The following is a 68,695-nucleotide window of genomic DNA, read 5'->3' as shown; positions in this document are numbered from 1 at the left end:
CAACAGGGTTTTGGTTTTTTTTTTTAAAAAAAAACCTCTCACTTTTACCAAGGACCTACCAAGGTGGGCCGAGATCTCACCAAAACCATGAAGAAGGTGGCCCCTGGTCATCACCAAGAAGTCTACACCAGCCTGGGCAGCAACTTCCACACCAACAAGCGTGTAGGCAAGGAGATAGCCCTGATTCTGGCAGGAAGCTCAGCAACAAGACCAAAGGTTGTGTTGCACATCTGATGAAGTGGATTCAGAGAGGCCCGGTGAGGGGTGTCTCCATCCAGCCGCAGGAGAAGGCAGGAGAGGGGAGAGAGAGTTAAGTGCCTGAGGTCTCGACGGCCCTGGACTAGGAAATCACTGAAGTAGATCCTGACGCTAAGAAAACCCTGAAGCTCTTGGAGTTTGGCAGTCTGTCCAAACTGCAGGTCACTCAGCAGCCTACAGTTGGGATGAATTTAGAGCTGTTTGAAGTTTTCTGCTGTGCTGAAATATTTTCATTAAACCTCGGATCAAAAAAAAAAAATTCCCAAGGCGATTTTTTTTTAAATTGAAGTGTAGTTGATGTACAATAACTATTTACTTTTTGAGGAATTGCTAAACTGTTTTTCAAAGTGGCTTCATTCATCCTTTTTCCTACTCAGTATAAAGAAAGTTTTGTTTTTTTTTTTTAATGGAAGTATGGTTGTTTACAATATGTTAGTTTCAGGTATGCAGCAAAGGGATTCAGTTGTGTACTCATCTTTAAAAAATATTTATGTATTTCTTTATTAGGCTGCACCAGGTCTTAGTTGCGGCATGTGGAATCTAGTTCCCTGACCGGAGATTGAACCTGGGTCTTCTATATTGGGAGTGCAGAGTCCCAGCCACTAGGCCACTAGGGAAGTCCCCCTGTGTGTCTTCTGAGCCTTTAACGTGAGAGATTTCTGGGGATTTAGGAGAGTGCTTGCGAAATCATTTGATTGATTCCAAAATGCTAAATAACTAAACCAAGTTAAAAGTAATTTTTTTATGAAGTCGCTACAGGATATACCCATATACCAACTAGGGAAGACCAGTGCAACTCATCATAGGAATTCAATCTAATAAAGGATATGGGGGACTTCTTTGTTGGTACAGTAGTTAAGAATCTGCCTGCCAATGAAGGGGACACGGGTTTGATCCCTGGTCTGGGAAGATTCCACCTGTCTCGGAGCAGCTAAGCCCATGCGCTACAACTACTGAAGCCCATGCACCCAGAATCCATGCTCCGCAACGGGAAGCCATCACAATGAGAAGCCCATACACCGCAAGAAAGAGTAGCCCCTGCTCACTTCAACTAGAGAAAGCCCACTCGCAGCAATGAAGACCCAGCACAACCAAAAATAAATACATTAAAACAAAAACTAAGGACATGTGCACATTTTAACATGCTGGATGTGATGCCAGTGAGGCTGGGGTCGGGTGTGTGTGCTTAATTGCAACTTATATGATAGGCAAGGTGACTTGGGGGAGGAAGTCAGAGTAGAACATAGCCCCTAGAAGCCCCACCTGGGTTCAAATCCCATCTCTATGCACTTTGGGCTTTGTGATGTCTAGCAAGTGACTTAAGCCTTCTGGGCCTCAGTTTCTTTCTCTTGTATAGTAGGAGCAGTAACAGCATCTGCCTCAGGGGGGTTTTATAAAAATGATATATTACTTTAGTTTTTTTTTTTTTCTGATTTACCGTATTTGTTTCACCAAATATTAAATCTTTGTACCACACCTAGTCCTGTGCCAGGCTATGCCTGGGTCCACAGTGGTGATGAAGCCCTGTCCCTGCCCCCAAGTCTTAGAGTTCAGTGGGGTGTGGGACAGACCCATCCCCAGACAGTGATGACCCAGGGCTGGGATGGAGGTGCTTGACCCAACCTGGGAAGGCTTCCTGGAGGGCTTCAAGGAGGGCTTCCTGGAGGAAGGGACATCAAAGTTGAGACGTGGAGACTGGGGATTGTGTCAGTCTTTTCCTGTTTCTAGCCTATGCCCTCTTTCAAATCCCTCTTCGTTATCTGTTCAAAATGTAATAAGATCTACCACCTGCATGGTGATGAGTCAACCCATGAAAAATGAAGCTCATGATTACACAGGGCCTAGTGAGTCTTTGCCAGCCTGTGGACATATGTCCGCCTGCCCCTTGGGCTTGGGTTTTTTCACCATCCTCCAGGACCATCTCTACTGTATGGCTGGATAGGCATCAGGGAACCAGTCTCCCAAGTCTGAGCACCTTGAGATCTGAGAACCAACTGTGTGACCACAGGGACTTTGCCACCTCCCAGTCTCTGAATCTGTACACCCCAGTCCTCCCTTGCCCTGGGAAGGATCCTTACGTGGCCTTCAGAGGAACTTCTCTGTGTTCGATGGTGCCAACGACTCGCTGTGTTGTCTTCATGACTTGACCAAACCACGGTACTCCTCTGATGATGGGAAGGAATTTGATAGGACTTGGGGCCACCGGGGCTGGGGCTGGCAGTGCCCAGAAGAGGAGCAAGGGTACAAACATTTCCATAACGGGAGCCCTTTAGGATGAGATTCCAGGGATGGGAAAGGAGATCCTTGAATGTGGTTCTGGGTGTCATGGCATTAGAATGCAGCGGAGGGTACCAGAGCGACCAGATCAGGTTCGCGATGCTGGTAATTGCCCTACTCTCAGCACTAGACTGGTTCCCCGCCCTTTCTAGGCGTGGTAAAAGCAAATTACCCAATCCCGAAGGAGCGAGAGTGATTGCGTCATCGGTTGCTAGTGCTCCCCTGGGCAGATTGCCATCCACTGAACCAGCCTTTACAGAGCCCTGAGACCCGCCCTGGGCGGGTGGAGATGAGGGGACACTTGGTGGAGGATATAAGATCCAGGGCACAGAATGGGCCCCAGGGCTCTCAAGGGTCCTCTAAGCCTGTGCCCCAGGCCCGAGCTAGCTTCAGTCTTCCAAATCTCAAGTTCTCAGTGTCCCATTCCACTTTTACTGCCCCAAACCATGAAGAGAGCCACCAATAGGACCAAGGGCGACAGAACGAGTTTTGTGGTGGGGTGGGTCCGGAGGGGCACACTGGAGGTTCCTTCTGGGCACTGAGGACAGCACGGGGCCTTATTGATGCCGGGGGTGTGGAGGGGGAGGGGGTGGGGGTCAGGTTAGTCTCCTTTCCCTTAAGCCCTCACCTGACCATCTGCCTCCCTGTGCCCACCCACCTCCTCCACTTCCACCCCTCCTTGGTGGTGGTGGGATCAAGTAGGGCACAAGCCTGAAGCCTCAGGCCCAAAGCATTTTGTTGTTGAGCACCTGCGCCTCTAAATTTCCCTGATTGGTGGGGACCTCAAGCTGCTATCGTCCCTTCCCAACCCAGAGGACAGTCTTCCCCCTCTCTCTCTGGTCATCTTCCCTCAGGGGTCTCTCCTCCCAGCCTTGGGTGGGCGGGGGCGGGGAGTGGGTTCTCTCAGTAACACTCAATAACTCACTAACTTAGGACTTTCCTGGTGGTCCACTGGCTAAGACTCCACGCCCCTAGTGCAGGGGGCCTGGGTTCAATGTCTGGTCAGGGAACTAGATCCCACATGCTGCAACCAAAAGACCTGGCACAACCAAATAAACAAGCAATTGTTTAAAAAACAGACAAACCCAACTCACTAAGTCAATTCACACTGTGTCCCCAGGCCATCTCTACCATCCCCTCTCCCTTCTTAGCCAGCCTCTTCAGCTAAAATGACTCTTCCTCCCAGAGTCTGGGGTCCTACAGTCCGCCGCCACACACCTGCCCCTTTATCACATCCAATGTCACTGTCAGACTAGCCTTCTTATTCCCCCATCTTTCTGCAACTGGGAGACTCCCCCAAACTTCCCTGGATGCTCCTCTGGGATTTTAATTTCATGGTTCCCAATGTTTTTTGGAAAGAAATCTTTATTTTTTTGCCACGCATTGCAGGATCTTAGTTCCCAACCAGGGATTGCACCCAGGGCCATGGCAGTGAAAGCGCTGAGTCCTAACCGCTGGCCCGCCAGGGAATTCTCTAGAGAGAGGTCTTTTCAACCTGTCAAAGGTACAAAACCTCAGCTGCAAGACTCCTGACGTGTGCCCCTCCAAGAGATCCACCAGGAACTCCCTTCTGTCTGTTCCCCCACTGTCCCAGCCTCCAGGGCCCCTGTAAACACTCCATCTGCCCTTATGCACCCTCTTGGCTACTCAGAAGACAAGCACCACCCCCTTCCCTTCCACTACATCAATCCCCCCTGGGCTCCCAGCCAAGGCGTCTCCCCTCTTCCTCCCAGCTGTCTTTGACTGCTAGTGAACCCTGGCAGCTGGAAGAGGGTGGCCCTGGCCCCAGACTCCAGGTTGGCTGGCCTCGTGCCCCGACACCCACGTGTCAGCCTTGAGGCGAAGTGGGGTAGTTGTGAAAGCGAGGCACAGACACTGCTGGGCAGGATTGCAACAGCCCTCCGGCCAGCTCTGTGCTGCCAGTCCCTGTCGGGGGAGTCCATCTGCTTCCTCTCTGAGCCCCCAGTGCTCCCCACACGTCCACCCAAATGCCCCTGCTCCCCACCCCATCCCGTGAACACCAAAGGACCACTGCAGTCTGCCTGCCTCGTCCTCACCTCGGCTATCCGAGTTTCCGTTTACACATGGCGCAACTGAGGCGCAGTGGCTCAGTGAGAGGCTAAGGGTCCTCCCCTTCTTTGTCTCTCATCCTTTTCCCCCCCTTCCCGGACTTCAGGCTGTCCCTCTGGATTCCTGCTGGGGTCAGCCTCCACCCCCACAGCACCCCCGTCAGCCTCCTTGAGGGGAACGCTGTGGTGAGGCAGGACACCCTCTGTGCTTAGCTGGCTTCATTAGGGAGAATTCAAGATTCAGGTCTTCAAGTGGACAATATGGCTGATGCCCCTGCCCTCGTTGACATCTGGGGAAACAGGCTCAGGGGGCTTGGCCCCAGGCCCTGGACACACAGTGAGTCAGCAGAGTTAACAGGAAACGCGGGTGGGACTAGGCCCCCTGCCTGAGTGCCCAGAAAACTCCCCCCACCCCCCACCCCCCCCCCACTCAGTCCCAAGGGTGAAGCATCTGGTGGCGGGGAGGGGCTTGATTCCATCAGGACAAACAAGGCAACTCCAGGGAAAACTCGGAGTGGAGTGCAGTGTGTTGGAGCCAAAGCACGCAGAGGTCAGCCTGGGAGATACAAGTCCTGGCCTGTCCCCTGTGGTGGGGAACCCTACTCCCCTCCTTGGAGAACTAAGGGCGTGGGAGAGGACAGCGTTGGCACCTCCAGGCTCCAGCCAAGCTTCTCTGAGTGTAATTTCCAACCGGCTCCTCCAGCCCTAAACAGCAGGGGCCTGTTGCACACCCTCAATGTGCCTCTCTCTGCAGTCTGCACCCAGCACCCAGTAGGCTTGTCAGGGTAGACAAGAAGCCAACCACCCACTTGGAGGAGAGAAGGAACAAGAGGAAGGGGTGAAAGGTCTATGTGCAACAAAATGGTGGCGAGGGCAAACCCAGGTGAAGGGAAGAAAGAAATAAGCCACTCCAAGAGCAAAAGAAGGCTTCCCAGGTGGTGCAGTGGTACAGAATCTGCCTGTCCATGAGGGAAAAACAAGAGTCACAGGTTTGATTCCTAAGTAGGGAAGATCCGCTGGAAGAGGAAATGACAATCCACTTCAATATTCTTGCCTAGAAAATTCCATGGACAGAGGAGTCTGGTGGGCTACAGTCCGTAGAGTCACAGAGTTGGACATGACTGAGCACAAGTGTGCACGCGTGCGTGCGCGCGCGCACACACACACACACACACACACACACACACACGGGCAAGAGAAACCAGAGTGAAAAGATGGAGGTAAAGTGGAAGACACAAAAACAGAGACAGAGGCAGGAAGGAGGCAGAATCAGATCAGGCAGGAGGGAGAATAAGAGTAGGGAAAGAAAAAAAGAAATGAAGATGGCTAGATTAAAAAAAATTTTTCTTTTTTAGCTACGCTGAGTCTTTGTTCTGGCAGAAGGGCTCTGGAGTATGCAGGCTCAGTAGCCCATGTGGGATCTTAGCTGCCTAACCAGGGATGGAACCTGTGTCCCCTACATTGGGAGGTGGATTCTTTACTACAGGACCACCAGGCAAGTCCAGAAAATGGCTCAATATTCACAGCAGTGGTCTGAAGTCTTTTGAGTCATGAGGCAGATATCGTGAAGCCAGGCCAAACGAGGCTCAGCGAGGTTGCTTTTTGCCCAGAGTAGTCAGGGGCAACAGAAGAGTTTAACCCACTGGTGGATTTGTTCCAGAACTTTGTCTCTGCAACAAATCGGTGAGAATTAAGGAAGAGAGTGAGCAGTTGTGAATAGAGATGGAGGAAAAAGGGAAAGACTTAAAAGGGGACTTGCATGAGTGCTGTCACTTCCTATGGACCATAGCCTGCACCAGGCTCCTCTGTCTATGGGGTTCTCCAGGTAAGAATCCTGGAGTGGGTTCCCATTGCCTTCTCCAGGGGATCTTCCCCACCCAGGGATCAAACCCATGTCTCTTGAGTCTCCTGCACTGAGTCACGGGGCAACTCTGAAAGGGGGCAGAAGGAAAGAGACAGAAAGAACACAGGCATACACAGGCTCAGGGGGCAGGACAGCGCGCTGTGTAGTCAGCAAGGGGAAAAAATGGGAAACCGAGGCTTGAGCTGTGACAAATCACACACGGACGCCCAGCAGCTGCCATGAAGCGTGATGAATCTTTATTAAGCTAGGGCCCACCAGGAGGGCAGCTGGGGCAGTGGCAGGGCCTCCCGCAGGCTGGGGGCACCGGAGGCTCGGGGTGGGAGTGGGGGGGCACCCCAGGGCGATGCCCGGGCGCTCAATGATTCTCGCTGGGCGGAGAGGTGGGGCTGAGGTGCAGAGCCAACTGCACCTTCTCGACCAAGCCGGCCCACTGGCGCTGCATGTCTCCCACCAGGGGCTCGAACCAGCTCCTGAGGCGGGCCTGGAAGGCCTCGGCCTGCAGGCGTATCTGGCTGCCCTGCTCCTCGACCTTGGCGCGCACCTCCTCGAGCTGCTGGCGCATCTTGTCCAGGCGGTCCTGGGCCCGGACGCCCACCTCCTCCAGGCGCCCGTGCAGCTTCTGGCGCCAGGCCTCGGCGCGGTCCAGCAGCGGCTGGGCGGCCTGGGTACTCAGGGTGGCGGCCCGCGATTGGCCCTGCTCCACCAGGGGCCTGAGGCGCTCGCGGATGGCGCTCACACTGCGCTCAGCGCCCTCGCTGGCCCCAGCTTGGTAGACGGCCAGGCGCTTCTTCAGGTCATCGGCGTCGCGGAGCAGGCGCTTGCGCAGCTTGCGCAGGTGGGAGGCCATGCGGGCCCGCAGCTCCTCGGTGGACTGGCCGAGCATGGCCTGCACCTCGCTTCGGTACTGTGCCAGGCGGTTCCGCAAGTCCTCCATGTCGGAGCCCAGCCGGGCCTGGGCTGCCTGCAGCTCCTTGGACACGCGGGCCTGTGTCTCCTGGGCCATGGGGGCTAGCTGTCCCTCCAGCTCCTCCCTGTAGGCCTTCACCTCCTTCATGGTCTCCTCCATCAGCACCCTGGGGGCCGAGATGGAAGGAATGGAGAGAAGAGGTAGGGATCCTGAGCTAGGGTGATAGAGGGAGAGACGAAGAGGAAGGTGCCAGACAGAAAACGCCGAAGAACAGGATCAGAGAGAGGGAAAGCCAGGAGCCCAAGGAGAAAAGAAAGCAAGAAATGAGCAGAGACCAGACCCCCGCCAAGTGTTGGTGATGGGGACAGAAAGAATCCCAGATCAGAGGAAACTGGGGTCCCGAACACACTGCCCACTGGAGGGATGAGGGGCTACGGCGGAGGCACTCACGTCAGTTCCTGAATGACCTGGGTGTTGAGCAGCTCCTCCTGCACCTGGTCAGAGAGCGTCTGCACCCAGCGCAGGTAATCCCAGAGGCGGCCCAGCACCTGCTCCCAAGGTTGGCTGTCCTGCCCCCGGGGCTGCTCCGGAGGCAGGGGCTCCTCGGACCCCAGCTCTCCCTCCATATCCGCCTGGCATCCTGCACACAGACAGTTCACCGCGGTCAGGGTCCTCTGCCCGCTCCAGGCACACAGTACCCGGTACAGAGGAGGTGCTCCACAGAGGCTGGTGGGCTTCTTTAGAGCACTGGGGGGTGGAGATGGGGTGGAGAGACGCCCAGCCGGTTTAAGCACTTGATAAGCATGGATTATGTGTGTTCCACGTACTGCCACGCTGGGGCGATAGAGAATAAAACAGCCCCAGATAGAGAATAATCACCGCTGACACTTAGCTGCTCCTCACTACCTGCCTGACAGTAGTGCGCTAGAAACTCTCATTTTAAGGATGGGGAAACTGAGGCTCTGAGAAAGTAAAACTGCAGCTCAGAACCAAGGAATGTCAGAGAGACCTCAGACCTGGGGAGATAGACCAGCAGATGAGAGGACCCACGGACCACGGACGGGAGGACGACAAGATGAGGATGGGAGGGGGTGGGGCAAAGAACCTGGGCAAGCCCCGCCCCCATACCTGCCAGAAGCGCGACCACCAGGGCAACCCACAGAACCTTCATCTTCTGGCTTGCGATTGGCCAACCTGAAGGAGGGAGAAATTGTCACTCAACCCCGGGGGGTGGGGGGACTCCCTCCCCCTCAGAGCCCCGCCCCACCCGGTCTTAGCCTTCATAGCCTCGCTCCCAGCAACATCCTAATCCAATTCCAAATATTTACCCAGCGGCCCCTACATTGTCTGTTTCATTCCCTCATTGTCTTCTCTTATCTCCCCATCCCCAGGTCTGCCGCCGCCTTAATTCCAACCCTCTCCCAGGGTTCAGATTCCACTCAACCCGCCTTCCCCTCCATCCCGGAGTTTCCGAGAGCCCCGGCTGGACTTTCTAAAGTTCCGACCTCGCATTCCTCTCTGTATCTTCCCATTCTCAGCTCCAACTTCACATCTAAACGCTGTCTTCCGCATATTCGCTAATTTAATCCTCATTTAGAAGTCATTCAACCCACGCTTTGGCTACCGTGCCGCCGCCCCTGAGCCTCCCTTACTGGAAATCTTAGGACGATTGTGGGCATCCAGTAGGTGCTCAGTAAACAGCAGTAACAGTGGGTTTTTGCTATCTCTCGTCTGGTTTTTCCTGCAGGTCCAGCTGCTCCCGTGAACCCACCTTCCAGTCCAAACGGGATACGCCTGCTCCCCACCCCTCTAGGTCCAGTCCCCTGCCTCTGGTCTCCTCCTCTGCTCAAGCTTTTGTCCTGGTCCGGGCGACGTCGGACCGTCACCTCTTCCACCTCTCCCGCAGCCCGTCCCCACAGAAGCCCTGAGCTGGTCTCCGTGCCCCCCAGCTCTGCTTCTCACCGCGCTCTTCGCCTCCGGAAACCGCGTCCTTCGCCTCCGGGATTGAGCAGGGACTCACGGATCCCAGATTCGTCCAATTATAGGGCTCCCCCCTGGCCCGCCCACTCCTCCTGAGCTGGGGCAAGCTGGGCCAGCCCCCTCAGGTCACGAGGTGGGCTGTCCTCCCCCGTCACACACAGCAAGAAGGGGAGGGGGTGGGGCCTGGAGGCCTGGCAGCCCCCACTCTCAGCCCCCTTGAAAAGATGACTTCTCACCCAGTAACTCAGGCGGCTTCCTCCATCCTGGTGGGTGGGTGAGCTGGTGAGGGCTGGGACAGTGGGCATGGAAGGGGCTGGAACAGGCCACTGCCCACAGCACCCATCCCCTGCCCCTCTCTTTTCCAGCGGATGGATGAATAGAATTTGGGGAAAGGACTGGGGGCCTGAAATCCCTGGTTAGAGGAAGGAGGGGGTTGGGACTCTGGGTAGGGAGGGGGAAGGGAGCTGGCTGGCCCAGATAGAAATGGGATAGGAGTTCTGGGGACAGTGTAAGGTATCTGCTACAAGCCCAGGCTTTGAGAGTGCAATCTGGACTTTACCATGAGCTCCCTCTTGCGCTCTTCCCTTGGGCACAGGAGAGTGCCTCTCTTGAGCCCCCTTCCCCGGTTTGAGACCTGAAAATCCAGCATTTCTCCCAACTGTGTATTGTTCCTTCAGTGGGGCCTGAAGCATGCTTCAGGACTGTGCCTGCTTAAGACTGTGGATTCCGGAACCAAACTGCTCAGGCCTGAATCCAGGCTCTGCCAGTTGTCAGCTGTGTGATCCTGAGCCAACGACCCAGCCTCTCTGAACATCCAGTTTCTTGGTCCACAAAACCAGGAGAAGAGTTGCACTTAACACCGTCATTCGGTGAAGCAACAGGCTACTGTGTGTACTGAGAACAAGTAGGGTTAGCTGGCAAACAGTGGCCCCATGTTGGACTTCACTTCTGTGCTGGGCCACAGTGAACACTCCTGTCCCTCCCTCCCTTGCAGCCCTGTTCACGAACCCCAGCTGTTTCACAGATGGGCATCCTAAATTGAGAGTGTTGTAGCCACACTCTCTGCTCTCCGGGAAAACTCACTCAGAAGGACAACGCAAATAGTGGAGTGCAGTTTATTACACCGGTGGGCCCAAGGCAGAGTCTTCTCTTAGCCAAGGACCCGGCCTGTTTTTGTGACAACCTTATATACCCTAAGTGTACCTGCTCAAACCCTTCTCCCCGAATTCCTCGAAACTAGCCTGGATAATGTGAAGGGGCTAAATCATGATTCATATATTAGTCCAGACACCTAATTAGGCTAACATATATCAATAGGTTTTGTGCAGATAACAATTTGTTTTCCTCTGGGGTAGCTTAGTATATTCTTTTCGGCGACAGAAAGTCCAGGAACAAGTTCTGGAGTCCCTTTATCCAGGGGGTCTGTTTTTCAGTTGGAATGTTTCTTCTATAGATTCCGGGCACATAGCTCAAAGTCCACTGGGAGAACACCCCGGCATGTAGTCCAAAGTTTACAAGAAGTCTAAAATGGGGTCCCGCAGCCAAGGTGGAGTCCGCCTTGCCCACTTTCCTTTTTCATTCCTCTCTCTTGATGCTCCTAACTCTCAGTGGGAGCATCACTCATAGGAATATACTGTACCCTAGGCCTCCTAACACCGATCTGGGAAAGTGAGGTTAGTCTCTAGGTTACAAAGTTAACAACATGTTGTAAAATGCAAGGGCCGGATAACAGAACTATTAAAATGACAGTGAGCGCAGTTTCACACCAGTCACCCTTTACCCAAGATAGGACCGAGGTCCAGAAGGGAATATTTTCATCTGACATTGCTTTCGCTTGGTCCCTCATGTCACCCAAAGCAGTCGTTACATTGCCAGATAAATCAGGAATGTATATACAACGGTCAGCCTTAAGTATGGCACAGGTTCCATACACAACATTCAACCTTAAGTATGGCACCTGTGAGGCGGTGAGGATGTCTAATGCCATTCTATCCTTGACTTTTGTTGTCTTGCTTGATGCAAAAAAATCTCATAGTCATATCACCCCTCTGTAGAGGCGATACGCGCCGTGGGAGCCCATCCATCCCAGATAGAGGCATGGCGCTGGACTGGCCCAACAGCCTTGTGCCCCTCTTTAGAACAAATCCCAGATACCTCACCTCCTCCTGGCAGATCCGAGCCTTCTTTTTCGAGACCGGGTAACCAGCCTCCATCAGCAGTCCCAGCGAGGCCTTGGTTCCTTCCCAGCAATCATCCTTGTTCTCAGCGGCCAGGAGCAGATTGTCCACATATTGCAGCAGCCAACAACCAAACTTTTCTGGCTGAAATGCGCCTAAGTCCGAAGCCAGGGCTTCTTCAAAAATGGTTGGAGAATTTTTAAACCCTCAGGGGAGGTGGGTCCAGGTTAGTTGTTGTTTGGCGCCCCCTGTTGGGTCTTCCCACTCGAAAGCAAAAATTGGTGATACCTGGGCTAGGTGTGTACAGAAAAAGGCATCTTTTAAGTCCAGACAAGTATAGAACTTTTGCACTTGGAGGGAGGAAGCTGAGTAAGGTATATAGGTTTGGGACTGTGGGTTGCAGGGTCATGGCAGCTTGGCTGACCAGCCTTAAATCTTGTATTGGCCTATAGTCCTGTCCCCCTTCCTTTTTAACTGGCAGGATTGGTGTATTTCATTCTGATTGGCATTCAATCAGGATGCCAGCCAGTTTCAGTCTATTTATATGTGGCAGTATGCCAAGACGAGCCTCCAGGGGCAATGGATACTGGCGTTTTCTAACCGGGGTGGCACTGGGCTTAAGTTCTATTATTATTGGAGCGTGGTGTTTGGCGAGCCCAGGGGCGTTTCCTTCTGCTCAGACCTCGGGCAGTTGTTGAGCCAGTGTTTCCTCCCGGCCGTTCATCCCCTCTAGTCTTTTCTCAGTATATTCATGTAACCTCCATTCATCTTGTGGGGTAACTGAGAGGGAGAGTAAGTAAGTAAGTAGCTGGGCCCATGTGCAAAGTGGGGCGTTCGTGGGGGGAAAAGGTCACTTGTGACCCCAGTTGAGAGAGTAGATCTCTTCCCAGTAGAGGTACTGGGCATTCAGGGATATATAAGAACTCATGAGTCACTTGGTGGCCCCCGCCATCTGGCACTTTTAGGGCTTACAGAATTGTTCAATCATTTCCTTTCCAGATATCCCAGTTATGGCAGTGGCCTTTTTCGAGAGAGGTGCCGTGGGTTCAGTTACTACTGACAATCCTGCTCCGGTATCCACCATGAAGTCAGTAAGTTGGTCCCCTACTTTTAATGTTATCATGGGCTCTTGTGGACCTGTGTCTCTGAGCCCCAGCATCCCTATTCAGTCTCTCATCCGTCAAGGCTTGCCACTGTACTGGTCGATTCCCGGCTTTTAGTGGTTTTAGGACATTCGTTTTTCCAGTGGCCAAACCCTCGGCACCAGGCACACTGATTGGGCTGTAACGTGGACCTAGGCTTTCGTGGAGGTTTCCTGAGGGACTGGTCTCGTCTCCAGAAGGGAGGGGGCTTTCGTGGGCAGCCCGGCAGGCCTTCCCAAGGCCACGGCTAGCATTGCAAATGTCTGGTCTGCTCTCTTAGTGTCCTCCCTCCGTCTTTTTTCAGTTTCTTTCTTGGCTTCCACATCTCTGTTTCTGAATACTTTGTTTGCAATTTCAATTAGCTGGGAGCTGGACATTGATAATACTCCATCCAGCTTCTGGAGCTTTCTTTTAATATCAGGGTAAGCCTGTGACACAAATGTTGAGTTTATAATGATGTGAGAGCCCCTGGCTTCGGGGCCGATCAGCGTATAGAGTCTATAAGCCTCACACAGTCTTTCATAAAATTCAGAAGGGGGCTCGGCGCCTCGTCGCACTACTCCGGCAGGTTTTGCCATATCCGTAGGCCTGCGGGCTCCTCTTTTTAGTCCCTGTAGAATGGCTGTACGCTATCTGTCTAATTGGTTTCTCCCCCTGTCTGTATTATAGTCCCAATTAGGTCTGTCATCGGGAAGGGTTTGTTTCACCCACATCTATGGGTTTACAGTTCCTTCTGGAACCATTTCTAGCAGCCATTTCTTTGCTTCAGTAAGAATTCTATACTGCTGTTTGGGACTGAAGAGGGAAGTTAATAATTGGATAATATCGTCCCATGTTGGTCGGCGGGTACAAAAAATAGTTTCCATCAATCTAATCATATCCTGTGGCTCCTCTGAATATGGTGGCGTATATTTTTGCCAGTTCAAGATATCAGTAGACAAAAATAGTTGATAGTAGTAGGCCACGGGAGCTTGGTGATCATTACCGTCTTTCCCCTGTATGCGGGCCTGCTGGACTTCCCTAAGGGGCATCTGAAATGGTGTCTTTTCCTCTAACTCCTTGGCAGAGCACAGTCTCTGTTTAATTCCAGTGTTCCCCTCCCTTTCTCATCGGTACTCTTGTGGAGGGGGGGGGGTGTTGGCGGCGGGTAGAGCTTAGGTTGTGCCTCTGGGGTAGGAGCTGAATCCGGAGGGTGGTATCCAGTGGTCCCTCTCGCTGGGGTCAGATCCTGCTGGGGTGGTGGCTCTGCGACCCCTGGGGGGGCTGAAGGAAGGGCTGGGGACAGCGGTGATGCTGGGATGTCCTGTGGCCTCCGTCTGGTGGCTGTTAAGGCCCCGGCCTGGCCGACACATCTGAGGGCCGGTTCATCATTCAGTACAGTGGGGGAGGAAGTTCCTCATTTGGATCCTGTAGAATCTCTTTTTTATCATCAGTTTCTGTGCCTTTTTCCTTCTCCATTTTGAATATAAAATCGTGCCCATGGTAGAGGAATCTTGGGCCAGCTCTAGCCAGGAATACGTAGGGGAACCGGTCGGGTGTCCAGGCTTCCCCGTGACTATCACCTAGACTGCTTTTATTATTTTCAAGTCCACTGTGCCCTCTGGTGGCCAGCCAACTCCCATAGCAGACTATCTGACCTTGAAGAGGGTACACAGCCGGCCAGGTTTCGTTTTTACCCCATAGTCTCCTCTGAACCCCTTTTTGAAACTTTTGATCACAGTGGTCAGTATGGTTGCCTTAGATCTGTTTCCTCCCATTTTGCCTACCTTTCCGGGAGTGTCCCTTCTCCTGTTGGCAGAGTTTCTGGTACCCCAGATACTTCTGATATTTCCACTCGATGAAGCATTTAAATTGCCACTCGGCTTCTTCCCTGATAGTATTGAAAAGGGCTTTGCCGGCCAAGTCCCAGAGGGAGAGGGGAGTCCAGCGTGCTTTCTCCCGTTGTTGTATGTGCTTGAACCAGAATATCACTTAGTCTAGGACCACTTCTCCTGAAACTTTAAATGCCTTCTCCGCCTTGGTGAGCTTGATTGGGTATCGACAAAAGCCCAGGTGAGTTAAATAACCCGCGTCCCAGGCGATCTCCGGAAAAGCCAATTCGTACGCGCTTATATATTTCCCTTTCTCTGCCTTAAGAAGCTTGAGGGGATTGAGGCTTTCACAGCAGATGGGACACTTCCTGGGAGAGGGCAGAATACATGCACACAGAGACCGAGTTTCTTCCCCCAGTAACCCTCTTGCGATTGCCTGGTAATAATTTTCCCCAAGACGCCACCTCCTACATGACAGTCACAATAGAGTCTTCCTTAAAACCCCGTCACGTCCGTCAACCTGTACCCAACAATCGCAGTCTCTCATACATCAGCCACCGTAGGTCCGTGCGCTTCTCTAATCTCAGGGGGCTGAGCAGGCCCCCTCTTCCACCCTACTGGGTGGGACCCTCCTTACCTGAGCACTCAGTTTCCTTGCTACCATCCACTGCTTGCTAACAGGAGAGGTCCGGGTGTTGAAAGGCAGAATTCTTCCAGAGGGACGAGGCACCTTCACCCCTCTAGGTGATTCAAGCCTCAAGGCCCCGGAGGAGCCCCAAATGGGACTTGTCTCCTCAAAGTGCGGAGCTTCCTGGCCAATGCACCAAAAATGTTGTAGCCATGCTCTCCGGGAAGCAAACTCACTCAGAAGGACAATGCAAATGGTGGAGTGCAGTTTATTACACCAGGGGCCCAAGGCAGAGTCTCCTCTTAGCCGAGGACCCGGCCAGTTTTTGGGACAGTCTTATATACCATAAGTGTACGTGCTCAAACCCACCTCCCCGAATTCCTGGAAACTAGCCTGGATAATGTAAAGGGGCTAAACCATGATTCATGTATTAGTCCAGACAGCTAATGAGGCTAACATATATCAATAGGTTTTGTGGAGATAATGTTTTGCTCTGGGGTAGACTAGTACATTCTTTTTGGTGATGGGAAGTCTAGGTACCAGTCCTGGAGTCCTTTTATCCGGGGGGTCTTTTTTTCAGCTGGTATGTTGTTTCTATAGATTCCGGGCACATAGCTCAAAGTCCACTGGGAGAACACCCCGGCATGTAGTCCAAAGTTTACAGTAAGTCTAAAATGGAGTCCCACAGCCAAGGTGGAGTTCCCTTTGCCCACTTTCTCCTTTTAAGAGGAGATTTAGGGTTGAGGTGGATGGTAAAGTCACCCTGAAGAGTTGGGACTCACTCCTGGTCCTTTAAGGAGGTGAGGGCTACTGGATTCTGTGGGGCTGGGGAGGCTGGATGCCTGGTCCCAGGAAGGGACCCCCAGTGCCAGCCTCTGTGCTCTGGCCTCAGAAGGCGCTGGCAGGGAGTGGGTGAAGTGGCTTCTCTGGGCTATATGGGGTCATCATGGGTCAGCAGCCTCCCTGCCCAGACACTGTGTGAGTGAGAACTTTCAGTTCCCCTGTCTGGAGAGGGGTTAGCGATGTCAGCTTGCCTCAGCCCTAGGTGTGCAGAACTGACCCCGCCCACGAGTCAGACTCCAGCCCATCCCTCCCCCACCCCACAAGAACTAAATGATTCCAAACTCTTTGCAGGTGCTCAAATGCTTCCTGAAGTTTCTTGAAAGCTTCGACCTTCTATTATAATCAAGTCTTAACACCACTTCATCCCCTGCCCCTTCTGGAACCTGGAAAGACCCCAGAGTCCCAGTTGGCTGCCTCCCTGCACCCACTTCAGTTCACCGGGACAAAGTCTTCTGCAGCCTCGCTGGCCACACCAGGCTGAGTGACCACAGGCTACACCCTCCGAGGGAGGGAAAGCCTGTGATGTCCTCGTTGGGAAGGTCACAGGACAGCTGTGGATCCTGGGCCAGGCCCTTGCCCTTTCTGGTCTGGGCTCTGGCCAGTGACCAGGCTGGATTCCCTTGCCCACCACGGGCCACTGTGGGAGGTCAGGGCTGGACCAAATGGGCCACAGACACAGAAGAAAACAGAGGCCTCCCATTTCTTTTTCTTTTTCCATGTATATTTTTTGTTATTTTTTATTTTTTTTGTAAAATGTCCCGGTTCTTCCATAACTTATAAACATGATTTATACCGAGGGGTGGATGGGAAAGCGGGCAGGGGCGGGGTGACTGGGGACACACCTCTCCTTGCTGCCCCCTTGGGGCTGGGCCCATTTGGCCATTTCGGGGGAACGGGGACACCCCAACACCTCCCTGAGGTTGTCTGGCCGCCTCTGCCCCTGGTGCTCAGAATCCTGTAGGCCCCTTGACTCCAGAATTGCTTCCTGGACCCCAAGACTACTGGGCACGCGGCCCCTTGTCCTCCACATCCTGCCGCGCCTGTCCTTCGGAGAATCCCCCCTTCAGCTGCTGGGGTGATGGGTCCCCTCCTTTCCGCTGCCCCCTGACCCCCGAGGAGGGAGGGAAGGGAGGGGGAGGGGGCTCAGGTCTCCCCTCCGTGGCAGGGGGAGGGGGAGGTGGGATCAGAAGGAGGAAGGGCAAGGAAGGCGGGCCTTCGGAGGCTCAGCCAATGGTGAGGCCGAAGCCGCACTGGAACTTGTTCTTTCGGTGATTCAGGAAGGCCCCGAGGGCCAGCGTCAGGGGCAGCGGAGGGAGCTTCTTCTCCATTGTGGCGCCCACGATCCAGTTGCTGTCCACAGAGCCTGTGGATGGATAGCTGTGTGAAGAGCCTCACCGGACACATCAGACACCACCGGCCAGGCCGCTGACTGTGCTGCCCTGCCGCCCGTAACCCTCTTCACGCCCCCAGGTGCTTCGGCCCTGAGTTCCGCGACCCCTCCCCTCCGGAAGCCCTTGGCCACCCCGTGGACTACCCTCCCAGTCCCAGTCTTGTCCACATCGGGTCGCTGCTGTGTGTGGATGGGCCTGTCCCCGCCACTGTGAGCCCTGGGTTGGGGGGGCCAGGTCACTGCTGTGTCCCCGGCTGGGCACAGAGCAGGTGCTGAATATCTGCTGAAACAGAGGCTAAACTCTCTAGGGCTTGTGCCCAGGACCTGATGGGTGTGCAAGTGCTGCTGTCTGTACCCAGTGGAGCTCAGGGACTCACTGAAAGGGAGCAGAGACGTTGCAGTCCAAACACAGCCTCAGACCCAGGGCTCACTGCAGAGTGAGGGCTTAAGGCAGGTTTCAGAGGCAAAACAAACCCCTCTCCCTGGGCCCCCTGGCTACTTTTGTTAAAAAAAAATTTTTTTTTGGCCACACTGCATGGCTTTTGGGATTTTAGTTTCCTGAGCAGGGATTGAACCCGGGCCCTCAGCAGTTGAGAGTGAGACCACTGGACCACCAGGGACTTCCCCTGGTTGCCTTTAGAAGCCTTGAACCAGGGCCACTGAAGCGGCCTTTCCAGGGTGGTCTCCACACACCCCAAACCCAAGAGCTACTGAGACACAAAGAGAAACTTAAGATGAGACTCAGTCAGCCTGGGGGAAGGTTGTGGGTCTGGCTGTGACTGGGGAGCCTCTCTAAGGGGAGACAGTGGGGCAAGGCCGGCTGCGCTCCAACTTGCCTTCCATGCGTGAGAAAAAGAGAAGCAAGGGCCGTGCATGCAGACTGCTGAGGGCTGCTGGCTGGGGTGGGGGTGCTCCCTGCAAAGCTCGGGCCCAGGTGCCCCCGCACCATCTTCAGAGCACTCCTGGGTAATGTGGGCCGGCATGCTGCCCTCTCCCAGGCGCCCCGCACCATCTTAACGAGCGCTCCTGGGTAATGTGGGGCCGGCATGCTGCCCTCTCCCACTTCCTTGGCCCGCACCATCTTGAGTGCTCCAGGGTAATGTGGGCTGGCATGCTGCCCTCTCCAAGGCGCCCCTGCACCGTCTTAACGAGCACTCCTGGGTAATGTGGGCCGGCGTGCTGCCCTCTCCCACTTCCTCGGCCCGCACCATCTTAACCAGCGCTCCTAGGTAATGTGGGCCGGCGTGCTGCCCTCTCCCACTTCCTCGGCCTGTACCCCACTCAGGGCCGGGTCACCTCTTGCTTCTTTCTCTCAAGGAAAGCGAGATCTGTACCTTTGAAGAGGAGGTTGGCCTTGGGCAGGTCCAGCTGGTACCCAAAGGAGACACTTGTGTCCTGCATCCTTGTGCTGGCCTCAAACTCCACACCCACCTGCAGCTGGAGGGGCCAGGGCAACACACACGAGTCAGCCTCCTAGGCTGGACTCTCAGGCACGCCAGTCCTGGGCACCCCATACCCAGCCAGCCAGTCCCCAGATGGGCTCACCTGGTCACTGGCTTTGTGGTAATACGTTGCATGCATGCCCGCCTGACCCAATGTTACTGTCGCCAACCAGTTGTTCACTGGAAGAGAGCAGGTGGGTTACTAAGGGGGCTTAGGCAGCCAGGGGCCCAGGTTTTGCCCCTCTTCCCTCAGACCCAGGAGTCCAGCCCCCAGCCCCTCCTCCCTTAGTCCCAGGGCTCCGGGCTCCCAGACTCACATGTGTATTTCCCAGCTAGCGACATAACAGCGCCCTCCTCCCCGGGCCGCCGGTGGTAGACCAGCTCTCCGCCCAGGGCCAGGCACGGCGTGATGCTCTGGAGGTAGTGGGCCACGAGGATCCCTGCAGGCGAGAGGTAGAGTCATGACTTCTGAGCTTGGTGGTTAGTTTCCACCCGGTTAAGGCACCAGACTGGACTCCCACTTTCTTGGGCCTCCCACTTGGGCTCCTTGCTGGAGTCGTTCACAGGACTGAGGTCAGCCTCCCACGGCCCCCAGGACCTCATCTACTCTGCATTCACCTCCCTTTACACAGGAGGCTGCAGAGGCTGAGGAGTCAAGTCGCTCCCACATGGTCACAGGACACGTCAGGGGCAGAATCCAGGGCTCCCCATCTCCTGAGCCCAGGCTTTGAGCCACCCTGCCGCCACGAGTGGTAGGTGAGAGCACACTTTGGGGCACCAGACGGCCTGGGTTCAAATCCCAGCACTTGCTGCAGGGGTAACTGAGGGCCACTGGCACCACTTCCCTGTGAGCGGGACACCTCGCAAGACTCTGAGGAAGAGCAGAGAGCTGGATGCAGGCATGGTGTGCACAAGGCGTGCTCAGCACACAGCCAGGGCCCGGCTGCCACGGAGACCCGCCCTGCGGAAGTCCACTTCCCGGGTCCCTGGGCAGCAAGGATGGCTCTGAGGGGCCCTCAGTGTTTGCTAACCACCCACTCCACTGCCGGGCTGAATTCCTCGAGCCCAAGGACTGATACTGTCTGTCTTTGAGAGCCCAGGAGAGTGGACACCACAGAGGTGATCACTGCAGAGGGCAAGGGCCAGGGAGGAAGAGAGGCAGTGGGGGACACAGAAGGAGTGATGATGGAGAACCGGAAAGCAAGAGTCATCTCTGTAAAGACGGGGAAGCAATCAGAGATGGAGGTGGATGGCGGGCCCTGACGATGCCCAACCTGAAGGACAGAGCAGATGAGGACCGGTGAGGTAAGCTTAGAGATGGACACCCAGCCAGAATGGGGAAGACCGGGGCAGGGGGGGGAAGGAGGTGGGGACAGGCGAGGACAAGGAAAGCGCAGACGTGCAGATGCTTCCCTGGACAGAGATCAGAGGCACCGAGTGGGGACTGGCCTGAGGGGGCGGGACAGGCCGGGAGGACAGGATGGGACCTGCTCGCATCTTCAGGCACACCCAGGCAGGGGCTGCCACTGGGGGCGGCTGCGATCAGGGCAGGCTGGAGCTGGCTTCTCCCCGGGAGTGGGTGACACTGACCCACCTCCTGGCCCCTCCTCTGCCAGCTGGTTGTTAAGCCATCACCTGCACACCTCTGGACAAGAGCAGCCTCTGTCCCAAGAGAAGGGGAACCTCGGGCCCACAGAGAGAAAAGTGACCAACCAGGGGTCACACAGGGACTTCAACTCAAGAGCCTCTGGTCATGGTTTAGACTGAGAGCTTCGAGACGCCAAACTCCTCTCCCACCCCCCATCTCCTCGGCTTGCCACACCCCCTGCTTCCCAAGCCCTACCCTCCTCCTTGGCCTCCTGCCCCAGTCTCATCCTCTCCAAGCAGCTTCACACGTAGAGGGATCTTGTTAAAGCGCACACCCGACCCTGCTCCCCCTGCTCAGAACCTGCCATGACGCCCCAGCATCAAGGACACCCTGGCTTCTTAGGACACGGGCGCAAAGCCCCCCGTGGTTCATCCCCAGCTTTCAACAGACTTCCTCCGAGAGCTTCACAAGTCCTTGCACAGTGCTCATCCTCACAGGCCTTTTCCTTGAACATCCTGCCCTTTCCTAGCACCTCCATCTCCTTCAGATCAGTTTAGTTCAGTTGCTGAGTCGTGTCCGACTCTTCACGACCCCACGGACTGCACCACACCAGGCCTCCCTGTCCATCACCAACTCCCAGAGTTCACTCAAACTCATGTCCATTGAGGTGGTGATGCCATCCAGCCATCTCATCCTCTGTCCTCTCCTCCTCCCCCTGCCCCCAATCCCTCCCAGCATCGGGGTCTTTTCCAATGAGTTAGCTCTTCGCATCAGGTGGCCAAAGTATTGGAGTTTCAGCTTCAACATCAGTCCTTCCAGTGAACACCCAGGACTGATCTCCTTTAGGATGGAGTGCCTGGAGTGGCCGTGAAGAACCCACTGAGTTCAAAACTCCACGAGAACGAAAACAACACCTATTATAGGTCTGAGAGCAAAGAGGTGGCCTCGGACAAGAGGCAGAGTGTGGCTTTCCTGGAACCTATGGGGCTGGGGCCATACCTGGCTCCCTGGGGAGGGGGTACACAGTCGGCTCTTGGCTGGGGCCTGACAGAACAGCTTCCTGCCCTCCCCACGCTGCGCTCCCTGGGGCTTTGGCCACGTAGCCTTCCTCTGGGAGCGCTGCCCTTCTCTTCACCCTCCTCAGTCTAGACACTGGCATCGAGAGGCACCGTCCTCATCACTCCAGGCGAGCCGGGCCCTCCTGTTGTAAGCTCTCACAGCAACCTGGACCTCTCCCGAGTAGGCGTTCTCCCAACAGTAACACAGTAATCACAGTAACACTGTGATTATTTGTCTTAAGGCAAGTGTCTTGGCTACTGGCCCGGGAGGGGCTGTGTGTCCCAGGGTGGGCACACACTCGGGGTGCTCAGAACGAAGCTGAGGCCCCAGAGGAGGAGCTGAGGCCAGGGGAGGGGACCAGGTAGTCCGCGGGCTCCTCGTTAGGCCTTAACTGTGATTCTAACGCCAGGCCCTCTGCTTTCTCGCTGTGCGATCCTGGGGTGGGGCCGATTTCACCCCAGACCTTGCCTTCCTCACCTGTGAGAACCCCGATCCCCCTGCCTGCTGTGGGGCGGCCCAGAGACCCATCCCACAGTGAACCCTAACTAGCTGTGTCTGGCCTCATAAGGGGGCCATTGATTCCTTCACCACGGCGCACTTGCTGTGTGATTGTGTCTTTGAGATGGATGAGGAAACCAAGGCTCAGAATGGGTGGAGCACCAGCTGTCATTGGTCATGAATAATTACATGAGTAACTACTCATATCCTCAGTACTGCCCTGGGCCCAGAAGTTCTGACTGGTGCTTGAGGGGAGGGAGGGATGTCCATAGGGACTAAGAGACAAGAGTGTCCCTGGTGGCCTTGGGCTCCAGGGAGGAGAGACCTAGAGGTCAGTGCTGAGGAGCAAGAGAGGCCAATGCTGGTGAGTGTTTGCAGGGGCGGAGGCCCTGGTGCCGTGGACTCTGGAGGTGGCCTTGCTGTGTGTCCTTGGGGAAGTACTTGCCCTCTCTGGGCCTCAATCAGACAGGGATAATGGCAACGCCACCCCACAGGGCTGTGAAGGATTGCACGAGGCAATCCTCATTGGCTCGAGTGACTGGATGAAGGCCCGGGTGAGCACAGTATGCCGAGGGCCTGGCAAAGGGTGCCAGGTGGGAAATAGGACCTGCGGTGACCGCTGCTCACTCCTTTGCGCACTATTTTCTGAGCACCTACTCTGTTCCCAGCACAGTTCCAGGTGCTAGGAACTTCATGCACTCACTCCCCAAGAGCCTGCTCTTCCTGATAGAGCGAACAGCAGGCACAAGAATCTGAAATCACCAACTCTACCCTTCTGGTGGGTCAAGTCCCCCCCGCCCCTCAAAAAGGCTGACTTCTCAACTCTGACCTCCCTCCTATCCCCCACACGGAATCCAGCAGCGAATACTATTGCTCCGCCTTCAAGGTACATCCAGACCCCCAGACCTCCGCTTACCCCCTCCGCTGCCCCCTTGTGGCCTGGTCTCCAAAGATGGGCACAAGAGGTCCTGTAAGAAGCTATGTCGGACGATCCTGTCCCTTTCAAAATCCTCTTGTGGCCTCAGACTCAGAAGCTCCAGAGCTTTGTTTCAGCCTTGCCATCCTGACTTCTACCGCTTGCCCTCCTTCCTCATTCGTTACAGCTCCAGTCCTCCTCGATGCTCCAGGGAAGGGCCGTACCTCGGGGCTTTCGCACTCGCTGTTCCTTCTGGCCAAAAAGCTCTTTTCCCACATATCTGCTGGGCACCTTCCCTCACATCCTTCTGTCTTCATTCAGATACCACCTATGTAATGAGCTTCTCTCAAGACTCCACCCGCCCCTCTCGACGCCACCATCTTTCCATAGGGCTCCATCACCCACCTGCTTTACTCGTGTCTCTAGAATGGAAGGTTCCAGAGACTTCCCAGGTGGTGCGAGTGCAGGAGATATAAGACACCTGCGTTCAGGCGTCTTACATAAGACCCTGGGTCGGGAAGATCCCCTGGAGAAGGCCATGGCAACCCACTCCAGTATTCCTGCACGGACTCCACCCTGGACAGAGGAGCCTGGTGGGCTACAGTCCATGGGGTCACAGAGAGTTCAAGAAGCCTGAAGTGACTTAGCACGTGTGCACGCCTCCCTTAGTATACATAATATAAAAATCACCACTAGAATGTCCAGAAGACAGCCTTAATTTTCCTTAGTTCACCACCATACCCTCTGGACATGCAACGTATGACTCATAGTCAAGAAGCATCAGATCAATGTAGAGAAATCAAAGGCAGATGCCCAGAGACAAAAATAAAAAGGGGGGAAGCACAGAGGAGAGACCAGAAGTACAGACATTAGTCAGCAGGTCCTTGCCCCCGAGCCAACCCAAACAGGAATCTTCCTTGTCGCCCTCCACTGCAGACTGACTTGCCTCCCCTCAGCTGCATGTGGGCTCTGCCTGCCTTGGGGTCAGCTCTGTGCCCCTGAGCAACCCCAGAGCCCCAGGAGCAATGCAGCAGCTCATTTCCTTGGGACCTGTCACATGCCTGACCCCATTTGAGACTTGCCACACATGACCTGCTCAACAACCCTGTAAGGCAACCCGATTTTAACAAATGAGGAAGCCAAGGCCCATGAGGGTGACAGAAGCTCCCCCCGCCCTCAAATGCAGTGAACCCAGTGGCAGAGCTGGGACTTGAACCTGTTTTTCCCCCCATGAGGCTACAGGACCTAATTGATGCTCTGTGTTCTGAAGTCACGCCTGCCCCTGAAACCATTTCTTGGATGGCAGAAAAGGAGGGTCAGAGGGAGAAATGGACTTGCTGGGCATGGAGTCTGACCACCTTCCAAGCCCTGTGCCTCTTACCTGAACCCACCAGGACGTCTGGGTTCCCCAAAGTGACGGCTGCTGTGAAGTCAGAACCCCGGTACTCCCCATCCACCTGCCAGTTCACAAACTTCGACTGCTGGGTCTGTGGGGGGAGGGCCAAGTATGAGGGTGAAACTGAGCAGGACTCCATGGGGCCGCCGGGGCACAAAAGGCCTTTCAGAGGCCTCCTCTTGTTGTCTGTAGGAAAAAGGCTTCAACCTCCTAGACCTTCCCCGAGGGCAGATCCATTTACTCATCAGAGAAGAGAGAGAAAGCAGAAAGAAAGGAAAAGCAACCCGCTAAGAGTCACACAGTAGTGCCGGGAGGGCTTCTCTTAGAGCTCAGCAAGTGAAGAACCCGCCTGCAATGCAGGAGCCACAGGAGACACGGGTTTGATCCCCGGGTCAGGAAGATTCCCCTGGAGGAGGAAGTGGCAACCCACTCCAGTATTCCGAAGAGTTGTCTGAAAAATCCCATGGACAGAGTAGCCTTGTTGGCTACAATCCAAAGGGTCAGAAAAAGTCGGACCCAACTGAGTGACTAAGCACAGCACAACAGTGCCCTGATAAGGTGGAATCCTAGCTCCTGTCAAGGACCGCCAGGGCCTCCACCCAGGAGGAGGATGGCAACTTCCAGCTGAGCACAAGACTCCCACCCTATGGCCTCACAACTGACCAACCAGAAGAAAGTCACACATCCTGCAGCACCCTGCCCTCAATGTGCCTGTAAAAGCCCTCCCCTGAAAACTGGGCTTCCCTGGTGGCTTAGACAGTGAAGAGTCTGCCCCCAATGCGGGAGACCTGAGTTCAATCCCTGGGTCGGGAAGATCCTCTGGAGGAGGAAATAGCACCCTACTCCAGCATTCTTGCCTAGAAAATCCAATGGACAGAGGAGCCTGGCAGGCTACAGCCCACAGCGTCGCAAAGAGTCGGACACGACTGAGCGACTTCACTCACTCACGCCCTGAAAACTATGGGGGAGTTTGGTCTGTAGAGAACCAGCCACTCATATTTCTCGCTTGATCTTTGCAATAAGCTTTTCTCTGCTCCAGACTCTGATGTTTCAGTTTGTTTGGCTGCACAGTGCCTTGAGTTCTTGGTTTCAACACCCAAGGGCAGCTTGGGGCTCAGGGAGGCTGGGGGCCGTCGCCGACTCCATCTTCCCACTCACCTGGATGGCCATCTTGGACCTGAGGCCAGGGCCCAGCTGATGAATGACCTGAGCATTGAGGCTGCCACTATTATCCATGTCACCCACCAGCACGGGGAATGCCTGCGGGGTAGAGGGCAGGGTTAGAGGTGAGAGGCCTAGTGTCCTGGATGGACATGCATGACGGGCTCTGGTGAGAAGCCTAGGACTGGGAAGCCTAGAATGAGGTCCTCTCCTCCAGGAAGCCCTCTAAGACCACCTAGGCTGAGTTAGGCTCTCCTCTGGGCTCAGCCTTTAGGTTCCCCCATTTCAGTCCTACTCTCCCCGGACTGTTCCTCTCTGGGGACAAGCTTATCCTCCTTCTCCACTAGGCTGTGAGCCCCTATGGCTGTCTCAGTTACTGCTGTGTCCCCAGGACCACCCAGCACAGAGATGGGCAGGACACAGGGGTTGCCCTGAAGGTTTGCTGAAAAAATAAGTTTATTGCATGGAAATAGTTAACACAAGCAAAAACCTAATTTAGTCCCCCAATTCCACCTGTGTCCTGCCCCAGCCTCCTTCTGGGCTTCCAGTTTTGCCTTCTGTCTTCTAACCCAGCTTCCGCAGACAGCCTGAGAAATGCTATTTCCAAAGCACTCATATCACCGCATCTTCCCCTCCTTTAAATCTTTCCGTGGCTCTCCAGTGCCCCCAAGTGGAAGTTCAAATGCCTGGCGTGGCCTTCAAAGCCCTGCATGATCTGCAGCCCAGCCCTGCCCACTCTGGGTCATCACTGCTTGGTGACCCTGGTGTCCTCAGACTCACCCCGAGAAGTGGGGGTCAGGATGAAGGAATGACCCAGGTCTCGATGCACCCTGGAGAGACCTTGTTCCCACCTCCCCACACCACCAGCAGCCCAGTCTCCTACTGACAAAGCTTTCTTCCACTGACTGGCTACATTATTTGTTAGAAGAAAGATACAATGAATGAATGAATGGCAAAAGGTATCTCACCTCCGTGGGACTCAGCTGCTTCGTCCCCACGTACGTCACCCCGAAGTGGTAGTTGGACTCCCCGATTGTGCTGAGGGCTACTGTGTGGTTCACCTGGGAGAAGAGGGAGGGCTGTGGTGATGAGCCCGTGCGCCACCCCCCAAGGAACCCAGCCGAGCCCATTTCCAGGTCAGCTCCCCTCCAGCCTGGGATGGGGGATGCTTGCCAATCTGACTTCCCAGTCAGGGCGTCTCTGGGCATGGCAGGGGATGAAGACTGGGAGGTGTGGCCTGACTAGATTAGACACTAAAGAGAAGGGATGTGTGGGGCACACCTGGTACTTCATCCCTGCCTGGATGTTGGTTGCAGGGGTGGGTCCCTAAACCCTACCACTGCCCCCAGATTGAGTGGTCAGCCTGGCACTGTCTCTGGTGTCTTTAAGTATCAAGGAGCCCAGATCTTTAAGGAGAAGTTAAAGGACTGGAGAAGGGAATGGCAACCCACTCCAGCACTCTCGCCTGGAAAATCCCATGGACTGAGAAGCCTGGTAGGCTACAGTCCAGGGGTGGCAAAGAGTCGGACATGACTGAGCGACTTCACTTTCACTAAAGGACTGGATGTGCAGATGCAGAGGGATGGTTGGGATGACCTCTGGAGGATAATGGCACAAGAAAGGCTCACCTGGAAGTGATTACTCAACCCTTTGTTGACTGTGAGCTTCACACCCTCCATCTGAACAGGAAACAGCTCTGAAGGAGAGAAAAATGCTGTCACACTTCAACACACACACACCCCATCTCTCATCCCTTTCTTCCTATGGTCCCCACTCTCCCTTCTCCAGGAACCCACAACCAGCACACTGCACAAAGCACCTCATCCAGTAAAGAGGCAGAACAGCCCAGAGGATGGGCTCAGGACCAAAGCCTTTGCCTGTATCCAAATTCCAGTGCCACCATCTACTACTTGTGTGACCTTAGGCAAGTTATTTTATCCATGTCAAACCTATCTGTTAGTTGAAGATGCTCACCACATAGAAATACTGCAAGGATTTAATGAGTTAACACACACTGAATGCCAGCACAGTGCTCAATAACCCACCACCACTTTCACTACCACAATTACTCCAAGCCAGGATCCAGAAGCCTTGGGTTCCACCCCCACTGATCCATTGCTGACACTGTGACCTTGGGCCTCCGTTTCCCTCCCGATCACGTGAGGCTGCTTGGCCGATTCCTGGGGCACATGAGGTCCTTAAGGTTTTTCTGTACCGCTCTGGCGTTCCATCCTGAGGTTCCATCATTTGATCCCATCATTCTAAGCCCCAGGTTCAACGTTCCACTATTCGATCCCAACGTCAACTCCTAACGCTCTGTTAAATGATTCCAATGGTCCGTGCCAATTCCCAAGGTCCTCAGTGCGCTCCTCCTTCCCCCGAGATCCGGGCCATCACACCCCTGCCAGGCCCCTAGCCCCTCACCCTTGCACTTCCGGTGGCACTCCTCGAACGTGCCCGGGTTGGGCAGGCAGCCACAGGCCCCATCGTCCCCAGTCCCTCCAGCGCTGGCAGCCGCAGTCCCGGGGGTGCGTTCGGAACCTCGACCTGTGCCAGCCCCAGCGCCCAGGCCACCCCCGAGTGGCGGCAAAGTGAAGCCGGGAGGAGAGGGCGGAGGTGGCGGCAGTCCCACGAGGGGAGGCGCAGGCGGCGGCGGCGGCCCTGCGGGCGGCGAGCTAGCTGCCAATACGTTCCCCATGGTCGCCTGCAAGGGAAAAGGTCAGAGGGCAGAGGTCAAGGCCCGCAGGCTCCAGGCTGAGTCTCCAGCCAACACCCCCCAGCACCCCCCCCCCCCCCGCTCAGAACCCCAATTCTTACGCGCGGTAGCGCCTCCTCCCGGTCCGGGCTCCGCTCCCACACCGTGGGCCACGCGCAACCGAACCCGCTGCCGCCGCCGCCGCCACGGTCGCCCCGCCCCACAGAGCCCATTGGTTCAGCGGGCCCTGAGGTCCTCCCGCCAGCTTCAGGGTCTGGCCTTACTATTGGAGTCATGGATGAGAATCCCACCCACCTCTTTGGAACGTCCTTTTCTGTTGGTTCCCACTCGCAGACAGGTCACAGCACACCTCCGTGCCCTTCCCATTGGCTTGGGGAGCCCACGCCGATTGGCTCGCCATGCCGCGGGTTCCGGGGCTCACCCACCATTGGTCTGTGCTGCTCAGTTTGCACCGCCCATTGACATAACACCTCCGCCCCATTCCCGAAGGCGTCCCTCTTTCGACTCCGCCCCGCGGCGAAGTTGTTAATGATAATTGGTCGGCCTTGGCCCTTGCAGCTTCCTGATTGGCTCCTGGAGGTACAGGAGGTCGGACCCTGGTGTCGTAAGCCATCTTGTATGTTCATTGGCTAACGTGCGAGGGTCAAGGGACACCGATAAAGATGGGTTGCGCAGCAGAGGCTGCTAGGCAGCAAGGTCAGCCCTCGCGTCCCACCAGGCACCGCGGCAAAGGGGCGGACCCCTAGTCCGAAGTCGGGGACCGAAAGCCGGAAGTGCTAGCCCTTCGCACAGTGCCACGGGAAGAATTCGAACCCGTCTTGTGAACTCTGTTCTGCTTCTGGTTACCCACAATGCCTCTTACCTATTTAACGGGACAGTTGCCGTAGGCCCACCCCTTTCGTTACCCATCATGCTTTCTGTGTCTTTCCCCCAGCCCTTGCCTCAGGCACTGAAGCTTCTATCTTTGGCCCATTCATTCTTATCCCATTACCCAGCATGCCTTCTGCTCCATTCATTTCAACTTAGTTGCCCGTACGACTTTTAGCCCTTTTACGCCTGTTCATTTCCCACTTTCTTCTTCTTCTTTTTAAATGTGTATTTATTAATATTTGGCTGCACGGCTGGACATTTAGTTGTGACCTGTGAATTCTTAGTTGCAGCACGTGGAATCTAGTTCCCTGCCCAGGGATGGAACCCTGTCCGCCTGCATTGGGAGCTGCAGAGTCTTAGCTGCTGGACCACCAGGGAATTCCTCCCGCATTCTTCTAGCTGTACCTTAGTTGAGGATCAGGCTTTGTGTCTATTGCTCAACTTGTGTGGCCCCTATTTCTCCCTTATTCATTCCTCTACCCCTGGCTCTTTCAGAATTTTCCACAGTTGATTGTGATCCACACAGTCAAAGGCTTTGGCATAGTCAATAAAGCATAAATAGATGTTTTTCTGGAACTCTCTTGCTTTTTCCACGATCCAGCGGTTGTTGGCAATTTGACCTCTGGTTCCTCTGCCTTTTCTAAAACCAGCTTGAACATCTGGAAGTTCACCATTCACGTATTTCTGAAACCTGGCTTGGAGAATTTTGAGCATTACTTTACTAGCGTGTGAGATGAGTGCAATTGTGCGGAAGCTTGAGCATTCTTTTGTATTGCCTTTCTTTGGGATTGGAATGAAAAATGACCTTTTCCAGTCCTGTGTCCACTGCTGAGTTTTCCCAATTTGCTGACATATTGAGTGCAGCACTTTCAAAGCATCATCTTTCAGGAATTCCATCAACTCCACTAGCTTTGTTCATAGTCATGCTTTCTAAAGCCTACTTGACTTCACATTCCAGGATGTCTGGCTCTAGGTGAGTGATCACACCATCATGATTATCTGGGTCTGAAGATCTTTGTACAGTTCTTCTGTGTATTCTTGCCAGGTCTTCTTAATATCTTCTGCTTCTGTTAGGTCCGTACCATTTCTGTCCTTTATTGAGCCCATCTTTGCGTGAAATGTTCCCTTGGTATCTCTAATTCTCTTGAAGAGATCTCTAGTCTTTCCTGTTCTGTTGTTTTCCTCTGTTTCTTTGCATTGACTGCTGAGGAAGGCTTTCTTATCTCTCCTTGCTATTCTTTGGAACTCTGCATTCGGATGCTTATATCTTTCCTTTTCTCCTTTGCTTTTCGCTTCTCTTCTTTTCACAGCTATTTGTAAGGCCCCCTCAGACAACCATTTTGCTTTTATGCATTTCTTTTCCATGGGGATGGTCTTGATCCCTGTCTCCTGTACAATGTCATGAACCTCCGTCCATAGTTCATCAGGCACTCTATCAGATCTAGTCCCTTAAATCTATTTCTCACTTCCACTGTATAATCATAAGGGATTTGATTTAGGTCATACCTGAATGATCTAGTGGTTTTCCCTACTTTCTTCAATTTAAGTCTGAATTTGGCAATAAGGAGTTCATTACCTGAGCCACAGTCAGATCCCGGTCTTGTTTTTGCTGACTGTATAGAGCTTCTCCATCTTTGCCTGCAAAGAATATGATCAATTTGATTTTGGTGTTGACTGTGTGGATCACAATAAACTGTGGAAAATTCTGAAAGAGATGGGAATACCAGACCACCTGACCTGCCTCTTGAGATACCTATATCCAAGTCAGGAAGCAACAGTTAGAACTGGACATGGAACAACAGACTGGTTCCAAATAGGAAAAAGAGTACGTTAAGGCTGTATATTGTCACTCTGCTTAATTTATATGCAGAATACATCATGAGAAACGCTGGGCTGGAAGAGGCACAAGCTGGAATCAAGATTGCCAGGAGAGATACCAATAACCTCAGATATGCAGATGATACTACCCTTATGGCAGAAAGTGAAGAGGAGCTAAAGAGCCTCTTGATGAAAGTGAAAGAGGAGAGTGAAAAAGTTGGCTTAAAGCTCAACATTCAGAAAACGAAGATCATGGCATCCGGTCCCATCACTTCATGGGAAGTAGATGGGGAAACAGTGGAAGCAGTGTCAGACTTTATTTTTGGGGCTCCAAAATAACTGCAGATGGTGACTGCAGCCATGAAATTAAAAGATGCTTACTCCTTGGAAGGAAAGTTATGACCAGCCTAGATAGTATATTCAAAAGCAGAGACATTACTTTGCCAACAAAGGTCCATCTAGTCAAGGCTATGGTTTTCCCAGTGGTCATGTATGGATGTGAGAGTTGGACTGTGAAGAAAGCTGAGCACCAAAGAATTGATGCTTTTGAACTGTGGTGTTGGAGAAGACTCTTGAGAGTCCCTTAGTCTGCGAGGAGATCCAACCAGTCCATTCTAAAGGAGATCAGTCCTGGGTGTTCATTGGAAGGACTGATGCTAAAGCTGAAACTCCAATACTTTGGCCACCTCATGTGAAGAGCTGACTCATTGGAAAAGACTCTGATGCTGGGAGGGATTGGAGGCAGGAGGAGAAGGGGATGACAGAGCATGAGATGGCTGGATGGCATCACCGACTCGATGGACATGAGTTTGAGTAAACTCTGGGAGTTGGTGATGGACAAGGAGGCCTGGTGTGCTGCAGTTCATGAGGTCACAAAGAGCTGGACACAACTGAGCAACTGAACTGAACTGACTGACCCCTGGCTCATTCATTGAGATCTATTACTCATCATGCCCTGAGCTCCTGTTACAACATTATTCATAATTTTGCCTTTGGCCTACTCTTACTCATTACACCCCTGCCCCTTATACTTAGTTACTGCTATTTCTTCTTTGTTCTGTTTATTTCTGCCCATTAAGTTGGCTTAAAGCTCAACATTCAGAAAACGAAGATCAGGCATCTGGTCCCATCACTTCATAGGAAATAGATGGGGAAACAGTAGAAACAGTGTCAGACTTTATTTTTGGGGGCTCCAAAATCACTGCAGCCATGAAATTAAAAGATGCTTACTCCTTGGAAGAAAAGTTATGACCAACCTAGGTAGTATATTCAAAAGCAGAGACATTACTTTGCTGACTAAGGTCCATCTAGTCAAGGCTATGGTTTTTCCAGTGGTCATGTATGGATGTGAGAGTTGGACTGTGAAGAAGGCTGAGCGCCGAAGAATTGATGCATTTGAACTGTGGTGTTGGAGAAGACTCTTGAGAGTCCCTTGGACTGCAAGGAGATCCAACTAGTCCATTCTGAAGGAGATCAACCCTGGGATTACTTTGGAAGGAATGATGCTAAAGCTGAAGCTCCAGTACTTTGGCCACCTCATGCAAAGAGTTGACTCATTGGAAAAGACTCTGATTTTCTGGGAGGGATTGGGGGCAGGAGGAGAAGGGGACGACCAAGGATGAGATGGCTGGATGGCATCACGGACTCGATGGACATGAGTCTGAGTGAACTCTGGGAGTTGGTGATGGACAGGGAGGCCTGGTGTGCTGCGATTCATGGGGTCGCAAAGAGTCGGACACGACTGAGCGACTGAACTGAACTGAACATCCATTGGACTGCTGTTGTGGATTATTTTTGCTTATACCCTGGACTCCTCCCTCTCCTTCCATTAACCATGGCTTATGCATTTTTGCTCATTATCCCCTCACTTATCTCTTTCATATCTTTGGTCCTTTTCTTTTTGTCTGTAACCTATCTTAGCTTCTAGTCTACTGATTCCCTCAAGCCCTGGACCCTGAGCCACACACCCCCGCCCCCACTCATTACCCATTATGTTCCACCCCTATCCCCTAAACAGCCCACAGAAAACAGCAGTAGAGACCTGGTCAAAGTACAAACTCATATTTTGTAGGAAATGCTATATTAAAAACCACATCCCCATCCCTAACCCAGATGATCCACTCCCCCCAACCCCCAAGGAGATGTTTGGGTCCAGTCCCACTGGGCAGGAGTAAAAGGGCTCAGTAGTCTTCAAAGTAACAGCAGATTCTTCTTCCAAGGTTGGCATCAGCAAGGCACACTCTGCATGAGGCTCACCCCATGTAGCCCTGAGCTGGGGCTTAATTCTCTGGAGACAGGAATTGGGGTAGTGGGGGCACAGGGAAGAAGGGTCGGTACCCTGAGACTCCTGCCTGCAGGAGGGAGGAGATGCGGAAGTTCTGCTTTGGGCTGGGGAATCCCCTCCCTCCACCTTTGGGGGACAGGGAGGGGGATGGGTGACAGAGGTTCTGCCGCCTGGAGGGCTCAGGTCTGAGCAGCAGAATGTCCCCAACACCCACCCCAGCAGATCTATTAGGAGTTACTGCCTGGGGAAAAATCAGGTCTGGGGTCTTCTTTGGGATTTGGGAGGAGTCTGGAGATGGGTCGTGAGAGGTATAATCTATGTCTGGTGAATCCTTGGGTAAGAGTGTGTGCAGAAATCTACCTTCTCCAGCCCCTCCTAAGCTTATCAGGTTTCCATTGTCATGGCCAGTTTCTCTGGATCAGAGATCATTGATTAGAGGTCACAGTGGAGCCACCGAGATAGATGGTGATGATGAGATGCATGTGTGCTAACTGACAGTGGCTGGGCCCGAGGTCAGGGGCCCTAAATCCCTGACAGAAAGTTAGGATATCAGAAAATGAGAGGTGAAAGGGCAAGGCCATGGTGGCTCACACATACATGGCCCGGGACATGACAAAGCCTTTGCCCTGGTAGGCCTCGGGGGGGCTGGAGTAGGACAGGGCGTCATAGATGGGGTTGATCTTGTCCATGTAGTCTTCCTCCTCCTCCTCGTCCTCTAGATCCAGGGAGACCCTCTCCACAGCAGGCGGCCCTGGGGGCACCAGGATGGGGGACCCCAGGCTTGTGGCCCCAAGGATCAGGGGCCCTGACCGCTCTTCCAAGGTGGGCAGCTCATGGTATCGAGGCATTTCCTGGGAATGGGGAGGGAATGAACCCAAGGTTACCTCTTGAGCATGACACAGAATCCCAGTTTGCTCCTTAACCCTCAAATCCTGACCACCGTCTCCCCATGCCAACCAGAACAGACCTCACCCTATGTCACCCCTTGTTCCCTGGGTTGATACTGGGATAATCATGTAGGTGGTTCTTAACTCAAAGCCCAGAGCATGGACCCTACCCCATTGATCCTAAGCCTCTCCTTTTCTTTTGATCACTGAAACCCTGGTCTCTCCTCATGAGCCTTTGAATTCAATCTTGACCTAAACTTAAGCTCTACCCTTGAAACTTGACTTGTTCTCAAACTCAATATCCACCCCCTGACCTCCAGGAGGCCACTGAGGGGAGTGACTGTCTTGTCCCAACTCCAGGCACAGTACCCAGCAAATGGAGATACTCAACTGGTCCTCTTTGATAGAGTGATTTTAACTCTCATCCCTTGTCCTTGGGACTTTCAAAACCATGTCTGTCCTCACTGAATCCTAAATACATCTCAATCCTCTAAGCTCTGACCAGAGATACAGCCCTGAACTTGAGTTGTAACCTTTAAATCCTTGATCCGTTATGTAAGATTCTGCGTGCGTGCTCAGTCATATCTAACTCTGTGGGACTCCGTGGGCTGTAGCCTGCCAGGTTCCTCTGTCCATGGGATTCTCCAGGCAAGAATACTGGAGTGAGTTGCCATTTCCTACTCTAGGGGATCTTTCCCACCCAGAGTCCTGCGTCTCGTGCATCGGCAGGCAGATTCTTTACCACTAGCACCACCTGGGAAGCCTCCTTTTATGTAAGGAGGCCCTTAAACTCAGATCCCAAATCCACCCTTGACCTTTCCCAAGTTCCTACCTGCTCGGCACATGAGACACCAGCATCAAAGTAGGGGGTCTTGAGTGGGCTGTGCTCCGAGGCCCCCAGGGTGAAAAGCTGGGAGGGCTTTGATGGGAGAGAGAGGGACAAGTCAGGACCTCCCCCCTGGCCTCAGTGGGGGAAGGTGGGTGGGGAGGTGGGGGCAGGCTGGGCTCCAGGGAAAGTGCTTACCATCTCTGGTTCCTCCAGCTTTGCCTTTGGGGTCGGTGGCTTGTATGAGGGCGGTCCCTCCAGTCTGTGGGGTAGGAGGTAAGTCAGGTGGAGGTTAAGCCCTGAGAACCCCTCTATTCCAGAGCCACTGCACATCTCTTCCCTCTACCTGATCTCCCTTTTCCACCACCCACCTCCCCTTCCCCTGCTGTCTCCTACTCATTCCATGAATTTCTCTTCTTTCAGGAAGTCCTCCTGACTCTCCAGGAGGAGCCAGAGTTCCTGTGGTAGGATCATAGCCAGCTATGTGTCTCTAATAGGGCACGTACTGAGTTTGTATTTGAAATATTACTTCTGATCTCATTCAACAATTGTATCCCACTGCGAACAGTGTGAGGGGAGAAAAATGAGATTTGTGCTGTGTTCCCAGAACCCACGATGAGGAGTATCAGGACATATTTGGAGAAAGACAGAATGAGAACTTCCATGGTGGTCCAGTGATTAAGAATTTGCCTGCTACTGCAGGGGACATGGGTTCGATCCCTGGCCCGGGAACTAAGACCCTATGTGCTGTGAGCCAAATAAACCCATGGGCCACAACTACTGAGCCTGCATCTAGAGCCACAGGCTGCAAACACTGAAGCCAGGGCGCCCAGAGCCCGTGGCCTGCAGCAAGAGGAGCCCCACAATGAGGAGCCTGCGCCATAGCTAGAGACTAGCCTCTGCTCGCTGCGACTAGAGGAAGCCGGGGTGCAGCAGTGAAGACCCGCGCAGCGGAAGAGATGATTTTAAAAAGAGAGAGAATGAAAAGAATGAGTGAAGCGCTTTCCTGTTGCCCAAACTATATTAAATTCCCTCATTCTGCACACCCACAGGCCACAGTATCCTGTATATATAATAATGGCAGGTGCTCACTACACCTTCTATCCCCAGCTCAGATATCCCTGCCTCCAGGAAGCCCTCCCTGATCTTTCAGGCTGAGTCAGGTGCTCTCTGTAGCCGCGCTCAGCTCCTTCAGTTTCCCTAGCCCATTCCTAGCCATCCTGGACTGTCATTGTCTGGGGATGGATCTGTCTTCTCCAGACTGGGAACCCCAGGAGCTCAAGGCCAGCGCCATCTCAGACACCACTGGGTCTCATGGGCTTAGAAGATGAGAACATCAGCAGGTTGTTGGTTTGCATGGACTAGATGATTAAGACTGGTTCACAAACGTCCATCTTAGGGAGCTTGTTATAATATAGACGCCAAGCCCTTCTTGTGAAAGTGCTGATTTAGTAGGTTTGGGATTAAGCCCAGGAAGGTGCATTTTTAACAAGTGCTCCCCTTACACACGCTGGGTCACATTATTTCAAAATTATTTTGCCACCAAACTTTCTTGCTGAACAAATTTCAGCAAGTGATTTCAGCTCTCTGAACCTGTTTCCTTTTTGAGAAGATGTGTAGCCTTAGCTCTGTCTGAGAATTTAGGTTTCCTTGATATGATACGTTGATGTATGTGGATATCTTTTATTTGCATTTTAAATTTATTATTTTGGGGACATTTTTTAAAGGCTTATTTATGTATTTGGCTGTGCTGAGTCTTCCCTAAGGTGCATGGGCTTCTCTTCTTGCAGAGCACAGGCCCTAGGCACACGGGCTCAGCGTGTGTGATGCAAAGGACTGGTTGCTCTGTAGCGTGTGGGATCCTGTGGGACAAGGGATCAAATCCGTGTCCCCCGCGTGGGCAGGTGGATTCTTAACTACTGGGCCACCAGAGAAGCCCTTCTTTGGACATCTTTTAAGTGTTTTGTCTCATCGTTGTGTTCCTAAATTTAAGGGCCTCGCCCCACGGGGATACTTTCTGAATTACCTACTGAATGAACAAATGAATGGATGGATATGAGGCTTCACTGAGATCACAAGTACGATGCCTCTTATCAAGTCTCCATAAGATGCTGTTGAGATGTCAAGATGCCTCTCATAGCAAATACTCTGCAGAGAGGAGTGGAGCTAGTTTCCCCTAACAGCCCCAATATTCCTCTTTCTTCACAGTAATACAGATTTTAACTGGGCATGTGGCCACCCAGAATAAAGACTACATTTCCCAGCTTCCTCTGCAGCTAGGGCAGCCATGTGACTAGACCCTGGCCAATGGGAAATGAGAGAATGTGATGGTTCCCTCACAGCACTGCCCTCTATTTCCATTTCCCCTTCCCACTGGCAGGCAGGGTGGTCCCTGAGGCCAGGATGGCCATGTCTGGTTGTCCTGTCCATAGACAATGATAAGAGAGAAGGGAGCCATCTTGGAATGTGAATGAAGGGAAGGCAGAACAACAAGAGAGCAGGAACCTGGACTCTGATGACATCACAGAGCAGGATTGTCATGGCCATGATTTCTAGGAAATAAACCCTCCTCTCCACCCCATTTAAGTCCTGGTCATTTTGGATCACTCTGTTTCACAGAGTTTGATACCATGCAGGGTCCTGTGGGAGTCCTGGGGCACGAGGCCTTTCTGTGTCCCCCATTTCTTTGTTTATAGGAAACACCCTTCATTCAGCCTCCATGACCTTCCCTGAGTGCCAGTGGGGAGATTCAAGCAGTTGTTACTTAGGGAAGGCAGGAGATGCAAGACCAGGGAGAAACAAACAGTTAAGAGCAGCCTTGGGCCGAGGTCCTGTTTCCCTATTAATGGATACACACACAACAGTATCTTTGAACTACTCTGCAGATAAAGAAATCCCCTCCAGGTAGGAGAAGCAACTGATTAATGATGGTAAGTGGCCCACAAGCATGTAGACCCCAGACCAGTTGGACCTGAAGCTTGATGCTGCTGACTCCTACTTACCTCAACACCAACCCATCAGAAGAATGTCCATGGGATGATCACACTCTCTTTGAACAATTACTATAAAACTTCTCAATATCTTCCTCACGTTAGGACACTTGGGTTCTGAGGGCAGCAGCCTGCTGTGTCCCCCTTTGCCTAGCAAAGCAATAAAGCTACTCTTTTCTGGGTGCGTGCCAAGTTGATTCAGTGGTGTCCGATTCTTTGCAACCCTCTGGACAGTAGCCTGCCAATCATCCCAAATTCTGTCTTGGAGATTTGATTCGGCACTGGTGTATGGAGAAGCTGAGCCATTTCAGCGTCACAACCATCACCAACGACTTTCTCCCAGCCTCCTCCCCCACTCTGTGCACCCTGGTCCTGGGACCCCTCCCCCATCCACTTCTTAGGACGCTTCACTCACTCCTCCTCCTCCTCTGCCCCCTGCAGCCTCTGCTCCTTCCGCTGCTGCCTGCAGATCAGGATGCCCGTGGCGGCCACAGCAGTAGCGATGATGGCAGCGATGATGCCCCCAATGATGCCCCCTGTGGCCCCTGCTCCGGCTGTGTTGGGTGTCTCTGCAAGAAGGAGGACAGCGTGAGGGAGTCTCCAGGAGGAAGCCACACAAGACCTTATTCCCAGTCCCACCCCACCCTCCAGTCACCACCTGCCTGCCTACCACCTCTCCCAAGGGCAGAGGACATTCTTTTTATCCACTTAATCCTCACTGAGCATTTGTTGTGGGATAGAATGGTGAACAAAACATGCAAAAGCGCCAGTCCCATGGGACGAATGTTTTGTCGGGCAGGGAGGCCACGAGTAGAGAAACAGACATAATAGCTAATGTGCCAGGTGACGGCAAATGAGAGAGGGTAATCGTAGGGGACTTCCCTCGTGTCGAAGTGGATAAGAATCCACCTGCCCGTTTGGGGGACATGGGTTCCATCCCTGGTCTGGGAAGATTCCACATCCTGCGGGGCAACTGAGCCCGTGCGTCACAACTACTGAGCCCACGCTCTAGAGCCGCCAAGCTGCAACTCCTGAAGCCTGCATGCCTAGAGCCCCGTGCTCTGCAACAAGAGAAGCCACCACAGTGAGAAGTCCGCGCACTGCAATGAAGACCCAGGACAGCCAAAAAAACCAATTATACACATATATATGTATACTTCCCTGGTGGCTCAGATGGTAAAGTGCCTGTCTGCAATGTGGGAGACCTGGGTTCGATCCCTGGGTTGGGAAGATCCCCTGGAGAAGGCAACGGCACCCCACTCCAGTACTCTTGCCTGGAAAATCCCATGGACAGAGGAGCCTGGTAGGCTACAGTCCATGGGGTCGCAGAGAGTCAGACACGATGGAGAGACTTCACTTTCACTTTCACATATAAAGGCGATGCCACATAATGCCACATAATGCCAGTGTCATTCACCTTACTTATAGTAGGGAAGTGCTAAGTGACAGAGCAGGGTAGTCAAAAGTAGTCAGAGCGCGCCTTACTGGGAGATGTTTGAGCAAAGGCCTGAAGTAGCTGTAGGGGGCGAGCCATGAGGGTATGAGAGCATTCCAGGAAGAGCCAACCGCCAGCCAGAGCCAAGGTCCTCTGGAGGAAGCCTCGGGTTGTTTTTAGGGACAGGAGGGAAGCAGAGCAGAGAGCTGATGGGAGAGTGTGGTGCTAAGGGAAGAGAGGTGACAAGGAATGGAGCAAAAAGGCAGAAAATCGGGGGCAGGCGTGATTCTGGGCTTGGGATCAGAACCCCTCATGTATTATACAGAATGAAGTTATCCTGGGCATTAGAGGGCCTCCAACCTCACAGGAAAAGGGGTGGAGAGAAGTGTGACTCCCCCGCTACACAATCCTGGACCTCTCCTTTGTAACACTTTCCACTTCCTGAACCATTATTGAGCCATTACCTGTTTACTTGCCAATTTCCACACTGTGCGGTCCAAGGGACGGGGTCTGGCACACAGCTGGTGTTTTTCTAGATGCATAAGGAGGCGCCCAGCAGGGACACTTGGGGACCACTGTCTGCCAGATCGACCGCATTCCCGCTCCTGGCACTGCCCTCCCGGTGGGGGAGGAGGCGGCAGCTGGGGTGGGAGGTGGGCAGGACAGGACAGGGTGGTACAGACAGTAAACAGCCAGAGGAAATAACAAGTGTGCCGAGGCCCCGCTCACAGGCCGCCCCCTTCCATCAACCCCGCTACAGAGGGGAGGAGAGAAAGCTGCCCGAGGGAATGCTGTCTGGATCCCTGGACCATCCCATTTCCACAGCTTCCTGTTACACAGCCTGGCATCCTCTGGAGGGCTTCTCAGAGCGTCGGGGAAATATCAGAGTAATTGCGCTCAGTCCACACACTTGCTCATCCTAAGGCTGCTCCTCTGACTGCGCGCCACCGCCGTGTCCACCGCAGAGCGAGTGGAACGCTCTGCTGGTGGCAGAGGCAGACTCGCCCAGCGTCTCCCGGGTGCTTCACCGCACGCTAGGTGTTTGGGTGCAGCCCGGCCTTAACTGAGTCCCAGGACAGCCTTGGGAGCAGAGATGAAGGCCACCTGGGGTGGTCGTGGGGCTGGGGAGAGTGGAGGTGACTGGATTTAACCTTGCCTCCTTCCTCGCCCCCTCCACCGACCACAGTCCCCAGCCGGAGTTTGGAAGATTTTCTAACGGAGAGAGGGGGCAGTGAGAAGGATACAGAGCCCCTCGTTGGGCCCAGCCTGGGGATAAGGGACTAGGAAGAAGGTAGGAAAGGCTGACGTGATGTCCTCCCCAGGTGGGGCTCCCCTGGTTTCTTAGCACCCCAAGAATGCAGGTGGCAAGTCCTCCCTTCCAATGTCCTCAGCAGACTCCAGGAGGTCGGGTCTGAGATGCCCCCAGAGGATCAGATTCCAGGCCCTCGCCACCCCTGAGGGCCCAGGAGTCCATGATCTCGGCCCCACTGGGCCCAGAAACTCAGTTCTCCGGCCAGTCTGGCCACTCTGCCTGGGAAGGCTGTTCTGGAAGCCCCGCATCCAAGCGCCAGCCCCTGAGCCCAGCTCCCCAGGCCTCAGACGGCTCGGACATCCAATGTGTCCTTCAAGGACCCAAGTGACCAGAGTCCTCCCTTCCATCAGCCTCCCCAAGTCTAGCCCCCACCACGCTCCCCGTCTCCAGCGCCCACCCGCTGGGACCTAGCAGTCCCTGTCCCACCCCCCAAAGAGGGGGTCTGATGTATTACAAGACACCCCGGGATGTTTTCCTCCAAAGCGTTTATTAACTCCTGAGTGTCATGGGGCCACGGCAGGCTGGAGCCCGAACCAAGAGTCTCTGTGGGGGGTGGTGCTCTGTGGGTCCCCATTCTCCAGCGCCCCCCTCCCCCGGGGGGGCCGTCCCCTGCTCCTTGCGGCCAGGAGTCAGAAGTCCAGTGTATGATATTCCAGCGCCCTCTACATCCCAGGGAAGGAAGCGGGAGGTAGCCTTGAACTCCAGTGTGTTCCGGACAAACGAGTTCAACCAGCCCTGGGCCCCTGGCTGGCCGGTGTGCGCAGTGCTGTGTCTGTCTCAGTCTGTCTGTCTGTCTGCCTGGGGGGGGGTGGTGGTGGGGGGTGAGTGGGGTCACACGTAAATCGCCCGCCGGGAGATGAGAGAGCCGTCCAGCTGGGACTCCAAGTCGTCCTCCAGCGCCGGGGGCGGCGGCAACATGAGGCCTTTCTCTGCCTTCTCCTCCTCGTCCTCATCCTCCTCATCCTTGCCCTGTGGCCTCAGGGGGCCAGGGTCCACGGGCGTCCAGAAGACGGGACCCCCATTCCCAAACACCTGAGTTTTCGGGTCGCAGGACCCTCCTGTGCCGCCGTCTCCTCCTCCTCCGGGGCTCTTCCTTCTCCTCACCCTCAGCAGGATGAAGGCCAAGGACCCCCCAGCCAGAAGCAGCAGCACCAGCAGTGTCCCCCCCACAGCCCCCCACACCACTGGGCCCGCGCCTTGAGACGAGGCCCGGGGGGTGTCTGAGGAGAGAGAAGAGGGGTGAGAGAGAGAGGGAGACACGAGGTCAAGAGGAGACATCTGGAGGTGGGGGGCGGGGGAGACAGGACTCAGCAGGGCAGGGCTGGGAACTGGGGAGGCGACGGGAGGCGGGGAGGGAAGGGAGAGCCCCGCTCACTCTCCGCGCCAGTGGGTGCCCTCCCCCACATGGATTTCCTTACACCTGCCTAGTGCTTTGCTAACAAGACAGAAAAAAAAGACAAGACTCCCGAAATAACAAACACAAAACCAAAATGACGATTGCTAGGGATTCCCTGGCCGTCTAATGGTTAGGGCTCCATGCTTCCACTGCAGGGCATTGCTCAGTCACTCAGCCATAGTTTGGACTCTTTGTGACCCCATGGACTGCAGCCCGCCAGGCTCCTCTGTCCGTGGGATTCTCTGGGCAAGAATACTGGAGTGGGCCGCCATTTCCTCCTCCAGGGGATCTTCCTGACTCAGGGGTAGAATCCGAGTCTCCTGCGTCTCCTGCGCTGGCAGGCGGATTCTTTACCACTGAGCCACCTGGGAAGCCCTGCTATAGGGGCATAGGTTCAATCCCTGGTCGGGGAACTGAGAGCCCACCTGCCGAGCCACGCGGAGACAAAAGCAAAAACCAACACACACATACACACGTGCACACATGAAACAACAGCTCGCTACCCAACATTTAAAGCACTAGTCATTTCACTGAAAATTCCACATTTCTTTTACGGCAAAAAAAAAAAAAAAAAAAAAAAATCAGATCTGGCACCATCACACCCTCGTCTCCTCCACCTGGTGATGGGCTGTGGCTGAGTGAGGCTGCGGACTCCGGGAACAGAGTCCCACAGCTGGCCACCCTGTCACTCGCCAGGACCTTGTAGGCATCTGAATTTGGCACTCCCTCTCAGAAACTCTGAGGTCAGGGTCACAGAATCTTGTGGCTGATCCAGCCAGAAAGAAGCAGAGATGGGTTTGAGCCTGAGGCTGTTGGTTCCCAAAGCTCTGAGCACTTGAGAGAAGGGGACTGAGGAGATTGAGCACCCCCCCATCCCCACGGTGGAAAATGACACCCCTTAAGCCCACATTCCCGGGGGTTTCTTCTCCCTGAGGAGACTGAGCTGGTGGGAGGGGAGGGCGGGGGTGGGTACAGAAGGAAGCGGGGGAGCGCTAATCCGGGGAAGAGTGAGGATGAGGGAGAGGGCGTCTGGGGCCCACAGATGCAACCAGCATCTTATCACATACTTGCCTTCCCCCACCCTGGCATGCAGGGCCTGACTGGGAGAGACCAGGGAGGGACCTGCTCACACCTGACCCTCCCCTCCCCACGTTTACTGGAGTGGGGTGGGGTGGCGGTCATGACCTAGCGGGCTGTCAAACCAGTGCAAACAGTAAAACAGAAGAGAAAAAGTCCACCTCAAGGGTAAAGGGCCAACAATACTCTGTGAAACTTCTGGCAGGGATATATGTCTACTCCTGAAGGCGGGAAAGACTGTTCGGTGAAGTCTGGAGGCCAGTCTTCGCGCGTGTCGGGACGTGTGTCCGCGTTGCTGAAGGCAGTATTTTGGAGGTGCTGGCTGAGCGTGCTCCTGTCTTAGGGTCAGAAGTTTCTGAAGCAACGTCTAGCCTGCGGTGTGGCCTGCGCACTGGTTTTCTCTGGCGTGAGCCCCAAATGGAGTGTGATGGACTGTGTGGGTCTGTGTGCACGTGAGGAACGGGAGGCGTCTCTGAGAAACCCTCTGAGGTGACTTTGCCAGGAGCTGTGAGTGAATCTCCTCTCCAGGCAAGGCCCTCTGTTGACACATCACTACCTTTGACTGAATTTCTAGAGTGCTCAGAGAGTACCCCCATCTGCTGGAGTCCATCTGTAGGTGTGTGACTTTGCAATGGTGGTTTTGACTGCCTGTGGGTCTGCGGTTGCCTTTGCGGGGGTGGGGGGTGTTTCCACGGGTGTGTGATTTTGTGCGCACCCCACTCACCCAGGTACATGTGCTTCACTGCCTGTCCAAGGCTGAACTCTGATGGTGGTGTGTTCACCTCGGGGGTTGCCAGTGGTGGGCGTTCCTGGGGTTTCTGGCTGTTTCGGGGGCAGCGTCCCTGCTTTTGTGGCTGTGTGTTTCTCCCATGGCCTTTCAGCGTGACATTGTCTGGGTCCCGCAGGCTCCAGCCCCACGGGCCCAGTGTGGGCAGAGAGACTGGTTTCTCGGGTGGGTGTGTATCTGGGGTACAGTTCAGGGGGTGTATTTCCAGTTGGGCACCTTGCTGGGTGGGTGGAGCTGACCCTCCTCTGGGTGTGCCTTGGAGGGCAGGACTCTGACTGGGTCATCGCTGTATTCCCAACATCAAGGAGAATGGCTGGCCAAGAGGAAACCTCAGCAAATAATTTGTCAGAGGATGATTTGTTGACAGAAGCTCCACAGCGGCATTTCTGGAGTTTCCGAGGGCGTGCCCTTGAGAATGTCTTCAAGTCTCCCTCTCAGCATCGGGGTGATGGCGTTTCCCCGTGTGGGCTTGCTGCGTGTCTGTGTGGCGGTGTATCCCTCCAGGTGTGTGTGTTTGTGGACCTGAGTGTGTGAGATGTGCTGAGGGTGGGCCAGTGGTCTCTCTGGGCGTGTGGTTTGTGACAGTGTTTCTTAGCGGCTACGTCACATCTCCCTGGCACGTGTTGGAATTCCTCAAGAGGGATCCGTTTTCATTTTTTTGGGGGGGTGTGGGTTGAGGATCCGTTTTCATGTGGGTGTCTTTCTAGACGTGTGTGTGTGTGTGTGTGTGCGTGTGTGTGTTGTGATTGTCGCAGCGAGGGGCCTGCTTCCACCCGTCTCCAGTGTGTGTGTCTGTCTGTCTTCACACGGGTGACTCTGAGTTTGTCTTTGGTTGTATTTCTGAGATGGGGGGGCACACCAAGGCCCCCTGGCTCCCTGTAAGCATCACAGTCTACAGTTGTGATTTTAACCCCATTTCCATCAGCCCGCACCTGGGCTTCATTTCCTTTCACTTTTTCCCTCTCCAGCTGTGTATCTTGGGTCCCGTCAGGGAGACTCAGAGCACTTCTGACTGCCAGACACACCAGCCACTGTTTCCAAAATACCACCTCCAGGGAGTTGCCTGGCGCTCCACTGGCTAGCACCCCACGCTTTCACTGCCATGGGCCGGGTTTTGGTCCCTGGTCGGGGAACTAAGATCCCGTCAGCTGAGCAGCAGGCCAACAAAAGAACAAAAACGAAAACAAACCCAAAATACCACCTCCAGGAACACAAACATCTCAACACACACACGCAAACTGGCTTCCGGCTGGTACCGGCCAGCCCTCCCTGTAAAAAGCCTATTGTCTCTGAGTGTCCGTCCAGCTGCCCTCCCGTGACTGAGCTGTCTGATTCCCGTGGGTGTGTCTCGTTGGCTGGAGGCTGGGCCAGTTGCCCTGGATCTCTTCCTAACGACCCTTCTCAGGCCTCAAGTTCCTAACTCCTGCCAGCACCTACCCAGTCACCCCAATCCAGACTCCACCTGGGGCGGGGGATAAAAGCCATGCCCCACATCGGTGAGGTGGGTGCAGCCCACCCCAGGTCGGCGGCACAGACCCCCACGCAGCCCCAGAGCCCAGCGGGAGGAACACTCGGGGAGCAGGCCCTGTCCTCACACCACCCCAAGACCCACTCACCTCGAACGAGGACCACCTGCTCGGCTCGGCCGGTGCCCACGGCGTTGGTGACGGTGCAGATGAAAGTGGTGTTGAAGAGCCGGTCCACTGAGTGGACGATCAGCTTGGGGCCCTGGGCCACTGCTGAGGCTGGGAAGACACCGGAAGTCCTAGAGGGTGTGGGGGTCACATGAGAGGGACAGCATGGTCCACGGGGGCCCCAGATCTGGTCCCTGATGACACAACCCTCAAGAGCCAAGCTCCACAGCCTTGAAACTTACTCCTTGACACCCCAAACTGCCAGCTCCCTCCTCCTGGGGGACTTATGGTTGCAGGCCTCAGGCCTCGGGTGTTCCTTTCTCATGACACAGGAGTCTGAGCCCCCAGCCCCTCCTTCCTCAGACCCAAGAGTCCAGCCCCCCATCCCCTCCTCCCCCAGACCCAGGGGTCCAGGCTCCCAGCCCCTCCTCCCTCAGCCCCAGGAGTCCAGCCCCCCAGCCCATCCTCCTCCAGACCCAGGAGTCCAGACCCCTATCCCCTCCTCCCCCTGACCCAGGAGTCCAATCCCCCAGCCCCTCCTCCCCAAGCCTCAGGAGTCCAGCCCCCCAGCCCTTCCCCCCACCCCAGCCCCAGGAGTCCAGCCCCCCAGCCCCTCCTCCCTCAGACCCAGGAGTCCAGGCTCCCAGCCCCACCTCCCCAGACCCAGGATCCAGCCCCCAGCCCCTCCTCCCCCAGACCTAGGATCCAGCCCCCAGCCCCTCCTCCCCCAGACCCAGAAGTCCAGCCCCCAGCCCCTCCTCCCCCAGACCCAGGATCCAGCCCCTAGCCCCTCCTCCCCCAGACCTAGGATCCAGCCCCCAGCCCCTCCTCCCCCAGACCCAGGATCCAGCCCCCAGCCCCTCCTCCCCCAGCCCCAGGAGTCCAGCGCCCCAGCCCCTCCTCCCTCAGACCCAGGAGTCCATGTCCCCAGCCCCTCCTCCCCCAGCCCCAGGAGTCTGGCTCCAAACAGGACTCACGTGCTCCAGTCGTAGCCCGTGGGCTCTGGTTTGCTGCGGACGTTACAGTTCAGGGTGGCCTCACTACGGCCGATGTACCAGTTGTCGTCATAGCCAGATATGGAGACCTGGGGGGGGTCTGCAGGAAATAGGGGGGACTGGCTCAGTGACCAGGGGAATCCCAGAAGGGGTGACAAGTGAGTAGACAGATAAGAATCCTAAAGAACAGGGTGGGCTGGCAGGACGTGGACCCAGGGACAGTGCCTGCTCAGAGACCGCCCAGGGACTTCACTGAGGGTCATTCTGAGGAAGTTATTGTTTTGTTCAGTGCAGGCAGCGCCCGAGCCAGCCACTAGAGATAATGTGTGTCATTTCTGACATGCCCAGAGCAGATTAGGGAATTAGTTTAACTGAAGGCATTGTCTGGGGAGCTAGTATAGAAAATGCTGAGTTGGGGTATGCGGTTGGAAAAGCTGCTAAGGTAACTATTTGGCAGAGTCTGTGGGGAGAATGCCAGGAGAGCCTCTCTGGGGAATATCGGGGTGGGGGGTGTCAGGGTAAGCAGTTTGGGGAAGAGTGAGCTCAGTACATATGGGAAGGGGTCGGTATTCACAGGGTCCAGTGGTTAGGACTTGGTGATTTCACTGGCATCGCTCTGGGTTCAGTCCGTGGTCGGGGAACTAAGATCCCGCAAAACCACCACCACCATCGCCACTAACAGCATTGACAACAGCACAGTATGTCGACAGGGTCCACAGGGGCCAGTGTGGTCACATTCGGGGCAGAAGTCGGTGCAGAGACCCCAGGCGAGTCAGTATAGACAGTGCCCAGGGAGCCAACTCAGACAGTATGAATGGGGAGGTGTGCATAAGCAGTACGGGGCTGGGCCGAGGAGACAAAGGAGCTGATATAGAACAGTGAAGGAGCAGTGTCAGCCGGGGTCCATGGGAGCCAGAAGAGATTGCTGGGGGCACCTGTAGGCTGGTTACAAAAAAAAGGGATAGCCCTAGTTTGTGGTGTTTGTCAATTCTCTTGGTATAAATACTCCCCACAGTTGATTCAAGCAACCAGTAACACTTAATGGACGTGGAACTGGGGAGAAATGTACAAAACGGACCCTTGCAAGCCCATTCTGATGTACCATTGACTGCGGCAATAAGTTGAGAGCCTAGTGAAGCTAGTGTAGATGACGGGCAGGAAGGCAGTGCAGAAGTTGATCCAGAGTGCCAGTGTAGACCACACCCCGGGATCGCGGAGACGGTGCCCCAGAGGAGCCAGTGTTTTGGGGCGGAGGAGCGGTCACAGCCTGATGTACTCACAGCGCACGGAGAGAATCACTGGCAGCAGTTTGGGCTCCTGGAAGCTCTCATGTTCCACTTTGCAGATGACCTTGACTCCGTCTGCTTCGCTCAAGGGTGTCACAGTGTAGCGACTAGTGACGGTGACTGTGCCAGGCAGGGGCCCCGATCCCTGGGTCTCTTTGGCCTCCCCATCCAAGGGTGAGAGCCAGGAGACCCGGGCAGGTGGTCGGCCGCCCGCAGAGACACAGCGGGCCACGGGTACAGGATCCAGATTGAATGTGACCTCCTGTTTCTCGGCATGGTTCTGGGGCTGGGCTGGGGAGAGGGACAGAGGGGGTGGGTCACTCCGCACCTAGAGTCAGTCAACAAACACCCTCAGCAGTGGAGCTGAGCAGTTAAGTCCCAACTGGAGTGGAATGGATTGCCATTTCCTTCTCCGGGGGATCTTCCAGACCCTGGGATCAAACCCATATCTCCTGCATTGGCAGGCGGATTCTTTACAGCTGAGTCATCTGGGAGGCCCAAGACCCAACTGCAGGGCTTCACTTCCCAGTTTTGGGGCTCTGCGGCCGCATGGCTTTAGACAAGTCATTTTCAACCCTCTACGTCAGGTTCCTCTTTTGTAAAGTGGGGATAGTAATAGGACCCACCACAGAGATGAAATAAATTGACATATAAGGCGCTTTGGACAGTGCTTGACACTCACTGTGCTATCTAAGTGTTAGCCGTTACAGTACAATGCATTTTCTGGTCTGCTCTGCTAGTAAAGCAGACGGTATCCACAAGCCTGGATGAAGCTGTGGTTTAAGCGAAGAGCCAAAGCAGAACAACGCAGTTCAAAGGTCCAGCTGAAAAGAACTTCCACTTCTTCTCCTGTCATCACCACTAGATTTCGGCCCAGAAGTGAGATAAAGGCAATGGAGATTCCCAAAGCCGGACATTTTTTGCCCTTTTCACCCATCCTCCTGGGAGACATGGAAAAATATTAGGCGGGGTAAAACCTCCATGAGGAATAGTAATGCCAACCACAGTTACTGATGTGTGCTCACAACCAGACAGTCCCCTCAGGTTCTGACCTGCATCACTACCTGTCCCTGGTCCCTGCTCCTGCCCACTGCGGGGTCTTTAGTGACTTGCACTGCCTGGAATGTTCTGGCATCTTCTCTTCTTGTCTTGCTCCTCCTCCTTTTCCAGATGCCAGACTCACTTTCTCATAGAAACTTCCCTGAAGTTGGACTCCCCAAGAAAGTAGCGGTTTCACTATTCTGCTCTGTGCTTTGATAGGCACCTGGTGCCTGGTAGTAAGTGATCTCTACTTAATAGAACAAATGATGGCAGACAAACAGAGGCCTTTGAGAAAGATGGGGAGGAGAGTGGTTTACTGTGTGAAACAACTGTGGTCTCAGGATTCCTTGGGAAGGGAAGTGTGTACTGAGGGACATTACAGGGTACACTTCTCCAACTCTCTGGAGCTCAGAGCGGGTGGGGGGAACGTATCCAGAGTGATGTGGCTTCTTTGGAGTTGCTGGAGGAAGGCGGGACCCCAGGGGATCGCCAAGATTTAGCAAGAAATAGCATCCTTTGAAAAGATGCCTTCCCTGACTCTTTCACATTTCGCTAAGTGGTCATGCTGGTCACTTCCTGTTGGAGCCGGAAGGCTGGGAGTTCTTCCTCCTCCTCCTCATCCCTTGGTTCACGGACAAGCACCCACTACCTCCCAGAAGGGTGACTATTTCACTTCTCTGTTTATTCCACTCCTTTCCCTACTCCTCCCTGCTTCTTCCCTCTTCCAAACCAATGCCTCCTCTCACCTGTCTCCTTGCTTCCTTCTGCCTTTGTCTACTCTTCTGATGCCCCATGCCCACCACCCCTCCCTGACCCTGGCAGCCAGTTGATCTTTTTCTTTTTCCTTTTATTTATCTTTGGCTGCTCTGGGTCTTTGTTGCTGCAGGCGGGTTCTCTCTAACTGCGTTGAGTGGGGACCACGCCTGGTTGCAGTGCACAGGCCTCTCGTGGTGGTGGCTTCTCTTATCGTAGAGCATGGGCTCAGTAGTTGGGGTACATGGGCTAGGTTGCTCCACAGCATGTGGGATCTTCCAGGACCAGGGATTGAACTCATGTCCCCTGCACTGGCAGGTGGATTCTTAACCACTAGAGCGCCAGGGACGTCCTGCCAGTGACCCCTCCTTTTTTAAAAAAAAGAATTTCAAGACCCTGGTCAGGGTGTTCTTATGATTTGAAACCATCTTATGGCTCCAAATAACATTTCAGATGAAGGGAATTCTCTGGTGGTCCACCAGTGATTAGAACTCCATGCTTTCACCGCCAAGGGTGTGGGTTCAATCCCTGGTTGGGAAACTGAGATTCTCCAAGCTGCTCAGCACGGGAAAAAAAAAAAAAAGCAAACAACAGATGAATTCCAGCCACCTGGCCTCTTGTCTATAAGGTTCGTGTAACCTGGCCCTGTTGGTTCCTTGCCTCGTTGAGGCTCACTCAAGCCCTTGCCACTAGCCTCCTGTCTGTTCCTAGAATGTGCCAGTCTGTTTCTCTTATCCCAGCCTTTGCCTAGACTGTCCCGTTCCCTCTGCTGGGCCTTCATTCTTCTCCCTGAGGGTGCCTCCTGCTTACACGCCGGGATTTGACTAAGAGGCTTTCACTGACCATTCTCTCTACGTGAGTCCACTGGGGCCTTACTCTGAGTATTACAACATCCTGGTGCTCCTTTTGTTTGCTAATTTGATTATTCTCTGGCTTGACCTCTAAAATATTTCCATAAGACAATGACATCTGGCTACCTCCACTGCCTCCCCTTTGGTCTAACTGCCATCACCTGTCTCCTGGACTTATGCCCTCGCCGCCTTTCTGAGCCTCCATCCTCACTGCCCACATAGCCTGTGAAAACCCAAGTCGACACTTCCTCCCCTACTCAGGATCTCCTGTAGCTGTTGTTCTCTCAAGGCAAAAGCCAACATCTTCTCATGGTCCGTGAGGTCATCTGTGATCTGTGCTCCCCCATCACTGCCTTGAGCTTGCCTCTCCCTGGCCCCCTATTCACTCATCTCCAGCCATACTGACTTCCTGGCTTTTCCTCAGACCTTCCAGGTGTGCCCTGCCCCAGAGCCTTTGCACTCGCTGTTCCTGCTGCCTGAAACTCTCCTCCGTGGACCTGCAGGACTCCCTCAAACCCTCCTAGTTTGGGTTCAAATAGCACCAGACCGCCCTTACTAAAATGGTAACCTATTCTCCTCCAAAAGTGCCTACAACTGCCCAGCTCACTCTTTTTCTTGTTATTTATATTATCTACTCCCTTAATTGGAGTCTAAGCTCCAGGACAACGGGGACTTCTGTTCTCCTTACGGCTTCATCCCTAGAGAGTGGCACAGTGTTTGCCACAGAGTACGGGCTCAACCTTCTGAGTGCTTCTTGCCGGCTGTATCTCCTCCCTGCAAAGCTACCGGGGGCAAATAGCAGGTGCTTAATGAATCACGGCCGGCTGATGGATGACCGCAGACAAGGTAGGTCGATTTCCCAGCTAAAGCCCAGAAACATGCCCGTGGGGGGTGCTTGCGCGTTGCACCCCTCCCCCTCTCACTTCGCCGCAGCCCCCGCCCCCCCTACGCTGCTCACCTAAGACTCTGAGCCAGGTGACTCCCCGACTGGTGCCCTTGGGGAAGGTGGCAAACTCGCAAGTGTAGTTGCCCTCGTCCTCCACCGTCAGCCCCCGCAGGGACAGCGTGGCGTCCCGCACCTCCAGCTCCGTCCCTTGCCCGGCCCCTGCGCTCAGCACGGTATTGACGAAGGACAGCCGCTCCTTGCCGGGCTTCGGGCTGGGGAAGCTGCGACCATACAGGGGGTGGAAGATGGCCACGTTCTGTTTGCCTTCGGGCTCGTCCAGGCGCAGCCACGTCACCTGGGACACTCGGATTTCAGGCGCTGAAGGCAGCAGGTGGCACGGGAGCTCTACCGTGTCCCCCAAGTTGCCCCGAACCTCAGCAGCGACCTGAACTCGCACATCCTGGGCTCCTGGGGAGAGAGGAGAGAGAGAGAGACGGGTCGGGGAAGGGCCTAGAAATCCCTGGGCCAGACAGAGCCATCATGGGAGGCCCCCCCGCCACCCCCACCCCACCACGGAAATGCAGACCTCAGGGTAATGCAGGCATCTTCACCCTGTCCCAGTTCCCAAAAGGCCAGCCAGATAAGACAGTTTGAGGAAAACTAGGGCCATTTGGGTTCTGGGCTAGCTGTCATAGGATTATGGAATTACTGCTCATTGTCTTAGGTGGGATGAATAAATTGAGATTATGTAGTATTCATGTCGGAGAAGGCAATGGCACCCCACTCCAGTACTCTTGCCTGGAAAATCCCATGGATGGAGGAGCCTGATAGTCTGCAGTCCATGGGGTCACTAAGAGTCAGACAGGACTGAGCCATTTCCCTTTCACTTTTCACTTTCATGCATTGGAGAAGGAAATGGCAACCCACTCCAGTGTTCTTGCCTGGAGAATCCCAGGAACGGGGGAGCCTGGTGGGCTGCCGTCTATGAGGTCGCACAGAGTCGAACACGACTAAAGCGACTTAGCAGCAGCAGTATTCATGTAGCCACGAAATTAAAAGACGCTTGCTCCTTGGAAAGAAAGATATGACAAACCTAGATAGCATATTAATCTTCAGAGACATCACTTTGCCAGTAAAGATCTGTAGAGAGTCAAAGCTATGGTTTTTCCAGTAGTCATGTATGGATGTGAGAGTTGGAGCGTAAAGAAAGCTGAGTGCCAAAGAATTGATGCTTTTGAATTGTGGTCCTCGAAAATACCCTTGAGAGTCCTTCGGACAGCAAGGAGATCAAACCAGTCAATCTTAAAAAGAAAATCAAGTCTGCATATTCATTGGAAGGACTGATGCTGAAGCTGAAGCTCCAATACTTTTTGGCTACCTGATGTGAAGAGCTGACTCACTGGGAAAGACCCTGATGCTGGGCAAGACTGAAAGCAAAAGGAGAAGGGGGCGGCAAAGGATGAGATGGTTAGGTAGCATCACTGATTCAATGGACATGAATTTGACCAAATTCTGGGAGATAGTGGAGGACGGAGGCGCCTGGCGTGCTATAGTCCACGGGGTGGGAAAGAGTGGGACATGACTTAGCAACTGAATAACCACAAAGTATTCCTTAAATCAAAAATCTTTAAAGATATCCTATTTCATTTTTCACTGCACAGCTTTTAGCGTCTTAGTTCCCCTACCTGGGATAGAACCCAGGCTTGGCATTGAGAGTGCCGAGTCCTAACCACTGGACTGCCAGGGAATTCCCTATCTTATTGAAGTATAGTTGATTAATTTATTTCTTTAAATTTATTTATTTAATTTTTGTCTGTGCTTAAGTAGTTGTGGTGCTTGGGCTTAGTTGCTCTGCAGCGTGTGGAATCTTCCCAGAGCAGGGATCGAACCCTGTGTCCCCCACATTGGCAGGCAGATTCTTTTTTTTTTTTTTAGTTTAATAGACATTTATTCCATTATTATATAGTTGAACAACATCTACACACAGAATAATATGGTTTAAGATTTTTTGAGTAGGAAGGAATTTGGCTCTCAAAAGGTTTTGCAAGCCTGTTTTCTGGAAATCACTTAAGTGGGCCTTTTAAAAGACCCTTGGGGAAAAAAAACACAACAACAAGAAAAATTGGTTCAAGAAAATCAGTAATTAGATTTCAAAATTAAACTCCCTATTAAGATAGCAAACCAAGAACTGGGGCAATTCGTCTTCCGTATTTTCTACACTCAAATACACCCTGGGAAACAGAAGTCTAATCTACAGGAAGACACAATGCAACGAGCAGAATGAGGTGGTGAGCCCAGCCACAACTGGTGGCCTGGCAAGTCTGGAACTGTGAGGCTCTTGAGGGTGGTTTGAGCAGGGATGGGGACAACTGTAGACAGCACAAAGTCAGAAGCCAATTGAACTTGTAGTGACACCAACTACATGACTTTTCTCAGTAGCCTTTAAAAAAAAAATAAATATATATATATATATATATATATTTGTTTATTTATTTTGCCAGGTCTTAGTTGCAGCATGCAGGATCTTTGATCTTCATTGCAGCATGTGGCATCTAGTTCCCTGACCAGGGACTGAACTTGGGCCCACTGCATTGGGAGCACAGAGTCTTAGCCACTGGACCCCCAAGGGAAGTCCTTCTCAGTAGCGTTTTAAGAATGGAGTGACTTGACCCTAGAGAACACTGATTACACTTAGCAATGATACTTTTAACCCCTAAGGTGGTTCATGATGGTCACAAACTAATATTGCAGATAAAACATTTAATTTTTGGTAAGTTTTTCCTATCGTCCTACATTTGAAAGGGATCTGATGAACATCAACCTCCCAATCCTAAATCCTCCTAAAACCTCAGGGCTAATAACTCCCTCTCACTTATCTAATGTTCAATTTCCATTAGTTTTAATCACCACCAGTGTCAATACAACCATTTTGCATGAAGTTCAGTATTCTACAGCTACCAGAGTCTGAACCAGGAGCTTTATGTGAACTTCGGTGGTACCACGGAGGCCAAGGCAATTTAATTTTGGTAAACCAGGATTTGATTCATTTGTGAGAACCCTCTTGCAACAGGTCTATTCAATTCTCTTAAAAATGGTGGCATTACTTTTCGCCTTTCAGAAGCGGCAGTTACATAAATGTAGTATCAGATTAAGCCTAAAACATAGACCCTAGTCAACTTTATTTTTCTGCATATGATCTTGAGAAAGGATCAGGACACCCTTCACATTTCCAAGGAATATCCAACTTAAAACGTTGTAGCTGCCAAACTCCATAGAACTGCAGAGCATTGCATCACCCCAGTAAAGCTGCAGGTCTCATCACATACATCAACAAATTCACAGGGTTAAATTTCTGCACTCCTCTTTTATAGAACTTTACACTTATTGCCCAAACAGCATTTTAAACATGGACATATCAACTCCCTAAGAAAGCAAAAACAAAGGCATTCCCCTTATTAGAAACGGGCTACACCGTCACTTAAAGTCTTCAAGCATCACCGCACTCTAACTTCCATAATTTTTCTTTGGCTGTGCCAGGCCTTAGCATGTGGGATCTTAGTTCCAGACCGACGAGGGATCAAACGCATAGCAGCACAGGGTCTTAATCACTGGACCACTACGGAAGTCCCTAACTTTTATAATTTGACAATGCATTCAATGAAGCAATCTGCAGACAACTAGTTTTAACAAATTAAAAAACACTTTTAAGCAGACAAGAACGTCCTAAATTGCTTATTAGGTAAGAACTTGACTAACATTACTTATATTAGCGGTAGCGGTGGAGTTGGAGAGTACTGTGCCTTCTCCAAGCTGCACAGCGAGGGCCACCAATAGCGTGGTGGAACTTGTAGCCCTTGCCTGGCCTGCGGCTCTTTCTGCCTGCAGAGGTCAGCACCGCATCTCCCCGTGCTTGCGGACTGGTTTAGTGATCCACTGGCGGTCAGGGTTTCTTCCGATAGCTTTATGGAATGGATCAATGAGGATAACCTCAAAGAATTGGTATGTAGAATCTTCACCAACCCAGTAGGAATTCAGGACCCTCAGGGCCCCACAGGGACATCCAGTGCGCTCCTCCGCAACCGACGGAAGGCTTCCAGCAAACTTGAGCTGGTTGACACCGTGGTAGACAGGCTTGCTGAAAGTGGCACCCTTAGGAAATGGGCGTTTGTAGCCACCGTGGCGCACACGAATCCGATATATGACATAACCTTGCTTGGCCTTGTATCCCAGCCTGCGCGCCTCATCCGGCGGGGGGGTGGGGGAGATGCGGCGAGGGGGGCACGGTGCATCGTGGAAGAGCGGGTGGTACCGCCAGCCGCCAGCCGCGCACCCGGGGTAGGAAGCGAATCACGTCTGACTGCTTCTTCCGCCAAAGCTCCTGGCCAAAGCTCCTGGATGTACTCGTCCGCACCCATTTCGATTCATTCTGATGGCTGCCGCCAGGCGAAAAGGAGCGAAGCTTTCTCCCTGGCAGGCGGATTCTTAACCACTGGACCACCGGGGAAGGCCTATAACTGATTTACGATGGGTCAGTTTCAGGTGTATAGCACGGCCATTCAGAATTGTCTTCAGATTCTTTTCCTTATAGGTTTAACAAACATTGAGTATAGTTCTCTGTGCTATGCAGTGAGTCCTTGTTGGTTCTCTCTTTCATGTAGTATTTCTTTTTCTTAGACGATAAAGGGTGCATGAGAATTTCCTGGCGATCCACTGGTTAAGACTATGCTCTCTCACGTCTGAGGGCCCAGGTTCAACCCCTGGTTAGGGAACTAAGATTCCACAAGCCGCCCAGCACAGCCAGAAAGAAGAAAAAAGAAGGGGAAAATAAAAGGTGGAAATATCATATCTGCAATGTACTCTGAAATGTCAAGTCTAGAGGCAGAGATGAGGGAGGCTGCTGGGCCTTTCTTCCAACTTACATGTGTATGTTGGAAACTTTTCGTTGTCAAATGTTTGGAGGGAAAAAACAATTTTCCAAAAGTAACAAAAACTCAAATCTACGCCAAAAGAAATTAAAAAAAATTTTAAGGGTATGTATTTCATTTTTCTCTCATGTTTCTATAAAACCTACAACCCTCTGAGCCTGTTTTTTTTTTTCTATTAACAGCCTTAGTGAGATTAATTCCCATTTATCCATTAAAAACGTACGAGTCAGTGGCTTTTCATATATTCACAGGAGTTGTGTATCCATTGCCATAATCAAGTTTAGGACATTGTTATAATGCCCCAAAGAAACCCATGTACCCATTATACAGTCAATTGCACCTCCCATCCCCCAGTCACTAACAATCAGTAATCTATTTTTTGTCTAGAGATTTGTCTCTTCTGGGCATATCACATAAATCAAATCATAAAATATGTGGCCTTTTGTGTTTACTTTCTTTCACTCGGCAATGTTTTCAAGGTGTACTCAGGCAGTAACATGGATCAGTGCCTTGGTTCCTTTTTACGGCTCAGTAATATTCCACTGTACAGACTGACCACATTTTGTTTATTCATTTAGCAGCTGATGGACAACTGAGTTGTATTCACCTTTTGGTGATTATGAACAAAGCTACTGTGAATATTTCCATGCCAGTTTTTGTCTAAATATATGTCTTTTATTTCTCAGCTCATCGTTTGTTTTCTGGCTTTTAAAAAAAATGAACATAAAAATAAGTGTTTCTCCAGAAACTTCCACTGGTGGTCTAGTGGCTAAGACTTCATGTTCTCAATGCAGGGGCCCAGGTTCAATCCCTTCCCAGGGAACTAGATCCCACATGCCACATCCCTGACTCTAACCCTATGACCCAACGCAGCCACATGAATGCATTAATAATTTTTTTAAGGTGGATTTTTTTTTTTTACTGTGCAAGGCAGTAAATCATGGGGACTGAGAGCACAGACTGTGTGCCTTCGAATCCTAGCTCTGCCACGTACTGGCTATGTGACATTGGACAAGTCGTTTAACCTCTCTGTGCCCCAGTTTCCTCAGCTGTAAGTTCAGTTCAGTTCAGTTCAGTCGCTCAGTTGTGTCCAACTCTTTGTGACCCCATGAACTGCAGCACACCAGGCCTCCCTGTCCATCACCAACTCCTGGAGTTCACTCAAACTCACGTCCATCGAGTCAGTGATGCCATCCAGCCATCTCACCCTCTGTCGTCCCCTTCTCCTCCTGCCCCCAATCCCTCCCAGCATCAGAGTAAAGGGGAGGGTAATAATGGAGCCCACCTCCTAGGAGTTGCTGTCTAAGGATTAAAGGATGTTTGTTGAGCGCTTAGCACACAGGGCCCCAGGAAGCGCAAGATCAGTGCTTGGTAAATAAACATAACCAGCTACGTATAATTACAAGTAGCCCTTGACACCAGCTCTGAGGCAAGGTGTGAGGCAAGACCGAGATGTGAGGGGAGGCATGTGTGCAGCGGCTGGCCTCCCACAGGAATCCAGGGAACATTAACAGTGACCCTAGTGAGAGGGTCCCCAAAAGAAGGCAGTCCTTCAGGCAGGACCCACTGTAGGCCCTGCTCAAAAGAAGCCATCAGTGAAAGCCATGTGACACACACATCACCTCGTGGAATCCCTACATGTATCTTGCAACTCAAACCCGGTGGGGGGGCCACCTTGAGATATGGGCATCCTCCCCTCTGGAGGGACCACACTGCAGAGTGTCATGTGTGGGACCCTGGAGCAGATGGCTGGGGGCTTCCTGCTGGCTCTGTGCCCTTTTAGATGGGTGAGGTTTTTTTTTTAATAGTTATTTATTTGGCTGCACCAGGTCCTGGTTTCAGCATGTGGGATCTTCCATCTTCACTGTGCCATGCGGGATCTTTAGCTATGGCGTGGCAACCCAGCTGCGGCATGCGGGATCTAGTTCCCTGACCAGGGATCAGACCGGGGCCCTGTGCGTTGGCAGCATGGAGTCTCCCAGCCACTGGGCCACCAGGGGAGTCCCCGGGTGACTTTGTTTTGAGCCTGATCTCCTCCATCTGTAAAATGGGAATGTTTGAGCAACCCTGGAGGGTCCCTGGCGACGAGGCCATGGCATGATTTTCTCCCGTAGGTTTCTCAGAGGGCAGGCGCAGCAGGTGAGTCAAGCGGGGCAGACAGCCGCATGCTACCGGCCAAGTCCAGCTCCCTCAGTTACTTTTGGCTCAGGTAGCCTAGTTTCTGAAGTGACCTAGCAGCACAGAAAGGTCTGGAGGTCAAATCCAGACAAAAATCAGGATATGAGACCCTGGGGGCAGCAGTTGGGTGGAGCTGAGGCAGGGTCGCCCCCTTGCCTCAAGGTGACAGGACCCTGCGTGGCCCCCAAAGGCGCTGAGGATGGGATAAGAGTTCCCACAGCCTCTGACCCTTTTGAGCTGGGTGAGGAGGGATGGGAACTCAGTCAGGGAAAAACACCCAGGCCAGTGTGAGCCGCAGAAGAGACGTAGGGTGGGGATGAGGGTTTAAGTTTTCTGCTTGAGGTAAGTGGGAACCATTGAGGGTTCTTCACTTGGAGAAGAACTTGACTAAAGCAAAGATTGAGAACTTCAAGGGCTTGAGTGGTAGAACCTTCCTGCCAGCCATCCTTTTCCAACCTATGCCAACCAGTGGGCAACAAATAGTTGCTCAACACGGTGACCCCAGGTACTAGAGAGTCAGTCCCTGAGGACGGGAATTTGTCTATCTTGTTGCTTACTGTATCCCTAGAGCCCACACCAGGGCATGGTTATAGTAGGTGCTCAATCAATACTGTTGGGGAAAAAAACAACAAAAAAAAACCTGTTGAATAAATATCAAGATCTGTTCTGGCTGTACATTTCACAGATGTGTCAGGACAAGTCCTCTAGGAGTTGACATTCCAGGAGAGGGGAGAGGTTGCACAGACAGTCGGGTCGGGGGGCAGGGCTGGGGGTGGGGGGGAGGACCTAAAGCAGGGGCCTGACCCAGCTGAGGGGAAGGGCAGGAGGGCTTCCTGGAGGAGGAGACCCTTCCCAAGGGAAGCCAAGCTCCAGCCCATGGAGCCCTACACCTCACTCTGGGTCACTGGGTCCCTTTGGGGACTCAGATTTCTTGTCCTAAGGAAATCCTGTGGCTGCCAGTTGCCTGTCTTCTGGGGAGTTCCCTGGTTGCCCAGTAGTTAGGACCCGGGCTTTCACTGTCGTGGCCTGGGGTTCACACCTCTCTTCTGAGGGAGGCTGTCCTCCTGCAACTTGAGTGGCCCTGGTAGCTTCAGAAGATTAAAAAAAAGGAAAAAAAAAAAAAATTTGGGGGGATTTCTTGGCAGCTTAGTGGTTAGGACTCTGTGGTTTCACTGCCGAGGGCAGGGGTTCAATCTCTGGTTGGCAAGCCTGAAATAAATGAATTAACTAATTAAATAAAAAACCCCACTTTTAGCTTCCTGTGGGGCAAGCTTCTCAGGAAATTTCTTTTATCACCAATACTGTCCTGGATGGCCATACACCCTTCCTCTTTCTGACTAGCTGGCCCTCAGCATCCCCTCACCCTGCACCCATCTCATCTCACACACCAGGTTCTCATGACCCTCCTGAGCTCCTGGAGGACAGGAAATCTTTGCCTGGTCTTATTCACAGGGGTACCCTCAAGACCTGCACCAGAGACCTGCTCCTGGTAGATGCTCCATACATGTGAAATGAAGGAGGTTCTGAAATTCCAAGGCTCCACGATCCCCATTCTAAACGTCTCATTTTGAATGAATGAATAGCATGGTTCAGCCCCCATATGGTTAACAGCCCATCTTTTAGGTCTTTCCACCTCAATAAAAGGTTTAGGATGGAAGCTTGGGAGTCATATCTGACTCCACTTTTTCTCTCTCAACCCCCACTGCAATCCATCAGGAAATCCCATCAGCTTCTTCTTTAAAATATATCTTCAAGTGGACCAGGTCTGACTCCTGTATTACCCGTATCCTGGTCTAAGCCAGCGGCATCTCTCCCCTAGGTCATCCCACACACACCCCCTCCCTTGCCATGGAGGGCTGCAGGTGCCCCCTGCAGTTCCCACATGCAGAGAAGGGTCTCCTTCTATGGCTCTCTCCTCACTCAGAAAACAAAAAAAGCTCAAGTCTTTACAGCAGCCCACAAGGTCCTGTGTGACCTGTGCACGTCCTCTTTCTGACCTCATCTCTCACCCTCTCCCCTTGGCTCACCCTGCTCCAGACATGGCATCCTCCTCACCATTTCTCAGACATGCCAGGCAAGTCCCATCTCAGGGCCTTTGCACTTGCTGTTCTCTCATCCTGGAATACTTTCCCCTCCCTCACTCCCTTCAGATCTTTGCTCTGGGGCGTTCCCTGACCACCCTAATGATGAGAACAGAAATTCCCTTCCCGCTAGAACATTAGTTCTGGGGGCAGGGATCTTTGTCTTGAAAGTGTTAGTCCTTCAGTCATGTCCGACTCTTTGTGATCCCATGGACTGTAGCCTGCCAGGCTCCTCTGTCCATGGAATTCTCCGGGCAAGAATACTGGAGTGGGTAGCCATTCCCTTCTCCAGGGGATCTTCCTGACTCAGGGATCAAACCCGGGTCTCCTGCATTGGCAGGCAGATTCTCTGCCGTCTGAGCCTTGGTTCCTGCTGTATTCCCAGAGCCTAGAAGAGTACCTGGCACACTGTAAGATGTCCAGAGATGTGCTGAGTGAATGAATGAGGTGGAGATGGGGAAGCAACAGTGCATTAGATGACAGAGGCTGAGGCTGAGTCAGAGTTTGGGCTTTTTCTTAGGGGCACTAGGGAGCCATAGAGAGTTACAGGCAGGGGGAGGGACAGGGTTAGATTTGTGCTTTAGAAAGAACCCTCAGAATGGACTGGGGCCAGGCTTCAGGGGCCAGGGCAATGGGGATGGAGGATGAATTGGATTGGAAACACATTCAGAAGTTGGAATGGTTGGGACACGGAGGCTGACCAGCTGTGGGGCAGGGGTGGGTGGTGAGGGGAACAAGGTGTATTGGCTGATGCCCAGATGTTTTGCGTTTCAGGCAGAGGCGGGAGAAATGAAGCCAGGAGGAAGGTTGGCCTGGAGTTCAGGCCCTAGTGTCCAGGACACTGTTGGGCGGGAGCCTGTGCCCTGGCCTTGGCCAGAACATGGTCAGCAGCACAGTGGGGGAGGGTGTGGCCGTGGGAACACCAGCCGCCCTCAGCTTTCCTCAGCGAGCCAGGCTGGTGACAGCTTCATGGGGTGTCACCTGGGTCCCCAGACACACTTCCCCTGCCTGCGGCCTGGCATGCCAGGCTTCCTGTGGTGGCAGGGCAAGGGCAGCCCAGGGCATTGTGTGAGCCCAGGGGAATCCTTTGGGCGGGTGGGGACAGAGACCCAGAGCCTGAGACCCTGAGATCTGGGGAGGGGAAATCAGGGCTGAGAGGAAGGGGCTGGGGGCCTGGACTCCTGGGTTCCTGCCTGCCTGGCTGGCTCCTCCCGGCTTGGCTCACCCTCTCCAGACCTACAAGGTATCATGACCTGCCCTCTGACCACAGGGTGTGGCGGACGCCAGCTGGCCCTTGAAGGCCAGCGTGCTTGGAGTGCTGGCCTCAGCTGCTGCCTTAGCTACCTCCTTAATTAATTAATTGCATTAATCATGGTGCCCACCCCCACAGCGGACATCCAGGAGCCGGTTTGGTTGCGTGGGTTGGGGGGGCGGCGGGTGTTGTTGAGCAGAAGCAGCCAAGATATCGGGCTGTCTGTCTGGGTCTACACTTCTTCACCTGCCTCCCCCAGCCCACCTCTCTGATGGTGGTCATCACTCAGCTAGGGGGATGGTCATCATTCCCCTTCCTGGTCTGTGATTTTCTGCCTTTCTGCAGGGACTCCACCCCTACTGAAGGTCTCCCCTGTGGAGTTTGATGCTTCTGGGGGTGAATCTCTAGGACTGTTCTTCCTGGCTGAACCCCTCAGACAGAACCCCAGCCCACCGTTCTGCCCAGGACAAGTTTACACCAAAACACTGCTGTCTCTGAGACTCTGTTCCTCCTCTCACAGGTCCTGTCTCTGACCTCTTGTGTCTCTGCTCCGGTTCTCAGGGTTCCCAGTCTGCCCCTCTGTGTCTCCCAGGAGTCCCTAGTCTCTGCTCTCTATGTCTGTCCGTCCGTCTCTCTCTGAAAGTTTTATTGAGATACAGTTCCCATACCATATGATTCGCCCATGCAGTGTCTGGTTCAATGACTGTTAGTAAATTCCTACATTTGTGCCTCCTTGACCACAATCAATTTCAGGTCATTTTCACCAGGCCCAAGAGACCCTATCTGTGCACATCCTCTTTCTTCTGTACTCCGACCTCTGAGGTCTGGATCTTCTGGGTCTGGGGGTCTCCTTGTGTCTGGGATCTAGCTCCCGGCACCGATTCCTGGGGTCTCTAATCTCTCCAGGTTTCTGGTCTCTGTCTTTCAGGATCTCTGATTCTCCGTGGCTCTGACCCTCTGCCTCCTGGGTCTCACCATCTCTGCATGTTTCTCCACACCCCTGACATACTTTCTCTCCGCTGGGCCGTCTTGCTGGGTCCGCTTTTCTCCTCCTCCTCCTCTTGCTCCATTTCTCAGCATCGTTGGGACATTAAAAATGTAACAGCGTCCCTGGTGGGGGCGGGGGAGCTAGCCAGCCTGCCCAACTCCCTGTCCCTCCCGTGTCTACCACCACTCGTGGCCCCCACATGCTGAGGCCTTGAGGTTGGCCTGTGCCCTGACCACCCTGGGTCATCGCATCACCATCACTGACTGGCTGGGGTCTTTTAGGCCCCCACCCAACTGTCACAAAACCTGTCTTTTTATGCTGTTCCTGCCTTTCTCAAGATGTCTTCCCAGCTCCCTTTCTCCTGCCCCCCCCCTTCTCTGCCCCCATCCCTGTGGCTGGATTTCATCCCCCATCTCTCTGTTCCATTTCTATGTGTGTCTCTGACACCGTCCCTAAATTTGTTTGACACCCTCCCTCTATTGGCTTCTGTCCCCATGTGTGTATCTCCAGCCTCTCCCTGAATTCCTCTTGCCCCGCAGGATGTGAGCAGACCCACCTCTACTTCTCCCCTGTCCAGTTCTCCTTCCCTAATGAGAAGAGACAGCAGGCCGGCAGTCCCCTCTCCTCCCATCCCCCTCCGCTATGTGGGGCTGCCTGGCTGACATGGATGAGCAGTGAAAGCCCGGGAGGACTGGGGAGGGGGGCCGGCCCGGCAAGAAGCCCAGGTGGTGCACCCTCATTCCTCGGAGGCCAAGGAGGGGGAAGTTAGAGGAGCCAGGGGCAGGGAAACAGAGATGGATGGAAAGGAGAGGGAGAGAGAGGGTGAAAAAGGAGGAGAGAAAGAGCTTGGAGAGAGATTAGAGAGCCAGAGGAGCAGACAGGGAGAGGGTGAGAAATGGAGAGAGGAAGAGGGGGAGAGAAAGTGAGGGAAGGAGGGGAGGGAGAGACGGAAAAGAGGAGGAAGGGAAGGAGGGAAGGAAAGAGGCAGAGATGAGAGCAGGACACAAAGGCTCAAGGATGGAGTGTGGGGAAGGGGGACGCTCTCCTCCTCAGGTGCTAAGAGCTTCCTCCGGGGATCAGTGGGGTCTCTGAACCTGCCCCCCCCCACCCCAGTGTCCCTGCTGGGATGGAACTGTTATCTCAGTTTTCCAAAGAAAGGAATGGAGACTCAGAGGCACTTTCTGGAGCCCACCAGGTAGGGCAGAGCCAAGAAAGACTCTGAAGTCTGCAAACTGGCTGAGGATGCTGGGAAAGTGGCTTGTCCTTTCTAAGCCTCTGTTTCCTCATCTGTCGAATGGGAACAGGAACTGGACCTGTCCCTTAGGGCGATTGAGAGCCTTCTGCGAGATCACGAAGTCAACGCCTGGCCCAAGGTGGGGAGGATTCTGAGCATTCTGCCAGAGGTGGCAGGTTCTGATTTTATCTCACTGTTTCTGACGCAGAGGGAGAAACAGGCGGAAGAAAAAGTCAGTGCTCCCGCTCTGGGTTCAAACTGGGAGACCATTCGGAGACAGGCTGGGGGAAAAAAGATCTAGGGCTCCCAGGAGCTCCCTCGCACTTTCTGGCAAACGTTTGTGAAACTCCAGTATCAAGAGTTTCTAGCTGGGAATAAACAACCGGGTCACCTGCAAAGGGGAAGGGCGAGAGCCTCCCTCACCTGTTTCCTCGCAGCCCCTCCCACTCCTGGGGATGCACCCCTCCCCCAGGGGAGGTGGGGGAAACAGGAGTCGGGGAGGGGGGCGGGGAAGTGGGCACAGCAGAGGGAGAGACAGCGGATTAGGGCGGCGTCTCCTCACGTCCACCTCCCGCTGCGGCTCTGAGGACAAAGGCGCGACGAGAGGAGAGAAGTCCCCCGAAACCGGGAATCCGGAACGGAGACAGTGGAGAGCTCCCGCCCCCGCCCTGCCCCGGCTCGACTAAAGTGAAACCAGGAAAACTTCCCCAGGGATGTCCCCGCCGATCGCTCACAAGGAACGGGAAAGGTCCCAGATGGCGGGACTCTGCCTCCTTAGTCTACGCGGGACACAGGCCAACCGAGCCTCCAGCTTTCAGACAGGGCCTCTGGCTCTTCATTATATCTAGAACCTAAGAGACAGAGTTCCTGCCCACATTTATATCTGAATTCCAGGACATTCCATTGCCCACAGTTAAACCTGGAGCCCAGGAGACAGGGCCTTTTGGCCTCTTCTCCCCCCAGTTCTGTCTGGGACCCTAGAGACAGACAGAGAACCCTGCTCACAATCTGGAACCCACAAGTTCGAGCCCTTCCTAACCCCAATTCTACCAGGACCCCGGTAGAAGGAGCCCCTAGCCTTCATTCTCCTTGGGACCCGAGATAGAGCCCTCAGCCCCTATTTCTTCTGGGGCCCAGGAGTTCCTTGTTTTCCGGGCCCACGAGTCAGAGCCTTCAGCACCCTGGGGCCCGGGGTTGGAGCCCTTAAGCCCTTCCCCAGGTCGTCCGAATTATCATTCTTGGCCCTGTAAGGGGCCCAAAGTCCGAGCTCCCCGCCCGCCCCTATGAAGACATCTGGCTCCCTGCCCTCAATTCTCCCCGGGCCTCAGACTCCCAACTCTGAGAGGAGAGATGGGGGTAGTCTCGCCTTATCATCGCGACCCTTCTGGGGGTAGGGAAAAGGATGGTTTCGCGCGCGGCGGGGAGGCGTCTGCGTTCTCTCACCGGTTTCCCGGACCAGGAGCAGCAGCAACGGCAGTAGCGGCAGCTTCGGCGGCGACAATCTCAACGGCCGGAGGGCTGCGGCCCGGGCCATGGGGGGCCCGGGGAGGGACTGGGCCCGGGCAGGGGCCTGAGGGCCACTCTGCGTGCGCCAATCGACTGGGCAGACGAGTAGGTGCCTGAGTGGCTCCGGCTCCCGGCCGGTTCCCGCGGCGCTCGGCTCTCGGCTCTGCTGTCGAGGTCCGGTTCTCGGGCTCAGCGACCCTGGCCCTTAGATTCTTTCTGGCTTCGAACTAACTGACGTCACAGGACCCACCCCCTTTCTCCCCTCCTCGCCTAGCCGATCTGGCTTCGGCCACGCCCCCTCAGGCAGGTCAGACCCCGCCCCCTCCTGGGATTCCATGTCTGTCTCTGCCCAGGATTCTACGCTTGCCCCGCACCCCCAGCATTCCTCTCCCTCCCCTTCCCAGGATTCTACACCCGCTGCCTCCCAGGACTCTGATCGCCGGCCTCCATGCCCCAGAATTCTCTCTTTGCCCTCTCCAGGCAAACCCCGCCCCTTAGTGCTATAGCCACGCCCCTTTACACACCTAAATTGCCCTCGAGCCCCGCCCCCTATCTAATAGGGCAAGTACAGCGCTTCCAACTGTCTCCGCTTCCACGAAGTCCCGCCCTCAGGCATGGCCCTGCCCATTTGTTCTCCCTGTAGTCGGCCCTGCCCCTCAGGAGTTCAGTTTGCTCAGGCCTCAGCCCCGCCCCCTTTAGTATTGGATAGGGCCATCAGGACACACACGCGTGAGGCACGTGGTTTCCTGTAGACCCGCCCCTCTGGGGCCCCGCCCACATGCCGAGACTCCACCCCCTTCCCCGCTTAGCGTCTTTCCCGGTTCTCGCCCCGCGCTCAGTGTCTTGTCTGGCAGGTCTGTCTGCATCTCAGCCTATCCTCCTCTCTTTCTAATCTCTGCCTGAGACTTTGGGAGTCGCCGCGTCGTGTCTTTTTAGATTCCTGTCTTTTAGTGTCTTTGTCTTTGTGAGTCTCTCTGCCTCTTTTTCCGTCCCTGTGTTTATCTCTGGGTCTTTCAGTTTTCACGTTTCTGTGTCGCTTTGTGTTCCTGGTCTCTTTCTTCCTGGTGGTCTTTCTATCACTGTCTCTGTGTCACTTGGTTCTTGTCTTTTTTCATCCCTTGGACTCTGGCTCTGTCTCTCTCGCTCCCTGCATCTGTGTCTGTCTCTACCCCTGTCACTCTGTGGGTTCTGTCTCTGTGTCTTTCTCTTCCCTGTGTTTCTCGGTGCGTCTGGTTTCTCTCTCCGTCTCTCTTGACCTCTCTGCGTCCCGCAGCCCTCTCCTCCTGCATCTGGTCCGCACCATCGCCTTACTGCAGTCTTCCGCCAGGGGGCGGCACAGACCGCTCCCAGCGGTCGGCTGGCCCTGCGGGGTTGGGTTACGATCGGGCCTCCAGACTTGACTAGTCCCTCCCCGTGTCCTTGTCCCACTTCTCCTATCTTCCCAACCTCCTCGCGTCTTTGTGTCTCTCGCTCTGACTCGGCCCCTTTGTCTCTCCCCGGCGGCTCCCGCTCCTCCCCTCCCCCACCTACCTCTTCACATTCCTTGGACTGCCCGGGGGAGCTGGTGAGGCCGCCCAGCGTGTAGGGACGAGGGCGGCAAGCAGGGGGCTGAGGGAGACGATGCCATTGAGCGCTTGAAATCACTTGGTTCCAGTTCCTCGGAAAAGTAGCTGATAAGCTGGGGGCTGATGCTTCGGGCCCTACCAAGAGGACCCCCATAGGCTTGCCCTCCCTTCCCACCTGCCACACACCTGAGTTTTCCTACCCAGAAATGCAAGATCTTAAGTAGTGGAGACTCTTACTGACTGGCATTCACATCTTGGTAATAATACTGTTAATAAATGTATTTAGCACTGACTATGTGCCGGGTGCTAATCCAAGTCCGCTGTATTATCTCAAATAACCCCCCACAGCACCCTATGTGATGAGGAAACTGAGGCACAAAGAAAGAAGTGACTGGATCCAAAGTCAAAGAGTTGGCTACTTGTCAGTTGGTGGTGGTTTAGTCACTAAGTCGCGTCGGACTCCTGCGACCCCAAGGACTGTAGCCTGCCAGGCTCCTCTGACAATGGGATTCTCTGGGCGAGAATACTGGAGTGGATTGCCGTTTCCTTCTCCAGGGGATCTTCCCAACCCAGGAGTTGAACCTGGGTCTCCTGCATTGCAGGCAGATTCTTCACCAGCTGAGCCACCAGAGATGCCCACTTGTCAGTTAATTCCACACAAAAATCGCACGGAGGGAGATTTCACGATCCCCATTTCACTGAAGAGCACACAGAGCATAGAGAGACTCTCTGCCCCCATGCCTCCCAGCAAGGAAGCAGCAGGCTAGGACCTTCCCATGTGTGTCTCGCAGCCTGGCATGAGGTCAGCTGGACAAATACAGTCGTCACCTCCCCCCCGCCCTTATCTGCGGTTTCAGTTACCCCGCGTCAACCCCAGTCCAAAAATACCAAATGGAAAATTCCAGAAATAAAAATCCATCGGTTTTTAACCATTCTGAGAGGCGTGATGAAGTCTCGAGCCCTAAACATAAATCATCCCTCTATCCAGTGCTTATACACTACCTGCCTCTGAGTCACTTAGTAGCCGGTTGCATTGTCAGATGGATTGCAGTGGTGTCACAGGGCTGATGTCCAAATGACCCTCATTTTACTTAATAATGGCCCCAAACACGAGAGTAGTGATGCTGGCAATTTGGACATTCTCTTGCTGTCCTTATTTATAGATGAAAGTTTGTCACGGGGATGTGTATATAGAAAAAAACACAAAACACTGTATATGTAGGGTTCAGTACAATCCACACATCCACTGGGGTCTTGGAATGTATCCCCTAGATAAAGGAGAATGACCGTAGGTGCATTGTAAATTCTCTCTAGAACTCTGTCCTTCTCTTCCCAATCTGGGGCCAGACTAGAGGGCCAGGATCTCTGGGGTTAGTGCCAACTTTGCTACTGATTTGCTTTGTGAAATTCTGCCCTCTTCCCCCATTCCTCCCTTGGACAAAATAACCAGTCCCCAAGGAGAGTTTCTCCAGGAAGTTCCCCTCTTTAGCACCCACTCTTCTCCAAGCCTGTCAAGGAGTGTGCTCAACTGTCTCCTGGCTCTTCTTTATGAGCTGGGGTGAGCCCAGGAGATAAGCCCCAGTAGGCTGGAATTTCATGCCCCTAGTCACATGCATAAAGGGACTTGGATAAGGCTGAGCACTACCTTGTGTGTTTGTTGACAGATGACTGGGTGAGTCTCATACCTGGGGAGTTGACTTCTAGCGTCAAGGAGTC

The 68,695-nt window shown here is 53.7% G+C and overlaps 3 protein-coding genes and 2 pseudogenes across 6 annotated transcripts; 1 reads left to right on the top strand and 4 right to left on the bottom strand.

Moving 5' to 3' along the window:
- On the top strand, positions 40-711 carry LOC102171970 (annotated as a pseudogene).
- Positions 6,683-11,696, bottom strand: APOE (apolipoprotein E). 3 transcript variants are annotated; one of them, XM_018062563.1, is made up of 4 exons: positions 11,515-11,696; positions 8,504-8,569; positions 7,826-8,015; positions 6,683-7,541 (listed from the first exon to the last, which is right to left on the bottom strand). In XM_018062563.1, the coding sequence occupies exons 2-4, from the start codon at positions 8,544-8,546 to the stop codon at positions 6,824-6,826; spliced, it is 951 nt and encodes a 316-aa protein (XP_017918052.1). In that variant the 5' UTR covers positions 8,547-8,569; positions 11,515-11,696; the 3' UTR covers positions 6,683-6,823. The 3 variants fall into 3 exon arrangements, with proteins under 3 accessions (XP_017918052.1, XP_017918050.1, XP_017918051.1); XM_018062561.1 differs by lacking the exon at positions 11,515-11,696 and adding an exon at positions 9,338-9,681; XM_018062562.1 differs by lacking the exon at positions 11,515-11,696 and adding an exon at positions 9,147-9,325.
- Positions 16,666-28,342, bottom strand: TOMM40 (translocase of outer mitochondrial membrane 40). Its single transcript, XM_018062560.1, has 10 exons — positions 28,224-28,342; positions 27,831-28,110; positions 27,035-27,102; positions 26,375-26,467; positions 25,404-25,505; positions 24,231-24,336; positions 19,106-19,228; positions 18,892-18,968; positions 18,681-18,783; positions 16,666-17,319 (listed from the first exon to the last, which is right to left on the bottom strand). The coding sequence occupies exons 1-10, from the start codon at positions 28,332-28,334 to the stop codon at positions 17,180-17,182; spliced, it is 1,203 nt and encodes a 400-aa protein (XP_017918049.1). The 5' UTR covers positions 28,335-28,342; the 3' UTR covers positions 16,666-17,179.
- Positions 32,856-65,843, bottom strand: NECTIN2 (nectin cell adhesion molecule 2). 2 transcript variants are annotated; one of them, XM_018062557.1, is made up of 9 exons: positions 65,352-65,841; positions 51,323-51,718; positions 47,714-48,010; positions 46,416-46,533; positions 45,421-45,569; positions 38,213-38,366; positions 35,006-35,069; positions 34,814-34,900; positions 32,856-33,945 (listed from the first exon to the last, which is right to left on the bottom strand). In XM_018062557.1, exons 1-9 carry the CDS (start codon positions 65,440-65,442, stop codon positions 33,682-33,684), a joined length of 1,620 nt encoding a protein of 539 aa, XP_017918046.1. In that variant the 5' UTR covers positions 65,443-65,841; the 3' UTR covers positions 32,856-33,681. The 2 variants fall into 2 exon arrangements, with proteins under 2 accessions (XP_017918046.1, XP_017918047.1); XM_018062558.1 differs by lacking the exons at positions 32,856-33,945; positions 34,814-34,900; positions 35,006-35,069; positions 38,213-38,366 and adding an exon at positions 41,013-41,764 and having other exon boundaries at positions 65,352-65,843.
- Positions 54,124-62,756, bottom strand: LOC108638054 (annotated as a pseudogene).

This window comes from Capra hircus, chromosome 18 (genome assembly GCF_001704415.2).
Source record: "Capra hircus breed San Clemente chromosome 18, ASM170441v1, whole genome shotgun sequence".
In the NCBI taxonomy this organism is placed as follows: domain Eukaryota; kingdom Metazoa; phylum Chordata; class Mammalia; order Artiodactyla; family Bovidae; genus Capra; species Capra hircus.
This window is presented reverse-complemented; position numbering and strand designations above follow the sequence as displayed.

Coding starts and splice junctions, on each gene's coding strand:
- APOE (XM_018062563.1), bottom strand. CDS start 8,546: ATGAAGGTTCTGTGGGTTGCCCTGGTGGTCGCGCTTCTGGCAG. Junction 8,016..8,503: donor GGTGGTCGCGCTTCTGGCAG/GTATGGGGGCGG, acceptor GTCTGTGTGCAG/GATGCCAGGCGGATATGGAG. Junction 7,542..7,825: donor CAGGTCATTCAGGAACTGAC/GTGAGTGCCTCC, acceptor CTCGGCCCCCAG/GGTGCTGATGGAGGAGACCA.
- NECTIN2 (XM_018062557.1), bottom strand. CDS start 65,442: ATGGCCCGGGCCGCAGCCCTCCGGCCGTTGAGATTGTCGCCGCCGAAG. Junction 51,719..65,351: donor GCTCCTGGTCCGGGAAACCG/GTGAGAGAACGC, acceptor CTCTCTCCCCAG/GAGCCCAGGATGTGCGAGTT. Junction 46,534..47,713: donor AGTGATTCTCTCCGTGCGCT/GTGAGTACATCA, acceptor TATTTCCTGCAG/ACCCCCCCCAGGTCTCCATA.
- TOMM40 (XM_018062560.1), bottom strand. CDS start 28,334: ATGGGCTCTGTGGGGCGGGGCGACCGTGGCGGCGGCGGCGGCAGCGGG. Junction 27,103..27,830: donor GTGCCACCGGAAGTGCAAGG/GTGAGGGGCTAG, acceptor TCTCTCCTTCAG/AGCTGTTTCCTGTTCAGATG. Junction 18,969..19,105: donor GCTAGCTGGGAAATACACAT/GTGAGTCTGGGA, acceptor GCTCTCTTCCAG/TGAACAACTGGTTGGCGACA.